Here is a 67,739-nt window from a genome sequence, read left to right as displayed (position 1 = left end):
ATACAGATCTCACTAAAATAAATAGAAATGCCCCAAAATAAATAAAAAATTCCCTAAAATAAATATCAACAGCCCAAAATAAATAAAAACCTCCCTGAATAAATACAAATGTCACTAAAATAAATACAAATAGCTCAAACAAATGCAAATTATTCCAGCTCCATTTGCATCTGGGGGAGGCAAAATTAAATGGAGATTAAGGGGAATAAAATTATATAAATTGGGATAAATTAATGGCATAAATTAAGGGGAAAAAATGAGGGGGGAAAAAATAGCAGCAACTTTTGGGGTGAAACCCTGAAATTGGGAGATTTTGGGGGGGTCTGAGGAGTTCAGGGCTGAATTCCCGATGGATTTGGGGATAAATCTCAGATATTTGGGTCCAAAATCTTGGAATTTTTTGGGAGGAGTTTTGGCGTTTTTGGGAGCGAAAGCCAGAAATTTTTGGGGCAGAATTGCAGCAGTTCTGCCTCTGAAATTCGGGAATTTGGGGCTGAAATTTTGGGGGATTTGGGGACAAACCCTGGAGATTTGGGGCTGAAATCCCAACAGTTTTGGGGACAAACTCTGGAGATTTGGGGCTGAAATCTTGAGGGTTCTGGGGATAAACCCCGGAAATTTGGGGCTGAAATCCCAACAGTTTTGGGGACAAACCTCGGAGATTTGGGGCTGAAATCTTGGGGGTTTGGGGACAAACCCCGACAGTTTTGGGGGCAAACCCCAGAGATTTGGGGCTGAAATCTTGGGGCTTTTGGGGACAAACCCCGGAAATTTGGGGCTGAAATCTCCACAGTTTTGAGGCCCAACCTCCACAGTTTTGGGGACAAACCCTGGAAATTTGGGAATGAAATCCCCACAGTTTGGGGTCTGAACCCCTTGAAATTGGGCTGAAACCCCAACACTTCGGGGGTGATCCCTGCTCCTTTTCAGTCCAAATCTTGATGATTTTGGCTAAAATTCCCAGCGATTTTGGTTCCAATTCCTGGCGATTTTGGCTCAAATTCCCGGCGATTCTGGTTTCAAATCCTGACAATTTTGGGTCCAATTCCCAATGATTTTCGCTCTAATTCCTGATGATTTTGGTTCCAAATCCTGACAATTTTGGGTCCAACTCCCGGCGATTTTGGCGGCTCCGAACTCCGGCGATCCGGGGGTGAAATCCCAGCAGTTGTGGCCCCAAACCCCGACAGTTTGGGGTGAAATCCCAACAATTCTGGTTCCGGTCCCCACCAGTTTGGGACCAAAACTCTCCCAGTTCTGGCTCCAGTCCAGGGCTGAACCCGTGCCCAGTCCCTCCCCTGAGCCCAATCCCGGTCTTGTCCATCCCAGTCCAATCCCAATTCAATCCCAGTCCAATCCCAATCCCATCCCAGTCCAATCCCATTCTGTTTCCTGACCCCAATCCCAGTCCTGTCCATCCCAATTCTGTCCATCCCAATCTAATCCCATTTCCTGACCCCAATCCCAATCCTGTCCATCCCAATCCCAATCCTGACCCCAATCCCATCCCAAATCCCAGTCCCAACCCACCTAGGCCGACTCTCTGCCCAGCGCAGGCTCCAATCCCATTCCATCCCAATCCCAAACCTGCCCGTCCCCTTTCCTGACCCCAACCCCATCCCAATCCTAATCCCATCCTAACCCCAATCCCATCACACGTAGGCCGACTCGCTGCTCTGCGTCCTGCCCAGCGCCGGCACCGTGGCCGTTGTCACCGTGTCCTTGTGGCGCGCATCGCCCGGGCTCTGGGATCCCATCCCAGTCTTGATCCCATCCCAAATCCCAAATCCCAATCCCATCACACGTAGGCCGACTTGATGCTCTGCGTCCTGCCCAGCGCCGGCACCGCCATGGCTGCTGCCGTTGTCACCGTGTCCTTGTGGCGCGCGTCGCCTGGGCTCTGGGATCCCATCCCAGTCCCAATCCTGACCCCAATCCCATCCCAAATCCCACCCCAATCCCATCACACGTAGGCCCGACTCGCTGCTCTGCGTCCTGCCAGCGCCGGCACCGTGGCCGCCGTCGCCGTGGTCGTCACCGTCTCCTTGCGGCGCGCGTCGCCCGGGCTCTGGGATCCAATCCTGACCTCAGTCCAATCCTAATCCTGACCCCAATCCCATCCTAATCCCAAATCCCAATCCCATCACACGTAGGCCGACTCGCTGCTCTGCGTCCTGCCCAGCGCCGGCACCGCGGCCGCCGTCGCCGTGGTCGTCACCGTCTCCTTGCGGCGCACGTCGCCCAGGCTCTGGGATCCCATCCTGACCCCAAAATCCCAATCCCATCCCAATCCTGACCCCAATCCCATCAGACGTAGGCCGACTCGCTGCTCTGCGTCCTGCCCAGCGCCGGCACCGCGGTTGTGGCCGTCGCCGCGGCCGCCGCCGGTGTCCTTGCGGCGCGCGTCGCCCAGGCTCTTGCGGCCTGCGCTGCGGGCCCCCGCGCACGGCGGCGCGCACCTTGCGCCAGCCCAGGTGGTTGAGCTCGGCCAGGTTGAGCAGCACGCAGACGCCCGAGACGGCGAACATGAAGACCAGGAAGACGCTCTTCTCGGTGGGCCGCGACACGTAGCACTCCACCTCCTTGACGCAACGGGTAGCGGTCGCACTCGAAGATGGCCGGCACGTTGAAGCCGTAGAGGAAGTACTGGCCGCCCAGGAAGCCGATCTCCAGCGCGTTCCTGAACACCACCTGGGCACGAGGGGGGGGACAGGTGTGAGGTGAGCTGGAACCTTCCAGAACGTTCCTGAACACCACCTGGGCACGAGGGGGACAGGTGAGAGCTTGGGAGTGACCTGGAACCTTCCAGAACGTTCCTGAACACCACCTGGGCATGAGAGGGGGACAGGTGAGGGGCTGGGGGTGACCTGGAACCTTCCAGAACGTTCCTGAACACCAGCTGGGCATGAGAGGGACAGGTGAGGGCTTGGGAGTGACCTGGAACCTTCCAGAACGTTCCTGAACACCACCTGGGCATGAGAGGGGGACAGGTGAGGTGACCTGGAACCTTCCAGAACGTTCCTGAACACCACCTGGGCACGAGGGGGACAGGTGAGGGGCTGGGAGTGCCCCGGAACCTTCCAGAACGTTCCTGAACACCACCTGGGCACGAGGGGGACAGGTGAGGGGCTGGGAGTGACCTGGAACCTTCCAGAACGTTCCTGAACACCACCTGGGCATGAGAGGGGACAGGTGAGGGGCTGGGAGTGCCCCAGAACCTTCCAGAACGTTCCTGAACACCACCTGGGCACGAGGGGGACAGGTGAGGGGCTGGGGGTGACCTGGAACCTTCCAGAACGTTCCTGAACACCAGCTGGGCATGAGAGGGACAGGTGAGGGGCTGGGAGTGACCCGGAACCTTCCAGAACGTTCCTGAACACCACCTGGGCACGAGAGGAAAGGTGAGGGGCTGGGAGTGACCCAGAACCTTCCAGAACGTTCCTGAACACCAGCTGGGCACGAGAGGGACAGGTGAGGGGCTGGGAGTGCCCCCGGAACCTTCCAGAACGTTCCTGAACACCACCTGGGCACGAGGGGGACAGGTGAGGGGCTGGGAGTGCCCTGGAACCTTCCAGAACGTTCCTGAGCACCACCTGGGCACGAGGGGGGGACAGGTGAGGGGTTGGGGGTGCCCCAGAACCCTGGAGATGCCCTCCTGCCTCTTCACCTTGGCACTGCGGTTTATAGATGGTTTTACACCATTTTACCCCATTTTCACCCACTCAAACCCACCTGGATCACACAGAACCGGGAGATGCCCTCCTGCCTCTTGGCCTTGGCGCTGCGCTGCGGTTTTATGGATGGTTTTACACCATTCTCACCCATTTTCACACCATTTTTACCCATTTTCACACCATTTTCTCTGTTCAAACCCACCTGGATGACGTAGAACCGGGAGATGCCCTCCTCCCGCTTCACCTTGGCACTGCGCTGCGGTTTTTATGGAGGGTTTTACACCATTCTCACCCATTTTCACACCATTTTCACCCATTTTCACCCATTTTCTCTGTTCAAACCCACCTGTATCACATAGAACCGGGAGATGCCCTCCTGCCTCTTGGCCTTGGCGCTGCGCTGCCATTTTATAGACGGTTTTACACCATTTTCACACCATTTTCACCCATTTTCACACCATTTTCACACCATTTTCACCCATTTTCACACCATTTTCACCCACCTGGATGACTAGAACCGGGAGATGCCCTCCTGCCTCTTGGCCTTGGCGCTGCGCTGCCATTTTATAGACAGTTTTACACCATTTTCACCCATTTTCACAACCATTTTCACACAATTTTCACCCATTTTCACACCATTTTCACCCATTTTCTCTGTTCAAACCCACCTGGATCACATAGAACCGGGAGATGCCCTCCTGCCTCCTGGCCTTGGTGCTGCGCTGCAGTTTTATGGATAGTTTTACCCATTTTCACCCATTTTCTCTGTTCAAACCCACCTGGATGACGTAGAACCGGGAGATGCCCTCCTGCCTCTTGCCTTGGCGCTGCGCTGCGGTTTATAGATGGTTTTTACACCATTTTTACCCATTTTCACCCATTTTCACCCACCTGGATGACGTAGAACCGGGAGATGCCCTCCTGCCTCCTGGCCTTGGCGCTGCGCTGCGGCCGCGCCGGCCCCGCGCCGCCCTCGGGCTCCTCCTTGCCCCCCTCGTGCGCGTTGCCGCCGCGGGGCCGGCGCGGCTCCAGCAGCGGCTGCAGCACGGAGCAGCGGCGCTCGCGCTGCTTGGCCGCCTGGTGCACGGAGTAGGTGATGAAGCAGAGGCTGGGCGTGCACACCAGGATGATCTGGAACACCCAGTAGCGGATGTGCGAGATGGGGAAGGCTTTGTCGTAGCACGCCTGGTTGCAGCCCGGCTGCAGCGTGTTGCACATGAACATGGTCTGCTCGTCCTCGTAGACCGTCTCGCCCACGATGGCCACGATCAGGATGCGGAAAATGACCACCACCGTCAGCAGGATCCTGGGGAGGGACACAGAGTGACCACCACGGTCAGGGAGTGACCATCACAGTCAGGGAGTGACCACCACGGTCAGCAGGATCCTGGGGAGGGACACAGAGTGACCAGCAGGGTCAGCAGGGTCAGGGAGTGACCCACCACCGTCAGCAGGATCCTGGGGAGGGACACAGGGAGTGACCAGCAGGGTCAGCAGGGTCAGGGAATGACCACTATGGCCAGCAGGATCCTGCAGGAGGGACACAGAGTGACCACCACGGTCAGCAGGGTCAGGGAGTGACCACCAGGGTCAGGGAGTGACCATCACAGTCAGCAGGATCCTGGGGAGGGACACAGGGAAGTGACCAGCAGGGTCAGCAGGGTCAGGGAATGACCACCATGGTCAGCAGGATCCTGGGGAGGGGGACACGGAGTGACCACTATGGCCAGCACAGTCAGGGAAGTGACCAGCACCGTCAGGGAAGTGACCAGCACCGTCAGCAGGATCCTGGGGAGGACACAGGGAGTGACCATCAGGGTCAGGGAGTGACCACCATGGTCAGCAGGATCCTGGGGAAGGACACAGGGAGGTGACCACTATGGCCAGCAGGGTCAGGGAGTGACCAGCACTGTCAGGGAGTGACCATCAGGGTCAGGGAGTGACCAGCACGGTCAGCAGGATCTGGGGAGGGGACACAGAGTGACCACTATGGCCAGCAGGGTCAAGGAGTGACCACCAGGGTCAGGAGTGACCATCACAGTCAGGGAGTGACCAGCACAGTCAGCAGGATCCTGGGGAGGGACACAGGGAGTGACCACTATGGCCAGCAGGGTCAGCAGGGTCAGGGAGTGACCACCACCGTCAGCAGGATCCTGGGGAGGGGACACAGGGAGTGACCATCACGGTCAGGGAGTGACCAGCAGGATCAGGGAAATGGACACAGGGTCAGGGAGTGACCACCACGGTCAGCAGGATCCTGGGGAGGGGACACAGAGTGACCAGCAGGGTCAGCAGGGTCAGCGATGTGACCACTATGGCCAGCAGGGTCAGGGAATGACCAGCACTGTCAGGGAGTGACCACCACCGTCAGCAGGATCCTGCAGAGGGGGGGACACAGAGGGGTCAACAGGATCCTGGGGATGGACACAGGGAGTGACCACGATGGCCAGCAGGGTCAGGGAATGACCACCAGGGTCAGGGAAAATGGACACAGGGACAGGGAGTGACCACTACAGCCAGCAGGGTCAGGGAATGACCACCACGGTCAGCAGGATCCTTGGAGTGGACACAGGGAGTGACCAGCAGGGTCAGGGAAATGGACACAGGGACAGGGAATGACCAGCAGGGTCACCTGGCCCCCCCAGGCTCACCTGGTGACCACCCCAGGGTCACATGGGGGCTCACCTGGCCACCCCGTGTCACCTGGCCACCCCCGGGCTCACCTGGCCACCCCGTGTCACCTGGCCACCCCGTGGCTGCCCTGGCCACGTGCTGCCGTGGGTGGCCCTGAGCCACCGGGGCCACCCGGGGTCACCTGGGGCCACCTGGGGTCACCCCCGGGGGTCACTCCTGTCCCCCCCAAACCCCCCCGGGTGCCCGGCGGGGGGTGGGGACAGGTTTGGGGACACGTGGGGGCCTCTTCCTCCCTCCCTCCCCCCCACCCCGAGCTGTCCCAGTGCCACCAGTGCCACCAGTGCCACCAGTGTCACCTGCTGCCCGAGGGGAGGTGACAGCGGGGAGGGGACAGCGGCGGGGGGGGGGGCGGGGGGGGGGGGAGGGGATTGTAGGGCCTGGGGAGGGATTTGGGGTGGGATTTGGGGGTCCCAGGGGAGATTTGGGGGGTCTGGGAGGGGATTTGGGGTCCTGGGGATGGATTTGGGGTCCTGGGGATGGATTTGGGGGTCCCAGGGGGGATTTGGGGTCCCGGGTGGGATTTGGGGTGGGATTTGGGGGTCCCAGGGGGGATCCGAGGGGATTTGGGGTGGATTCGGGGGTCCAGGGGAGGATTTGGGGTGGGATTTGAGGTCCCAGGGTGGATTCAGGGGGTCCCAGGGAGGGATTTGGGGTCCTGGGGGAGGATTTGGGGGTGCCGGGAGGGGATTTGGGGGGGATCCGAGGGAATTTGGGGTGGATTCGGGGGTCCAGGGGAGGATTTGGGGTGGGATTTTAGGGCCCAGGGAGGGATTTGGGGTGAGATTCGAGGTGGGATTTGGGGTCCCGGGGTGGATCCGGGGGGTCTCGGGCTGTATTTTGGGGCGGATCCGGGGGTCCCGGTTTGGGGGTGAATCCGAGGGGTCTCGGGGTGGATCCGGGGGTCGCGGGGTGGATTTGGGGCGGGGGTCGCGGGGGTCTCTGACCTGCCGATCATGGTGGAGTGCTGCTGCACCGCCGCCTCCAGCAGCCGCTCCAGGATCGTCCATTCGCCCATGGCTCCGGCCGGGGGGCGCCGGGACCCCCGGGAACCCCCCCGAGACCCCCTGGGATCCCCCGGGACCCCCCGAGACCCCCGGGAAACCCCCCCGAGACCCTCAGGACCCCCGGGACCCTTCAAGACCCCCGGGATCCCCGGATCCACCCGGGACCCCCCCCAAGCCCTCCGGGACCTCCGAGACCCCCGAGCCCCTCACGAATCCCCCCCGATCCCCCCGGGACCCCCCGGGACCCCCCCCAAGCCCCCCGGGACCCCCCCCAAGCCCCCCGGGACCCCCCGGGACCCCCCGGGACCCCCCGGGACCCCCCGGGGCCCCCGGCTCAGCAGCGGCGCCCCCCCCCGCCCCCCGGGGTCGGGCGGATCCAGCGGATCCCGGGGATCCATCGGAGCGCTGGGGGAGGGGAGGGGCGGGACTGGGAGCACTGGGAGGGACTGGGAGAGCTGGGGGAGTGGGCTGGGGAACCGGGGGAGGGGCTGGGGGAGGGGCTGGGGGGGACTGGGGGAGGGGCTGGGAGGAATGGGAGGGACTGGGCCCTGTTTTTACTGGTCCCAGGATGGCCCCCTACTGGTTTTACTGGTCACAGTACTGGTGTCACTGGTCTCTCACTGGTGTCACTGGTCCCGTACTGGTTTTACTGGTTTTACTGGTCCCGTACTGGTTTTACTGGTCTCTCACTGGTTTCTCTCACTGGTTTCTCTGGTGCTCCCTCACTGGTTTCACTGGGTTTTACTGGTGTTACTGGTTTCTCACTGGTCCCTCACTGGTTTCTCTCACTGGTTTTTCTCACTGGTTTCACTGGGTTTTACTGGTGTTACTGGTTTCTCACTGGTTTCACTGGGTTTACTGGTCCCATACTGGTTTTACTGGTTTCTCTCTGGTTTCTCTGGTCCCTCACTGGTTTCACTGGTTTCTCACTGGTTTTTCTCACTGGTTTCACTGGGTTTTACTGGTGTTACTGGTTTCTCACTGGTGTTACTGGTCCCTCACTGGTTTCTCTCACTGGTTTCTCACTGGTTTCACTGGGTTTACTGGTCCCATACTGGTTTTACTGGTTTCTCTCTGGTTTCTCAGGTCCCTCACTGGTCCCTCACTGGTTTCACTGGTTTCTCACTGGTTTTTCTCACTGGTTTCACTGGGTTTACTGGTGTTACTGGTTTCTCACTGGTGTTACTGGTCCCTCTCTGGTTTCTCTGGTCTCTCACTGGTCCCTCACTGGTTTCTCACTGGTTTCACTGGGTTTACTGGTCTTACTGGTGTTACTGGTTTGCGGTTTCTCCGCCCCCGGCGGCGGCCCCGCCCCCCGCGCATGCGCAGTTGCCGCCATGGCGCCGCTCCCAGTCCATGTCCTTTACTGGTACCGGGGGGGCCGAACTGGGGGGGGCCCAGTTTTGGGGGGGGGTCCCTAATTCTGGGAGGGGGTCCCTGATCCCCCCGGGGGCCCCGTTTTGGGGGGTGGGCGTCGCTAATCCTGGGGGCGTGTCCCTAATCCTGCGTTTGTCCCCAATTCCGGGGGGTCCCCAATTCCGGGGGGGTTCCCAATACCGAGGGGGGGGTCCCCAATTCTGGGGAGGGGTCCCCAATTCCAGGGGTGTCCCCAATTCCGAGGGGTGGTCCCCAATTCTGGGTGAGGGGTCCCCAATTCTGGGGGGGGGTCCCTAATTCTGGGTGAGGGTCCCTAATCCCGAGGGGGGGGGTCCCCAATTCCAGGGGTGTCCCCAATTCTGGGTGAGGGTCCCCAATTCTGGGGAGGGGTCCCCAATCCCGAGGGGCGTCCCCAATTCCGGGGGGTGTTCCCAATACCGAGGGGGGGTCCCCCAATTCTGGGTGAGGGTCCCCAATTCTGGGTGAGGGTCCCTAATCCCGAGGGGGGGGTCCCCAATTCCAGGGGTGTCCCCAATTCTGGGGAGGGGTCCCCAATTCTGGGGGGGTCCCTAATCCCGAAAGGGTGTCCCCAATTCTGGGTGAGGGTCCCCAATTCCGGGGCAGGGTCCCCAATTCTGGGTGAGGGTCCCCCCATCCCCAAAAGGGGGGGGGTCCCAATCCCAAAATGAGGGGAGGGGTCCCCATTTTCACCCCCCCCTCTCTGCCCATCCCCCAGCGGAGCCTGAGGCTACAAACCCAAGGTGAGCCCCTCCCCCCACCCCCCAAAATCCGGGGGGGGGACCCCAAAACACCCAGGGGGAGCCCCCTCCCCACTGGGGACCCGGGCCACCCCCAAAATTCCCAATTTTCCCCCCAAATCCCAGTTTGAGAAGCTGAAGCAGGAGCTGGAGCGGCGCTTCCCGGAGCCCTGGCCGTGGTGGGGCTGGGGTCCCGATTTGGGGAGGGGGCTGGGCTGATTTGGGGCTGGGGTCCCAATTGGGGAGGGGGCTGGGCTGATTTGGGGCTGGGGTCCCGATTGGGGAGGGGGCTGGGGCGATTTGGGGCTGGGGTCCCGATTTGGGGAGGGGGCTGGGCTGATTTGGGGCTGGGGTCCCCAATTTGGGGAGTTTGGGGCTGGTTTGGGGCTGGGGTCCCGATTGGGATGGGGGCTGGGGCGATTTGGGGCTGGGGTCCCCAATTTGGGGAGTTTGGGGGCTGGTTTGGGGCTGGGGTCCCGATTGGGATGGGGGCTGGGCTGATTTGGGGCTGGGGGTCCCCAATTTGGGGAGTTTGGGGCTGGTTTGGGTCTGGGGTCCCGATTTGGGGAGGGGGCTGGGCTGATTTGGGGCTGGGGTCCCAATTTGGGGAGGGGGCTGGGCTGATTTGGGGCTGGGGTCCCCAAATTTGGGGAGTTTGGGGCTGATTTGGGGCTGGGGTTCCCAATTTTGGGATTTCGGGGATCCCGCGGTTTTTGGGGTGAATCCAGAGGATTTTGGGGATTCCAGAGTTTTTGGGGTGGGGGTCCCCAGGATTTTTGGGATTTTGGGGTGGAATCCTGAGGATTTTTGGGATCCCGGGTTTTTTGGGGGTGGGGGTCCCCAGGATTTTTGGGTTTTTGGGATTTTTGGGGTGGGGGTGGTCCCCAGTATTTTGGGGAGGGGGTCTCTCACGTGCCCCCCCTCCCCCCCAGAGCGGCCAGGGCACCCCGGAGGTGACGGGATGGTTTGAGGTGACCGTGGGGGGGGCTGCCTGGTCCACTCCAAAAAGGTGGGTGCCCCTCCCCCCTCCCCAATTTTGGGGTCTCCCCTCCCCCTCCCCAATTTTGGGGTCTCCCCCTCCCCCATCCCCAATTTTGGGGTCTCCCCCCCCCCCCCAGAACGGCGATGGCTTCGTGGACAGCGACCCCAAAACTGCGCCGGATCGTGGCCCGCCATCGAGTCCTGCCTGGCCTAGGCCCCGCTAGGGGGGCGCTTGTCGCGACATGTCGCGATAATGGCGACGGATACCGGCGGGTGTGTCGCGATATATCGAGAGATATTGATGGATATCGCGATATATCGGGAGATATCGATGGATATCGCGACATATCGGGAGATATCGGCGGGTGTATCGCGATACATGGGGAGATATTGATGTGGTATCGTGATATAGCGCCAGATATCGGCAGATATATCACGATATATTGGGAAATATCAATGAATATCGCGATATAGCGCCAGATATTGGTGGTTATATCGCGATATATTGGGAGATATCGATGGATATCGTGATATAGCGGGAGATATTGATGGATATCACGATATGTCAAGAGATATTGATGGGTATCGCGATATATTGGGAGATATTGATGGATATCGTGATATATCGGAGATATCAATGAATGTCGCGATATAGCGCCAGATATCGGCAGGTGTATCGCGATATATTGGGAGATATCGATGGATATCGTGATATAGCGTGAGATATCGGCGGGTATATTGCGATATATGGGGAGATATCGATGGGTATCGCGATATGTTGGGAGATATTGATGGATATTGCGATATATCGGGAGATATCGGTGGGTATATCGCGATATATCAGGAGATATTGATGGATATCACAATACATCAGGAGATATCAGGAGATCTCCCTGGATATCGCGATATGTCGGGAGATATTGGAAGATATCAGTGAGTATCACCAGATATCGCGATACATCAGGAGATATCACGATATGTCGTGCGATATCAGGAGATCTCCCTGGATATCGCGATATATCGGGAGATATTGGAAAGTATCCGTGAATATCACCAGATATCGCGATACATCGGGAGATATCACGATATATCGTGCGATATCAGGAGATCCCCCTGGATATCGCGATATATCGGGAGATATTGGGAGATATCAGTGACTATCAGGAGATATCGCGATATATTGGGAGATATCACCATATATCGTACGATATTAGAAAATCTCCCTGGATATCGCGATATATTGGGAGATATCAGTGAATATCAGGAGATATCGCGATATATCGTGCGATATCAGGAGATCTCTCTGGATATCGTGATATATTGGGAGATATCAGTGACTATCAGGAGATATCGCGATATATCGCGAGGTATGGCCGGCTATCTGTCGCTATCGGGACATGTCGCGACAGCGCTGCCCCCCCCCGGCCCCCGCCCCCCCCGCGCTCCATGACGGGCGTCGCCGAAACGCCGCCGGCACCGGGCACCGCCCCGACCCCGCGTGTGGGGGCACGGGGGCCGGGGGGGGGCAGAGCCCACCCTGAATCCCCCAAATCCCACCCTGAATTCCCAAATCCCACCCTGAATCCCCCAAATCCCACCTGAATCCCAAATCCCACCCTGAATCCCCCAAATCCCACCCTGAATCCCCCAAATCCCACCCTGAATCCCAAAATCCCACCCTGAATCCCCCAAATCCCACCCTGAATCCCAAAATCCCACCCTGAATCCCCCAAATCCCACCCTGAATCCCAAATCCCACCCTGAATCCCCCAAATCCCACCCTGAATCCCCCAAATCCCACCCTGAATCCCAAAATCCCACCCTGAATCCCCCAAATCCCACCCTGAATCCCCCAAATCCCACCCTGAATCCCAAAATCCCACCCTGAATCCCCCAAATCCCACCCTGAATCCCCCAAATCCCACCCTGAATCCCAAAATCCCACCCTGAATCCCAAAATCCCACCCTGAATCCCCCAAATCCCACCCTGAATCCCAAAATCCCACCCTAAATCCCAAATCCCACCCTGAATCCCCCAAATCCCACCCTGAATCCCAAAATCCCACCCTAAATCCCAAAATCCCACCCTGAATCCCCCAAATCCCACCCTGAATCCCAAAATCCCACCCTGAATCCCCCAAATCCCACCCTGAATCCCCCAAATCCCACCCTGAATCCCAAAATCCCACCCTGAATCCCCCAAATCCCACCCTGAATCCCAAAATCCCACCCTGAATCCCCCAAATCCCACCCTGAATCCCAAAATCCTACCCTGAATCCCCCAAATCCCACCCTGAATCCCAAAATCCCACCCTGAATCCCAAATCCCACCCTGAATCCCAAAATCCCACCCCAAATCCCTTCAGTCCACCCCAAATCCCCTGAGCCCACCCTGAATCCCCCAAAATCCCACCCTGAATTCCCAAAATCCCACCCCAAATCCCCTGAGCCCACCCAAAATCCTTCAAATCCCACCCAAAATCCCTTCAGTCTGCCCCAAATCCCCTGAGCCCACCCTAAATCCCAAAATCCCACCCTGAATTCCCAAAATCCCACCCTGAATCCCTGAGCCCACTCTAAATCCCACCCAAAATCCTTCAAAACCCACCCAAAATCCTTTAATTCCACCTTAAATCCCTCAAGTCCCACTCTAAATCTGTTTATTCCACCCTGAATCCCCTAAGCCCACCCTAAATCCTTCAGATCTCGCCCAAAATCCCTCAAATCCCACCCTAAATCCTTCAAATCCCACCCCAAACCCCCTGAGCCCACCCAAAATCCCTTTATTCCACCCTAAATCCTCAAATCCCACCCAAAATGCCTTCAGTCCACCCTAAATCCCTCAGATCCCACCCTAAATCCCCCGAGCCCACCCTAAATCCTTCAAATCCCACACAAAATGCCTTCATTCCACCCTAAATGCTTCAAATTCCACCCTAAACCCCTCAAATTTCACCCTAAACCCCTCAAATTCCACCCAAAATCCTCAAATCCCACCCTAAATCCCTCAAATCCCACCCAAAATCCTTCAGATCCCACCCAAAATTCCTCAAATTTCACCCCAAACCCATCAAATTTCACCCCAAATCCCACCCAAAACATTTCATCCCGCCCCAAATCCTTCCTGTCCCACCCCAAAATGTTTTTCTCCCCCTCCCAAAATTCCCTTTTTTACCCCCAAATCTTCCCTCGGCTCCGGCTCCTCCTCGTTTCCCTGAGCTGCCTTCGCCGATGCCGTTTTGAGCCAAAATCGGCTTTTTTTGGGATTTTCCTCCCACGGAGCACCCCCTGACAGGCTGAAAAATGGGAAAAAACTCTTAAACCACTAAAAATGCTGAATTATTTCATTATCTGCTCATTTATTAATTTTCCACCCTTCACTCCGTGGCTTTTTGGGAATAAAATATCAAAAATTGGAGCCAGATTTGGGTGGGTTTGGGCTGTTTTTGGTTTTTAGTGGTTTTGGAGAGCGGAGGGAGGAGGGATGGGGGCTGTGCTCTTCAAAATTCTTTTTTTTTTTTGTTTAATCCTAAAAACCAGCATCGTGGAATTGTGGAATGGTTCATTTTGGGAATAAAAGGCTGGAAAATCGAGCTGGATTTGGTTTGGGGTTTTGGGTTGTTTCAGGGATTTTTTGGGATCAACACACTTTGAGCTCTTCACAGTTTTATCTGTTTACTTAATGCTAAAATAAGTAATAAAAATTATGAAACTGCTCTTCTTGGGAATAAAAGATGGAAAATGGAGAAGGTTTTGGTTGGTTTTATGAGTTTTTTGGTTGGTTTTATGGGGTTTTGGGTTTTTTTGATTGTTTTTATGGGGTTTTGGGGTTTTTTGGTTGGTTTTATGGGGTTTTGGGGGTTTTTTTGGTTGGTTTTGTGGCGTATTTTTTGGTTTTTTGTTGGTTTTGTGGGTTTTTTTTGGGATGATACCGGGTGTTTTAATGGGAAAAAAGCAATGACAGAGGTGATTCCTCACTCCGAGCTCTCCCAAACTCCATCCTTTATCTTAAACCCTCAAACCCAACATCCCAGAGTTAGGAAATTATGGAAATTACGGAATTTTGAGGTGGAAAAAGCTCCCAGATCTCCTCAGGCCCCTCACGGCGCCCAAGATGGCGGCACAGCCTCGCTCTGAGCTCTCCCAAACCCCATCCTTTGTCTTAAATTCCCCAAAATTCAACATCCCGGTGTTGGGAAATTACAGAAATTATGAAATTATGGAATTATGAAATTCTGAGGCGGAAAAAGCTCCCAGATCTCCTCAGGCCCCTCACGGCGCCCAAGATGGCGGCGCGGCCTCGCTCTGAGCTCTCCCAAACCCCGTCCTTTATCTTAAACCCCAAAAAAATGGAAAATTGCAGAGTTGGGAAATTATGGGAATTATGAAAATATGGAATTATGAAATTTAGAGGCGGAAAAAGCTCCCAGATCCCCTCAGGCCCTCACAGCGCCCAAGATGGCGGTGCAGCCTCACTCCGAGCTCTCCCAAACCCCGTCCTTTATCTTAAACCCCAAAAAACCGAACATTCCAGATCTGGGAAATTATGGGAATTATGAAATTATGGAATTATGGAATTTAGAGGCGGAAAAAGCCCCCGGATCCCCTCAGGCCCTCACGGCGCCCAAGATGGCGGTGCAGCCTCGCTGTAAGCTCTCCTGAACTCCATGCTCTATCTTAAATCCTCGAACCCAACATCTCAGAGTTTGGAAATTACGGGAATTACGAAATTATGGAATTTTGAGGTGAAAAATGCCCCCGGATCCCCTCACGCCCCTCGGGCCCCTCATGGCGCCCAAGATGGCGGCGCGGCCTCACTCCAGGCTCTCCGAAAACCCGTACTTTATCTTAAACCCCAAAAAACCGAACGTTCCAGAGTTGGGAAATTATGAGAATTATGAAATTATGGAATTATTGAATTTAGAGGCGGGAAAAGCCCCCGGATCCCCTCAGGCCCCTCGGGCCCCTCACGGCGCCCAAGATGGCGGCGCGGCCTCACCTCAGCCGAACCCCCCCCCCCCGTTCCCGCCCCGCCGCGCGCGGGGCACGACGGGAACCGCCCTCAGCCGGGACCCGCCATTTTCTGCCGGGAAAGGCGGGAAGGGGGAGATCGAAGCCGCCGCAGCTGCACCGCGGGACCCGCACGGCTCCAGCGCCGCCGCCAGCGCCGCTCGCAGGTACCGGGGGCGCGGCGGCGGGCGGGGGTCGGTACCGGGGAGTGGGGGGGGGGAAGGACCGGGAAGGCTCCGGTGCGCGGGGGGGGTGGGGGGGGAGGGCCGGGGTCGCCTGAGGAGACGCTGCTCCTCGGTCCCGCCTTCCGTGCGGAGCCGCGCGCTGATTGGCCAGACGGCCGGGACGCGATTGGCTGCGAGGCACGTCCGTCAAAGGGCGGGCGCGTGAGTGCGGCCGCCTCGGCCAATCAGCGGGGGCTTCGCGGAGGCTTCTGGGTGCTGTAGTTCATGGCGGCGCTCAGCCAATCAGGCTCGCGGTGGCGATCACGTGGCGCGGCGCGGGGCGCTGATGGGAGTTGTAGTCGCGCAGGCCGCGCGCGGCTCTCTCCCGGTTTTTCCCGTTTTTCCCGTTTTTTTCCCCGCCGTTCCTCTCGCCGCCGCTCCCGGCGCGTGCAGGCTGTGACGGCCCGGGATGGCCCGCACCAAGCAGACGGCCCGGAAATCCACCGGCGGCAAGGCGCCGCGCAAGCAGCTGGCCACCAAGGCGGCCCGGAAGAGCGCGCCGTCCACGGGGGGCGTCAAGAAACCGCATCGCTACCGGTAACTGGGAGCACTGGGAGGGACTGGGGGCACTGGGAGGGACTGGGGGGGACTGGGAACACTGGGGGGACTGGGGACAGTGGGGTGACTGGGGACACTGTGGATACTGGGAGGAGTGGGGGGGACTGGGAGCGACTGGACTGGGGACACTGGGGGGACTGGGAGGGAACTGGGGACACTGGGAACGACTGGGAGTGATGGGACGTCAGGAGGGACTGGGGGGACACTGGGGGGTACTGGGGTGACTGGGAGGGACTGGGGTGACTGGGAGGGACTGGGGACACTGGGGAGGCACTGGGGTGACTGGGAGGGACTGGGAGAGACTGGGAGGGACTGGGAGAGATGGGGGACACTGGGGGGTACTGGGGTGACTGGGGGGGACTGGGGTGACTGGGAGGGACTGGGGACACTGGGGGGTACTGGGAGAGACAGGGAGGGACTGGGAGAGACTGGGGGGTACTGGGGTGACTGGGAGGGACTGGGAGAGACTGGAGGGGACTGGGGGGTACTGGAGGGACTGGGTGAGACTGGGGGGGACTGGGAGGACTCAGGGGGACATTGGGGACAGTGGGGGCACTGGAGGGGACTGGGGGACACTGGGGATACTGGGAATACTGGAGGGGACTGGGGATGCTGGGGGCACTGGGGGGGACTGGGGGCACAGGGGGGGACTGGGGACACTGGGAGCGACTGGACTGGGGATACTGGGGGGTTATTGGGGGGACTGGGAGGGACTGAGGGGGACTGGGAGGACTCAGGGGGACACTGGGGATACTGGGGATACTGGGGGGCACTGGGGATACTGGGGGGCACTGGGGATACTGGGGGGACTGGGGGGCACTGGGGATACTGGGAGATAACGGGCCAGGGAGGTGGCACAGGTGGGTCCCAGGGCCACGGGGGTGCCCCGGGCGGGTGCCAGCACCCCGGAGTGGCACAGCGGCACCCCCGGGTGCCCGTGACACGGCCGTGTGTCCCTGTGCCCAGCCCCGGCACGGTGGCGCTGCGCGAGATCCGGCGCTACCAGAAATCCACGGAGCTGCTGATCCGGAAGCTTCCGTTCCAGCGGCTGGTGCGGGAGATCGCGCAGGACTTCAAAACGGACCTGCGCTTCCAGAGCGCCGCAATCGGGGCTCTGCAGGTGAGGGACACCTGGGCACACCTGGGGACACCTGGGGACACACCTGGGGACAGCTGGGGACAGCTGGGGACAGCTGGGTACTGACAGTGACAGCCCAGACTGGGACAGTGACAGCCCAAAGCAGAGCTGCGCTTCCAGAGCGCCGCCATCGGGGCTCTGCAGGTGAGACACACCTGGGCACACCTGGGGACACACCTGGGGACACACCTGGGGACAGCTGGGGACAGCTGGGGACAGCTGGGTACTGACAGTGACAGCCCAGAACAGAGCTGCGCTTCCAGAGCGCTGCCATTGGGGCTCTGCAGGTGAGACACACCTGGGCACACCTGGGGACACACCTGGGGACACCTGGGGACACACCTGGGCACACCTGGGCACACCTGGGCAGGTGAGGGACACACCTGGGGACAGCTGGGCACACCTGAGTACTGACAGTGACAGCCCAGAACAGAGCTGCACTTCTAGAGCGCTGCCATCGGGGCCCTGCAGGTGAGACACACCTGGGGACACCTGGGGACACACCTGGGGACACACCTGGGCACACCTGGGGACACACCTGGGCACACCTGGGGACAGCTGGGGACAGCTGGGTACTGGCAGTGATGGACCAAACCAGGACAGTGACAGCCCAGAACAGAGCTGCGCTTCCAGAGCGCCGCCATCGGGGCTCTGCAGGTGAGACACACCTGGGCAGGTGAGACACACACCTGGGGACAGCTGGGACACACCTGGGGACAGCTGGGTACTGACAGTGACAGCCCAAAGCAGAGCTGCGCTTCCAGAGCGCCGCCATTGATGTCACCTGTCTCACCTGTGTGTGTCACACCTGTCACCTGTGTGTGTCACAGCTGTGTCACACCTGTGTCTCACCTGTGTCTCACCTGTGCAGGAGGCCAGCGAGGCGTACCTGGTGGGGCTGTTCGAGGACACAGGGGGGTGACAGATGACCCCGAGTGTGTCTCACCTGTCTCACCTGTGTCTCACCTGTCTCACCTGTGTCTCACCTGTGTCTCACCTGTGTCTCACCTGTGTCTCACCTGTGTCTCACCTGTGTCTCACCTGTGTCTCACCTGTGTCTCACCTGTGCAGGAGGCCAGCGAGGCGTACCTGGTGGGGCTGTTCGAGGACAGGGGTGGGACACAGGGACAGGGAGGTGACAGAGGGACAGGTGACCCCGTGTGTGTCTCACCTGTCACACCTGTGTCTCACCTGTCTCACCTGTGTCTCACCTGTGCAGGAGGCCAGCGAGGCGTACCTGGTGGGGCTGTTTGAGGACACAGGGGTGGGACAGGTGACCCCGTGTGTGTCACACCTGTGTCACACCTGTCCCTCACCTGTGTCTCACCTGCGCAGGAGGCCAGCGAGGCGTACCTGGTGGGGCTGTTCGAGGACACGGGTGGGACACAGGGACAGGGAGGTGACAGAGGGACAGGTGACCCCGTGTGTGTCACACCTGTCTCACCTGTGTCTCACCTGTCTCACCTGTCCGCAGGAGGCCAGCGAGGCGTACCTGGTGGGGCTGTTCGGGGACACGGGTGGGACACAGGGACAGGGAGGTGACAGAGGGACACAGGAGGGTGACAGATGATCCCATGGGTGTCTCACCTGTGTCTCACCTGTGTCACACCTGTCTCACCTGTGCAGGAGGCCAGCGAGGCGTACCTGGTGGGGCTGTTCGAGGACACCAACCTGTGCGCCATCCACGCCAAGCGCGTCACCATCATGCCCAAGGACATCCAGCTGGCGCGGCGGATCCGCGGCGAGCGCGCCTGAGCCGGCAATCCCGGGAAATCCCGGGAAATCCCGGGAAATTCCAGAAATCTGGAAATTCAGGAATTCTGGAAATCCTGGAATTCGGGAATCCCGCTCGGGCTGGGGCGAGTTCCTCCCTTTTTTGTACACTCGGGGGTCCCCGTTTTTTCTACGCGCGGGTTTTGGTGGGGGGGGGATTTTTTGGGGGAAAAACGGGAATTTTTTGGGGGGGGGGGAAATGGGATTTTTTGGTGCAGAAAATGGGAAAATTTTGGGGGGAAAAATGGGAATTTTTTGGGGAAGAAAGAGGAGTTTTTTGGGGAAAAAAAGGGATTTTTTTGTGCAGAAAATTGGATTTTTTTTGGGGAAAAAATGGGAGTTTTTTTGGGAAAAATGGGAATTTTTTGGGGGAAGAAACAGGAGATTTTTGGAGGGAAAATGGGAATTTTTTTGGGGAAAAATGGGAATTTTCTGGGGGGAAAAACCAGGAGTTTTTGGGGGGGGAAACGGGAAATTTTTTGGGAAAAACCCAGGAATTTTTGGGGGGAAAAAACAGGAATTTTTTTGGGGGAAAATGGGAATTTTTTGGGGGGGAAACGGGAGCTCTTTGGGGAAAAAAAATTGGAATTTTTTTGGGGGGGGAAACGGGACTTTTTTGGGAAAAAACGGGAATTTTTTGGGGAAAAACGGGAATTTCGGGGGGTCGGTGCCACCCTGTCGGAATAAAGAGAAAATCCCACAGAAAATTCTGGATTTTTTTTTTTTTTAATTCCTCAAATTCTCACATTTCACCCTAAAATCCCAAAGATTTGGGGGTTTTTTGGGATTTTTTGGGGGTTTTTTTTGGACATTCAGGGTGGAAATTTTGGGAATTCCCAGGAATTTTGGGAATTTTGGGAATTCTCTTGTTTTTCTCCTCGTGGTTTTGGGGTCAAAAAAGGAAAATTTGGGGTCGTCGTGCCCTGACTGCGCCGGAATAAAAAAAATCCCCAAAAATCCCAAATTTCTTCGAATTTCACCCAAATTTTTGGGCATTTCCAAAGGGGGCGGGGTTAATTAGGGACCAGAGGGGTTAATTAAGACCGGGGCGGTTAATTAAGAACATGGGGGGGTTAATTAAGGTGGGCGTGGCTTCTGCACTTCCCCAGATTAAAAAAATCCCCCAAAATCCCAAATTTCCTCAAATTTCACCCAAATTTTGGGGCTTTCCGAAGGGGGCGGGGTTAATTAGGGAGCGGAGGGGTTAATTAAGAGCGGGGGGGTTAATTAGGGATGATCCCGGGCCATTAATTGGCGCTGGCAGCCCGGGATAAATTTGTCCCGATAATCGGGATTGGGGGGGGGAGGGGAATTCCTCAGAGGGGCCAAAATTGGGGAAATTTGGGGATTTTCCGAGGAAATTAACCCGGTTTTAATTAAAAAATTGGGGAGATTTGATTAAAAAAAATCCGATTTTTTATGTGAAAAAATGGGGGGAGTTTGGATTTTAAAAAATGGGATTTTTTATATTAAAATTAGAGGGGTTTTGAGCTAAAAATCTGATTTTTGATGTTAAAAAATGGGGGAAATTTGGATTTTAAAAATCTGATTTTTTAGATTGAAAATAGAAGAGTTTTGAGCTAAAAAATCCGATTTTTTCTATTAAAAAATTGGGGAATTTTCATTTAAAAAATGCGATTTTTTGGATTAAAAACAGAGGAGTTTGGATTTTAAAAAATACGATTTTTTGTATTAAAAATAGAGGGGATTTGGATTTTAAAAAATCACATTTTTAATATTAAAAAATAGGAAAATTGTTATTTAAAAAAAATTTGATTTTTTTATATTAAAAAATGGGGAATTTTTATTTAAGAAAATCGTTTTTTTAGAGTAAAAATAGAGGAGTTTTGAGCTAAAAAAATCCAATTTTTTATATTAAAAATTTGGGGAATTTTCATTTAAAAAATGTGATTTTTTCGATTAAAAATGGAGGAGTTGATACGAATAATCGATTTTTAAACATAATTATTGAGATTTTGATATAATTTGTTAGTTTTTAAATATAATTATTGAGATTTTAATAGAAATAATTGATTTTTAAAGGTAATTAGTGTGATTTTAATAGAAATAATCCATTTTAAGGGTAATTATTGAGATTCTGATAGAAATAATCGATTTTTAAGGATAAATATTGATATTTTGATACAAATAATCAAGTTTTAAACATAATTATTGAGATTTTTATATAAATAATTAATTTAAAAACATAATTATTGAGATTTTTATATAATTACTTATTTCCAATATAATTATTGAGATTTTAACATAAAAATAATTTTAAAAATAGAAATAGTGAGATTTTGATACAAATTATCAATTTTTAATATAAAAACCCACCAAATTTTAATCACAATCATTAATTAATAATTGAGGGGGCGGGGCTGGAATTTGCTGAGGAGACACAAAAATTTGGAACTTTGGGGGGGCGGGGCTAAAATTTGGAAGGAGGGGCTGAAATTTTGTGGGCGGGGCTAATATTTGGGGGAGGGGCTGAAATGTGTAAATTTGGGGGCGGGGCTAAATTTTAGGGGGCGTGGTGACATTTTAGGGGGCGGGGCTGAATTTTTGGGGCATTTCCCCCCTTTGGAAGGATTTTTTTGGGGGGGGGAGGGGTCTCTCCTTAATCCCTGCCCTCCCTCTTTAGCCACGCCTCTTTAGCCACGCCCCCTCCCTTTAGCCACGCCCCCGCGTGTCACCTCCCCCACCCTAAAAATATCCTCAAATTTTGCTGTCCCCAAATCTTGGTGTCCCCAAATTTCGTCCCCAAATTTTCGTGTCCCCAAATCCTGGTGTCCCAAAATTTTGTCCCCAAATTTTGGTGTCCCCAAATTTTCTCCCCAGATCTTGATGTCCCCAAATTTTGTTGTCCCCAAATCTTGGTGTCCCGAAATCTTGTCCCCAAATCCTGATGTCCCCAAATTTTGGTGTCACCAAATTTTGATGTCACCGAATCTTGGTGTCCCCAAATTTTGGTGTCCCCAATTCTTGATGTCCCCAAATCTCGATATCTCCAATCTTGATGTCCCCAAATTTTGCTCTCCCCAAATTTTGGTGTCCCCAAATCCTGATGTCCCAAAATCTTCGTGTCACCAAATCTTGCTGTCCCCAAATCTTGATGTCCCAAAATGTTGGTATCCCCAAATCTTGTGTCCCCAAATTTTGTTGTCCCTAAATTCTGGTGTCCCCAAATCCTGATGTCCCCAAATTTTCGTGTCACCAAATTTTGATGTCTCCAAATCTTGCTGTCCCCAAATTTTGCCCCCAAATTTTGGTGTCCCCAAATCCTGATGTCCCCAAATTTTGGTGTCCCCAAATCTTGATGTCCCCAAATCTTGATGTCCCCAAATGTTGGTATCCCCAAATTTTGGTGTCCCCAAATTTTGGTGTCCCCAAATTTTGTCCCCAAATTTTGATGTCCCCAAATTTTGTTGTCACCAACTCTTGGTGTCCCCAATCTTGGTGTCCCCAAATCTTGTCCCCAAATCCCAGTCCCGGTGTACCCCCCCGTGTCCCCTTTTGTCCCCCTCATTGTCCCCAGTGTCCCTTCCAGTCCCCCCCAGTGTCCCCCGTGCCCCCCCCCGTGCCTCAGTTTCCCTTTTTTTGCCCCCCCGGTGCCTCAGTGAAATGAATCCTTTATTTTTCGTGGATTTGGGTTTTTTTTTTAGGGAATTTCCTGAAATCAATCCTTTATTTTTGGTGGATTTGGGGTTTTTTGGGTGTTCCTGAAATTCCCAGGGCCCTCAGATCCCAAAAATCCATCCCAAAATGCCAAAGATCCAATCCCAAAATTCCAGAAACCCATCCCAAAATCCCAAAAATCCATCCCAAAAATTCCAGAGATTCAATCCCAAAATTCCAAAGAATCATCCCAAAAATCCCAAAAATCCATCCCAAAAATCCCAAAGATCCAATCCCAAAATTCCAGGGATTCAATCCCAAAAATCCATCCCAAAATCCCAGAGATCAAATCCCAAAAATCCCAAAAATTCCAGAGATCAAATCCCAAAAAAAATCCCAAAAATCCATCCCAAAATCCCAAAGATCCAATCCCAAAAATTCCAGGGACCCAATCCCCAAAATCCCGAAGATCCATCCCAAAATCCATCCCAAAAATCCCAAAAATCCCAGAGATCCAATCCCAAAATTCCTGAGGCTTCTCCTCTCCAAAATAACATTTATTGGGGTTTTTTTTAGGGAATTTGGGGTTTTTTAGGGAATTCCGGGGGTTTTTTTAGGGGATTCTGGGAATTTTTAGGGAATTCTGGGGTTTTTTTAGGGAATTTGGGGTTTTTTAGGGAATTTGGGTTTTTTTAGGGAATTTCTGGAACTGCCAGGGTGGGAAAAGCCCCCAGGGGTCTCCAGGTGGGATTTGGGGCAAATCTGGGGCAGATTTGGGGAATCTCGGGATTTTTAGGGAATTCCCGGATTTTTTAAGGAATTCCTGGATATTTTTAAGGCATTTTTGGGATTTTTAGGGAATTCCCAGATATTTTTAAGGAATTCCCAGGGGATTTTAGGGAATTTTTGGGGATTTTTAGGCCACTTTTGGGGCAGATTTGGGTTATAATCGGGGCGGATTTGTGAAATTTCAGGATTTGGATGGAATTCCAGGGATTTTGCCCAAATTCCCAGGATTTTGGGTCATTTTTGGAACTGCTGGAGCGGGCAGTGCTCCCTGGGGGTCTCCAGGTGGGATTTGGGGTAAATTTCGGGTGGATTTGGGGCGGATTTCTGGTAAATTTGTGAAATTTCAGGATTTTGCCCACATTCCCAGGATTTTGCCCAAATCCCCGGGATTTTGGGGGATTTTGGCTCATTTCTGGAACTGCTGCAGCGGGTAGTGCTCCCCGTAGGCCTGCAGGTGCCATTTGGGGTAAATTGGGGATGGATTTGGGGCAGATTCGGGTCGGATTTGGGTCGGATTTGGGTCAAATCTGTGAAATTTCAGGATTTTGCCCAAATCCCCGGGATTTTGGGGGATTTTGGCTCATTTCTGGAACTGCTGCAGGGGGTAGTGCTCCCCGTAGGCCTGCAGGTGCCATTTGGGGGTGGATTTTGGGCAGATTTGGGGCGGATTTGGATCCGATTTGGGGCGGATTTGTGAAATTTCGGGATTTTGATGGAATTCCCAGGATTTTGCCCAAATCCCCGGGATTTTGGGGGATTTTTGGGGATTTTGGCTATTTCTGGAAGTGCTGGAGCGGGTAGTGCTCCCCGTAGGCCTCCAGGTGCCGCTCCAGCTCCTGGCGCTGCCGCCGCAGCCGCGGGGGCATCTCGCGGTACACGTCGGAGAAGAGGAGGCGCGGCGGCGGCTTCGGCTCCCGCTCGGCCTGCTCGAACGCCTCCAGCACCTGCCGGCAATTCCCGGATTTCACACCAAAATTCCCGGGTTCTCAACCCAAATTCCCAGTTTTCAGAACAAATTCCCAGTTTTCCCAGTCAAATTCCCATTTTTCTAGCCCAAATTCCCACATTTCTGGCAGAAATTTCGGGTTTTTCAGCCCAAATTCCCAATTTTTCAGCCCAAATTCCTGTTTGTTCAGCATGAATTCCCATTTTTCCGGCCAAATTCCCGTTTTTCAGACAAAATTCCCATTTTTCAGACCAAATTAATGGGTTTTCAACCCAAATTCCCAATTTTCAGACCAAAATTCCAGAGTTTTCAACCTAAATTCCCATTCTTCAGACCAAATTCCCAATTTTCAACCCAAATTCTCATTTTTCAGACCAAATTCCTGAGTTTTCAGCCCAAATTCCCGCGTTTTTAGCACAAATTTCTGCGTTTTCAGCCCAAATTCCTGTTTTTTCAGCATGAATTCCCAGTTTTCCGGCCAAATTCCCATTTTTCAGACAAAATTCCCATTTTTCAGACCAAATTAATGGGTTTTCAGCCCAAATTCCCAATTTTCAGCCCAAATTCCAAAGTTTTCAGCCCAAATTCCTGTTTTTCAGACCAAATTAACGAATTTTCACCCCAAATTCCTGTTTTTCCCGGCCAAATTCCTGCATTTCTAGCCCAAATTCTGGTTTTTCCAGCCTGAATTCCCAGTTTTCAGACCAAATTCCCATTTTTTCAACCCAAATTCCCAGTTTTCCAGCCCAAACTCCCAGTTTCCCAGCCAAATCCTCATTTTTCAGCCCAAATTCCTGGTTTTTCACCCAAAATCCGCAAAACTTCCCACCCCAAATTCCCACTGATCCTTCTCCAAAGTTTCCCCAAATCCCAGTGATCCTTCCCAAAATTCCCAAGTGTTTCCCACCCCAAAATCCCAATTTTTTGTCCAAAATCGCAGTTTTTTTCCCCAAACCCCCGTTTTTTTCCCAAAATCGCCGTTTTTCACACCATTTTCCAGGAGCTCTTCCTCCACTCCCTCTCCATGTGCTCGTCCCCTACAACCCCAATTTTTTCCCCCCAAAATCCCAATTTTTCCCCCTAAAATCCCCATTTTTTCACCCAAAACCCCCGTTTTTTTCCCAAAATCGCTGGTTTTTTTCCCAAAATCCGGGTTTTTCTCACCATTTTCCGTGAGCTCTTCCTCCACTCCCTCTCCTGCTCCTCATCCCACAAATGGCCCCAGAATCCCAATTTTTTCCCCCAAAAACCCCATTTTTTTCCCCAAAATTGCCATTTTTTCCCCCCAAACCCCCGTTTTTTTCCCAAAATCCAGGTTTCTCTCACCATTTTGCGGGAGCTCTTCCTCCACTCCCTCTCCATGTCCTCGTCCCTCAAATACCCCCAAAAATCTTAATTTTCCCCCCCAAAATCCCATTTTTTTCCCCAAAATCGCCATTTTTTCACCAGAAATTTCCATTTTTTTCCCAAAATCCGGGTTTTTCGCACCATTTTCCGGGAGCTCTTCCTCCACTCCCTCTCCATGTCCTCGTCCCACCAGGCTCTCCGGGTCAGGTAGTGGCGCAGGCGGGAGATGGGGTGGTCCTGCTTGTCCCAGTAATTCACCTCGTCCACCGAGCGGTACGCCGAGCTGTCGTCGCTCGTGCTGTGGTGGCCGATTCTGGGCAGAAAAAACCCGATTTTGGGCAAAAAAAAATTAATTTTGGGGGAAAAATGGGATTTTGGGGGAAAAAAATGGGATTTTGGGGGAAAAACCCGGGGAAAAAACATGGGAAAAATCCGTGGGAAATGGGGAAAATGCGAGCTGTCGTCGCTCGTGCTGTGGTGGCCGATTCTGGGGAGAAAAAACGCGATTTTGGGCAAAAAAAAATGTGGAAAAATCCCAGGAAAAACAGGGGAAAAACCTGGGAAAAATTGGGGAAAAAATCCGGTGGGAAATGGGGAAAAAAAACAGGAAAAAATAAATGGGAAATGGGGAAAAAAACTGGGAAAAAATGGGGGAAAAATCCATGGGAATTTGGGGAAAAAATTGGAGATTTTGGGGAAAAAAAACTGGAAAAAAATCCATGAGAAATGGGGGAAAAAAACAGAGAAAACCCAGGAAAAATTCCGTGGGAAATGCAGAAAAAAACCTGGAAAAAAATCCCTGGGAAATGGGGAAAAAATGGGGAAAAACCCGTGGGAATTTGGGGAAAAAACAACTGGAAAAAATCCATGAGAAATGGGGAAAAAAACTGAGAATTTGGGAAAAAAAACCCAAGGAAAAATCCGTGGGGAAATGGGGGAAATGGGAAAGGTGAGCGGAGCTGTCGTCACTCTTGCTGTGGTGGCCGATTCTGGGGAGAAAAACTGGGATTTTGGGAAAAAACCCAGAATTTTGGGGGAAAAAGTAGAGGTTTTTTGGGGGGAAAAAACCCAGATTTTTTGGTGAAAAACTCAGATTTTTTTTGGGGAAAATGGATTTTTTTTCAGAAAAAATCAGATTTTTATGGGAAAAAAGTGGAATTTTTTTTTGAAAAAAAAAATCTGAATTTTTTGGAAAAAAAACGGATTTTTTTTTTTTAAAAAAAGCGGATTTTTGGGGGGATTTTTTGGGGAGAATAAAGGGGATTTGGGGACGCACCTGTAGGTCATGGCCTCGATGAGGAAGGGCTGGTTCTCAGAAAACAGCGGATTTTGGGGGAAAAAAGCAGGTTTTTTTTGAAAAAAAAGTGGATTTTTTGGGGAAAAAAGGGGAGATTTTTTGGGGGAAAAAGGAGAGGTTTTTTGGGGGAAAAAACCCAGATTTTTGCGGGGAAAAAATCAGATTTTTTTGTGGGGGGAAAAAAGCGGATTTTTTTGGAAAAAAATCAGATTTTTTTTTTCTAAAAAAAAGCAAGTTTTTTTTTAAAAAATGTGGAGTTTTTGGGGGGAAAAAATCAGATTTTTTGGGGGAAAAATTTGATTTTTTGGGGGAAAAAACCCGTATTTTTCAGGGGAAAAAATCAGATTTTTTTGGAAAAAAAAGCGGATTTTTGTGGAAAATAAAGCGGATGTTTTTGGAAAAAATGTGGATATTTTGGGGGGGAAAAAAAATCATATTTTTGGGGAAAAAAATCAGATTTTTTGGGGAAAAAAATCAGATTTTTTTTTGTAAAAAATGCGGATTTTTTTGGAAAAAAATCCGAATTTTTTGGAAAAAAAAGCGGATTTTTGAGGGGATTTTTGGGGGCTATTTTTGGGGTGAAAGGGGCTGATTTTGGGCCACCCACCTGTAGGTCATGGCCTCGATGAGGAAGGGCTGGTTCTCGGCAAACAGCAGGTTTTGGGGGAAAAAAGCCGATTTTTGGGGGGAGAAGAGTGGATTTTTTGGGGAATAAATGCTGAATTTTGGGGGGAAAAAAGCGGATTTTTTTGGGTAAAAAGCAGAGTTTTTTTGGGGGGAAAAAATCTGAATTTTTGGGGAAAAAGCTGGATTTTTTCAGAAAAAAGCGGATTTTTTGGAAAATGGGATATTTTGAGGGGAAAAAAGCAGATTTTTTTGGGGAAAAAAAAATCAGATTTTTGTGGGGAAAAAAGCAGGTTTTTTTGGAAAAAAAATCAGATTTTTTTGGAGAAAAAAGTGGATTTTTTGGGGGAAAAAACCCAGATTTTTTGGTGAAAAAATCAGATTTTTTTTGGGGAAAATAAACTGGATTTTTTTCAGAAAAAATCAGATTTTTATGGGAAAAAAGTGGATTTTTTTTTTGGAAAAAAATCCGAATTTTTTGGAAAAAAAATCTGAATTTTTTGGGAAAAAAACGGATTTTTTTTTTTTTTAAAGCGGATTTTTGGGGGGATTTTTGGGGGATGTTTTTGGGGTGAAAGGGGCTGATTTTGGGCCACCCACCTGTAGGTCATGGCCTCGATGAGGAAGGGCTGGTTCTCGGCCACGGCGCGGCGCCGCGCCTCCCGCGTGGCGTTGTAGACGGCGAAGACGTCGTTGCCGTCCACGCGGATGGAGAGCAGCCCGTAGCCGGGGCCCCGCGCCGCTGCAGCGGGGAGAAATGGGGCAAAAAATGGGGATTTTGGGGCTTCGCTCGCGGCCCAGGGACACGGCGGGGGCGGAGAGCCCGAATTCCAGGAGTTGGAAACCCAAAATGCCGAAATATTGTCCCAAAATGCCGAAATCGGCGACTTAAAATCCCCAAATGTGAAATTGGTGTAAAAAATGCCGAAATTGTGGTGCCAAAATGCTGAAATTGGTGTAAAAAATCCTGAAATTGGTCACTCGAAATCCTAAAGTTATTGTCCTAAAATGCCAAAACTTGTGTCCCAAAATTATTGTCCCAAAATGCCAAAATTGGAGTCCTGAAATCCTAAAATTGGTGACTCAAAATCCTAAAATTGGTGTCCTAAAACCTAAAAATTATTGTCCCAAAATGCCAAAATTGGTGTCCCAAAATTATTGTCCCAAAATGCCAAAATTGGAGTCACAAAATCCTAAAATTGGTGTCCTGAAATGCCAAAAATTGGAGTCCTAAAATCCCAAAACTGAAGTCCCAAAATTGGTGTCCCAAAATCCTAGAATTGGTGACTCAAAAACCCAAAATTGGTGTCCCGAAATCCCAAAATTGATGTCCCAAAATCCCAGGGAGATGGAATCCAAAATCTCAAAATTATTGTCCCAAAATCCTAAAATTATTGTCCTAAAATGTCAAAATTGGTGTCCCAAAATCCCCAAATTCAGTGACTCAAAATCCTAAAATTGGTGTCCTGAAATCTCAAAATAATTGTCCCAAAATGCCAAAATTGGTGTCCTAAAATCCCAAATTTGGTGTCCTAAAATCCTGGGGATTTGTGTCCCAAAATTATTGTCCTAAAATGCCAAAATTGATGTAAAAAATTCCTAAAATTGGAGTCCCAAAATGCAAAAATTGGTGTCCTAAAATCCTAAAATCGGTGTTCGAAAATCTCAAAATTATTGTCCCAAAATCCCCGAATCGGCGACTTAAAATCCCCAAATGTGAAATTGGTGTAAAAAATGCCGAAATTGTGGTGCCAAAATGGCAAAATTGGTGTCTTAAAATCCCAAAATTATTGTCCCAAAATCCTAAAATTATTGTCCTAAAATGCCAAAATTTGTGTCCCAAAATTATTGTCCTAAAATGTCAAAATTGGTGTCCTAAAATGCCAAAATTGGTGTCCTAAAATCCCAGAATTTGTGTCCCAAAATTATTGTCCCAAAATCCTAAAATTGGAGTCACAAAATCCTAAAATTGGTGTCCTGAAGTGCCAAAAATTGGAGTCCTAAAATCCCAAAATTATTGTCCCTAAATGCCAAAATTGGTGTCCCAAAATCCTAAAATGGGTGACTCAAAAACCCAAAATTGGTGTCCTGAAATCCCAAAATTTGAGTCCCAAAGTTGGTGTGCCAAAATGCCAAAATTGGAGTCAGAAACTCCTAAAATTGGTGTCCCAAAATTAAAAAATTGGAGTCCTAAAATCCCAAAATTATTGTCCCAAAATCCCGAAATTGGTGACTCAAAATCCTAAAACTGGTGTCCTAAAATCTCAAAATTATTGTCCCCAAAATCTTGGGGAGATGGAATCCAAAATCCTGGAATTGGTGCCCAAAATTTCGGGGCTTTTCCCCCAAACTCCACAGATCTCCCACCCCAAATTCTCAGATCTTTCCACCCCAAAACCCAAAAAAAACCCCAAAATGCCCCAAAACCTCCAGAACTCCCAAAAAACCCCAAAACGCCCCAAAATGCCCCAAAACCTCCAAAAAACCCAAAAAAACCCTAAAAAAACCCCAAAATTTTGGGGTTTTTTGGCTCCTCACCGATTCCGTCGCCGCGGTTCTGCTCGGAGGTGGGCGTGGAGATGGCGGCAGAAGATGGGGCAAACCAAAACCCCTCAAAAACCGCCAAAACACCCCAAAACACCCTAAAACACCCCAAAACCACCTAAAATCCCACAAAAATCCCAAAAATGACCCAAAACGCCCCAAAATTTCGGGGATTTTGGGGTTCCTCACCAATCCCATCGCCACGGTACTGCTTGGAGGTGGGCGTGGAGATGGCGTAGCCATGACACAAGATGATAGGGTGAACCAAAACCACTCAAAACACCCCAAAACACCCAAAAACCTCTGGAAACCATCTAAAAACCCCAAAATCACCCAAAAAGCCACAAAATTTTGGGATTTTTTGGCTGCTCACCAATCCCATCACCGCGGTACTGCTCGGAGGTGGGCGTGGAGATGGCGTAGCCGTGACAGAACGTGATGGGATGACTCAAAACCCACCAAAACACCCCAAAACACCCCAAAACACCCTAAAACCTCCAGAACTCCAAAAATGGCCCAAAACACCCCAAAATTTCGGGGATTTTTGGCTGCTCACCGATGCCATCACCGCGGTACTGCTCGGAGGTGGGCGTGGAGATGGCGTAGCCGTGACAGAACATGATGGGATGACTCAAAACCCACCAAAACCCTCCAAAACACCCCAAAACCACCTAAAATCCCACAAAAATCCCAAAAATGGCCCAAAACGCCCCAAAATTTTGGGATTTTTTGCCTCCTCACCGATGCCGTCGCCGCGGTACTGCTCGGAGGTGGGCGTGGAGATGGCGTAGCCGTTGTTGCGGCAGAAGAAGACGATGGGGCACTCGAGCGTGGCGGCGAAGTTGAAGCCGGCGTGCGCGTCGCCCTCGCTGGCCGCGCCCTCGCCGAAGTAGCAGACCACGGCGCGGCTGGCGTCCGCGCGCTTGATGGCGTAGGCCGCGCCCACGGCTGGGGAAAAAACGGCGATTTTGGGCAAAAATATCGCGTTGGTCAGGTGGAGGGATTGGGGGGTTGGAAGGAAAAGGGGGAAAAAATCTGCGATTTTTTAGGTGGAGAAATGGGGGAGTTTTGGGGAAAAATAGGGAGACTTCGGGAAAAATTGATGGGATTTTTCAGGTGGAGGAATGGGAAATTTTTTGGGGAAAAAAGGGGATTTTGGGCAAAAAAACGTGGGGTTGTGAGGTGGAGAGATTGGGGGTTTGGGGGGAAAAGGGGGAAAAAATCTGGGATTTTTTAGGTGGAGTTATGGGAGTTTTTGGGGGGAAAAGGGGGAAATTTGGGGGGAAAAGGAGGAAAAAAGGGCAGAAATTTGGGGGAAAAAGGGGGGAAAAGGGGGAAAAAGGGGGAAATTTGGGCATAAAGGGGGAAAAAGGGTGGACATTTGGGGGGAAAAAAAGGGAAATTTGGGGGAAAAGGGGTGGAAATAGGGGAAAAAGAGGGAAAAAAGGCGGAAATTTGGGGAAAATAAGAAATTCGGGGAAAAAAGGGGGGGGAATTTGGGAAAAAAGTGGGGAAAATTTGGGGGAAGAAAGGGAAAAAAGGGGGGAAAATTTAGGGAAGAAAGGGGGGACTTGAGGGAAAAAGGGGAGAAATTTGGGGGGAAAAGGGGCAGAAATATGGAAAAAAGAGAGAAAAAAGGGAGAAAATTCAGGAAAAAAAGGAAAAATTTGGGGAAAAAAGGGGGAAATTTTGGGAGAAAAAAAGGGAAATTTGGGGGAAAATGGAGAGGAGTTTGAGGATAAAAGGGGGGAAAAACAGGGGGAAATTTGGGGGGAAAAAGGCGTGGAAATACAGGAAAAAAGAGGGAAAAAAGGGGGAAAATTCGGGAAAAAAAGGGAAAAAAGGGGGGACAATTTAGGGAAAAAAGGGAAAAAAGTGGGGGAAATTTTAGGGGAAGTAAGGGGGGATTTGGGGGAAAAAGGGGAGAAATTTGGGGTAAGAAAGGGCAGAAATTTGGAAAAAAATGGGAAAAAAGGGGAAAAATTCAGGAAAAAAAGGGAAAAAATGGGAGAAAAAAGGTAAAAAAGGGGGAAATTTTGGGTAAGAAAGGGGGGATTTTTGGGCGGGTCTGGGGTCTCACCCTGCGGGATCTGCGTGGCCAGCGGGGACGAGATGGTGACGAAGTGGCGCTCGGGGCAGCCGAGGGGATTGGGGACAGAAAGGGGGATTTGGGGCAAAAATGGGGGAATTTGGGGAAAATGGGGAAATTTGGGGAAAATGGGGGGAACTGGGGGAAAAATGAGGGGAATTTGGGGAAAAAATGGGGGGAAAAAGGGGGGAATTGGGGGAAAGAGGAGGGAAAAAAGAAGGGAAATTTGGGGAGAAAATGGTGGAAATTTGGGGAAAAAAGGGGAAATTTGGGGGAAAAAGGAGGGAAAAAAAGGCAGAATTTTGGGGAAGAAGGGTGGAAATTTGGGGAAAAATTTGGGGGAAAAAGGGCGGATTTTGAGGGAAAAAGGGAGGAAATTTGGGGGAAAAAGGGTGGAAATATGGGGAAAAAAGGGGGGAAATTTGGGAATAAAGGGAAAAAAGTGGGGGAAAATTTGGGGGAAGAAAGGGAAAAAATGGGGGAAATTTGGGGGAAGAAAGGGGGGATTTGAGGGAAAAAGGGGAGAAATTTGGGGGGAAAAGGGGTGGAAATATGGGGAAAAAATGGGGAAAAAGTCAGAAATTTGGGAAAAAAAGGGAAAAAAGTGGGGAAAAATTTGGGAAAAAAAAGTAAAAAATTGGGGACATTTTGGGGTAAGAAAGGGGGGATTTGGGCGGGGTCGGGGGGTCTCACCCTGCGGGATCTGCGTGGCCAGCGGGGGACGAGATGGTGACGAAGTGGCGCTCGGGGCAGCCGTAGTGCACCGGCATCTGCCGGCCCTTGCCGGGGTCGCGCGCGTTGCCGTAGCACTGCGCCATGAACAGCTCCAGGGGGTAGCCCCGGTACAGCAGCACACCTGGGACAGGTGAGACACACCTGTGTGACACCTGTGTGACACCTGAGTTACCTGTGTCACACCTGGGTCACACCTGGCACCTGCACATCCCCACCCAGAGCGCCATGAACAGCTCCAGGGGGTAGCCCCGGTACAGCAGCACACCTGGGCAGGTGAGACACACCTGAGTGACACACCTGACACACCTGTGTGACACCTGGCACCTGCACATCCCCACCCAGAGCGCCATGAACAGCTCCAGGGGGTACCCGCAGTACAGCAGCACACCTGGGCAGGTGAGACACACCTGTGTGACACCTGGGACACACCTGAGTAACGCCTGAGTCACCTGTGTGACACCTGACACACCTGGGTCACACCTGGCACCTGCACATCCCCACCCAGAGCGCCATGAACAGCTCCAGGGGGTACCCCCCGGTACAGCAGCACACCTGGGACAGGTGAGACACACACCTGTGTGACACACCTGACACACCTGTGTGACACCTGGGACACACCTGGGTCACACCTGGCACCTGCACATCCCCACCCAGAGCGCCATGAACAGCTCCAGGGGGTAACCCCGGTACAGCAGCACACCTGGGCAGGTGAGGGACACCTGGGTAATGCCTGTGTTACACCTGTGTTACACCTGTGTGACACCTGTCACCTGTTGTAACCTGGGGACACAGGTACAGGCTCACCTGACACACCTGGCTCACACCTGTGCCACCCGCACCTCACCTGTGTCTCAACTGTCACACCTGAGCCCCTCCCACACCTCACCTGTGCCCACCTGAGCTCACCTGTCCCACCTGTGTCTCGCCTGTGCCCACCTGAGCCCCTCACCTGTCTCACCTGTGCCCAGGTGAGCTCCCCAGCCCCTCACCTGTCCCACCTGTGCCCACCTGAGCCCACCTGTGTCTCACCTGTCCCACCTGTGCCCAGGTGAGCTCACCTGCCTCGCGGTACTGCCCAAAGACGAGGTCGGCGCTGTCCAGGGCGGCGGTGCTGCCCACCTGAGCCCACCTGAGCCCCTCACCTGTCCCACCTGTGCCCAGGTGAGCTCCCAGCCCCTCACCTGTCCCACCTGTGCCCAGGTGAGCTCCCAGCCCCTCACCTGTCCCACCTGTGCCCAGGTGAGCTCCCAGCCCCTCACCTGTCCCACCTGTGCCCAGGTGAGCTCCCCCAGCCCCTCACCTGTCTCACCTGTGCCCAGGTGAGCTCCCCAGCCCCTCACCTGTCCCACCTGTGCCCAGGTGAGCTCACCTGCCTCGCGGTACTGCCCGCCCGAAGACGAGGTCGGCGCTGTCCAGCGCGGCGGCGCTGCCCACGTGCGTCCCCTCCTCGCCGTAGTTGGTCATGTAGAACGAGATGCGGCCCTGGGGGGGCCAGGTGAGACCAGGTGAGGACAGGTGAGACCAGGTGAGTGCCCAGGTGCCCTCAGGTGTACCCCAGCTGCCCCAGGTGAGTTCCCAGGGGTGTTCCCGTCCTCCAGCTGCCCCCAGGTGCCCCCAGGTGTGCCCAAGTGCCCCCAGGTGAGTTCCTAGTGAGCCCCAGGTGTGCCCAGGTGTATCTCAGGTGTGCCCAGGTGTGCCCAGGTACCCCAGGTGAGTGCCCAGGTGAGCCCAGGTGAGTTCCTAGTGAGCCCCAGGTGTGCCCAGGTGTATCTCAGGTACCCCCAGGTGCCCCCAGGTGTATCCCAGGTGATCCCAGGTGTGCCCAGGTGAGTGCCCAGGAGTGCCCAGGTGTGCCCAGGTGTGCCCCAGGTGTGCCCAGGTACCCCAGGTGTGCCCAGGTACCCCAGGTGAGTGCCCAGGTGTGCCCAGGTGTGCCCAGGTGTGCCCAGGTACCCCAGGTGAGTGCCCAGGTGAGCCCAGGTGAGTGCCCAGGTGTGCCCAGGTACCCCAGGTGTGCCCAGGTACCCCAGGTGTGCCCAGGTACCCCAGGTGAGTGCCCAGGTGTGCCCAGGTGCCCCAGGTGAGTGCCCAGGTGCCCCAGGTGAGTGCCCAGGTGAGCCCAGGTGAGTGCCCAGGTGTGCCCAGGTGTTCCCCCAGGTACCCCAGGTGTATCTCAGGTGTGCCAGGTGTGCGTACCTGGCGCTGGGACTCGTACAGGATCCTGTCCATGGTGTTGAGCAGCGTCATCGTCCGGTAGAGCTTCAGCACCTGCTCCTTGGGCAGCTGCGACAGGTGGGACAGGGGGACAGGTGAGACAGGTGAGACACCTGTGTGACACGTGTGTGACATCTGTGTGACATCTGTGTGACACCTGCTCCTTGGGCAGCTGCGACAGGTGGGATAGGGGGACAGGTGAGACACACCTGGGCAGGTGAGACACACCTGGGACAGGTGAGACCCCTGTGTGACACCTGTGTGACACCTGTGTGACATCTGTGTGACATCTGTGTGACACCTGTGTGACACCTGCTCCTTGGGCAGCTGCGACAGGGGGGACAGGGGGACAGGTGAGACACACCTGTGTGACACGTGTGTGACACGTATGTGACACCTGTGTGACACCTGTGTGACACCTGTGAGACACCTGCTCCTTGGGCAGCTGCGATAGGTGAGACAGGTGAGACACACCTGGGACAGGTGAGACACCTGTGTGACACCTGTGAGACACCTGTGTGACACCTGTGTGACACCTGTGTGACACCTGCTCCTTGGGCAGCTGCGACAGGTGGGATAGGTGAGACAGGTGAGACACACCTGGGACAGGTGAGACACCTGTGTGACACCTGTGTGACACCTGTGAGACACCTGTGTGACACCTGTGTGACACCTGTGTGACACCTGGGACAGGTGGGACAGGTGAGGTCACCTGGGCAGGTGAGACTGACCGGGACAGGTGGGCCAGGTGAGTCTCACATGGACAGGTGGGCCAGGTGAGACTTCCCTGGGCAGGTGGGACACCTGAGGGAAACCTGTGTGACACCTGGGACAGGTGTGTCACCTGTCCTAGGTGTGTCTCAGGTGTGTCCCAGGTGTGTGTCACCTGTCCCAGGTGTATCCCAGGTGTGTGTTACCTGTCCCAGCTGTGTGTTACCTGTCCCAGGTGTGTGTTACCTGTCCCAGGTGTGTGTTACCTGTCCCAGGTGTGCTCAGGTGTGTGTTACCTGTCCCAGGTGTGTGTTACCTGCCCCAGGTGTGTTACCTGTCCCAGGTGTTACCTGTGGGTCCTCGCTCTCTCGGATCACGTGTCCCTGGCGGTCCATGACGCGGTACACGGGGATCCCGGTGTGTCCCCTGTGTGTTACCTGTCCCAGGTGTGTGTTACCTGTCCCAGGTGTGCTCAGGTGTGTGTTACCTGTCCCAGGTGTGTTACCTGTCCCAGGTGTGTTACCTGTGGGTCCTCGCTCTCGTGGATCACGTGTCCCTGGCGGTCCATGACGCGGTACACGGGGATCCCGGTGTGTCACTGTGTGTTACCTGTCCCAGGTGTATCCCAGGTGTGTGTTACCTGCCCCAGGTGTGTCACCTGTCTCACCTGTGGGTCCTCGCTCTCTCGGATCACGTGTCCCTGGCGGTCCATGACGCGGTACACGGGGATCCCGGCCAGCACGCGTGGCTGGATGAACTCGAGGCGCTCGGCGAACTCGGCCGAGGCGCCCGGGAACTGCGGCCGCTCCTCGGGGGGGGCCTGGGACAGCGGGGGGACAGCGGGGGGACAGTGAGGGGGACAGCGGGGGGACAGCGGGGGGACAGCGGGGGGACAGTGAGGGGACAGCGGGGGGGACAGCGGGGGGACATTGGGGTGACAATGGGGGGGACATTGGGGGACAGTGAGGGGACATTGGGGTGATTGGGGACATTGGGGGGACAGCGGGGACATTGGGGACAGCGAGGGGACATTGGGGTGATTGGGGACATTGGGGACACCACAGGACATTGGGGGGACATTGGGGACAGAGGGGGGACACTGGGGGGACATTTGGGACATTGGAGGCATTGAGGGGACATGGGGATTCCTGGGGACAGGGGGACACTGGGGACATTGGGGACATTGGGGGGATTTGGGACATTGGGGACATTGGGGACACCGTGACAGTGGCGTGACACTGGGGACAGGGGGACACTGGGGACACGGGGACACCAGGACACGGGGACTCCTCTGTCCCCTCCTGTCCCCCCTCCCTGTCCCCTCAATGTCCCCCCTGTCCCCGCTCTGTCCCTGTGTCCCCTCATTGTCCATCTGTCCCACTCACGGCTGTCCCCTCTGTCCCCTCAGTGTCCCCTCAGTGTCCCCTCAGTGTCCCCCTGTCCCTGTCCCCTCTCTCCCCCCTCAGTGTCCCCCTGTCCATCTGTCCCCTCCTGTCCCCTCTGTCCTCTCTCTGTCCCCCCTCAGTGTCCCCCTCTCTCTCTCCCCTCACTGTCCCCCCTCAGTGTCCCTCTGTCCCCCCCTGTCCCTGTGTCCCCTCTATCCCCCTGTCCCTCTGTCCCCCCGGTGTCCCCCTGTCCCCTCCTGTCCCTCTGTCCCCTCACTGTCCCCTGTCCCCCCCTGTCCCTGTGTCCCCTCAGTGTCCCTCCTCAGTGTCCCCCTGTCCCTCTGTCCCCTCAGTGTCCCCTTGTCCCCTCACAGTCCCCTGTCCCCCCTGTCCCTCTGTCCCCTCAGTGTCCCCTCAGTGTCCCCCTGTCCCCTCAGACTCCCCTGTCCCTCTGTCCCCTCAGTGTCCCCTTGTCCCCTCACAGTCCCCTGTCCCTGTGTCCCCTCAGTGTCCCCCTGTCCCCTCTGTCCCCTCACAGCCCCGTCCCCCCTCACAGTCCCCTCAGTGTCCCCTCAGACTCCCCTGTCCCCCCTCACAGTCCCCTCCCTGTCCCCCTGTCCCCTCACAGACCCCCGTCCCCCTGTCCCTGTGTCCCCCCGGTGTCCCCTGTCCCCCTGTCCCTCACCGCGGTGCCCAGGAGCCGCCTCGGGCCCAGCCCCGGGCCCGGCCCCGGGAGCCGCCGCCGCCACCGCAGCGCCCGCAGCGCCGCCATCTTCCCGGGGGGCGTGGCCTCGCGCCGGCCCGAGCGCTGATTGGCCGCGCGCGGGGGGCGGTGGAGCGGCATGGAGGGATCTGATTGGCTGCGCGCCGCGAGGGGGGGAGCCACGCCCACCGGTGGCCTTATAAGGAGCGGCCACGCCCACCGAGCCGTATATGGCGCTGGAGCGCTTAGCCCCGCCCATTTAGTGACCATATAAGGGAATGGCGGGCGGTCACGCCCTAAAATTACCATATAAGGGCGGGCGCGGATGGCCACGCCCCCTTGAGTGACAGCGGGGGCTCCGCCCACATTTTCCCACCAAGGTGGGACCCCCAAAATCCCCCCAAAATCCCCAAACCCCCCCAAATTCCCCCAAACCCCCCCAAATCCCCTCCCCCCACCCCAAATCCCCCCTCCCCCACCCCGAGACCCCTCCCCAAGCCCCTCCCCCCCCTCACGCACACCAGGCCGGGGGTCCCGAGGTTTTTATTTGGGGGGGGGGGAGGGGTCGTGGTGGGGGGCGGGGGAGGGGCGGGGACAACTCAGGGCAGGAATAACTTAAAAATGGGGGAGGGGTCTCCGAGGGGGGGAGGGGTCCGGGGCGGGGGGGCGGGGCTTATTTACAGACTGTACAAGGTGGGGGAGGGGCTGCAGCTCCTCATTGGGGGGGGTGTCCCCAAAATCTTGGCACCGACCCCCCCCCAAAAAAAAAAAAAAAAAAAAAAAAAAAGTCCCCGAGGTGGGGGAGGGGCTGGGGGGGGGGAGGGGTCCCAGCGCCGCTGGTCCCGAATTGGGGAGGGGGTCCCGGGGCTGCCCCAGTCCTTGGGGGGGGTCCTGGGGGTCCCAATCTCATTTTTGGGGGGGTCCCTGGGGGTCCCAATCTGGTCCTGGGGGGGTCCCGGGGGGGTCCCAGTCTCATTTTTGGGGGGGTCCCTGAGGGTCCCAATCCAGTTCTGGGGGGGGTCCCGAGGGGTCCCAGTCTCATTTTTGGGGGGTCCCGGGCGTCCCAATCTCATTTTTGGGGGGTCCCTGGGGGTCCCAATCCGGTCCTGGGGGGTCCCAGAGGGGTCCTGGGGGTCCCAGGGGGGTCCTGGGGGTCCCAATCTCATTTTTGGGGGGTCCCAGAGGGGTCCTGGGGGTCCCAGGGGGGTCCCGGGGGTCCCAATCCCGTTTTGGGGGGGGTCCTGGTCTTGTTTTGGGGGTCCTGGGGGTCCCAATCTCATTCTTGGGGGGGTCCTGGGGGTCCCGGTCTGGTTTTGGGGGCCTCCTGGGGGGGGGCTGGTCTTGTTTTGGGGGTCCTGGGGGGGTCCCAATCCAGTTCCGGGGGTCCCAATCTCAGTCTTGGGGGTCCTGGGGGGGGTCCCGATCTGATTTTGGGGGTCCCAGGGGTCCCAGTCTGGTCCTGGGGGTCCCAATCTCATTCTTGGGGGGTCCCTGGGGGTCCCGGGGGTCCTGAACTGGTTCTGGGGGGGGTCCCAGGGGGTCCTGATCTCATTCTTGGGGGGTCCCGGGGTGGTCCTGGTCCGATTTTGGGGGTCCCAGGGGGGTCCTGGTCCAGTTTGGGGGGTCCTGGTTTCATTCTTGAGGGGTCCCAATCCGATTTTGGGGGGTCCTGGTCCGATTCCGGGGTTCTCAATCCAATTTCAGGGGTTCCAGGAGGGTCCCGATCCAATTTTGGGGGTCCCAGGGTGGTCCCGATCCAGTTCCGGGGGTCTCAATCCAATTTTGGGTGTCCCAGGGTGGTCTTGATCCGATTTTGGGGGGTCCTGGTCCAGTTCCGGGGGTCCTGGTCCGGTTTTGGGGTTCCCAGGGTGGTCCTGGTCCAATTTTGGGGGTCCCAGGGCGGTCCCGATCCGATTTTGGGGGGTCCTGGTCCGATTCCGGGGGTCTCCATCCAATTTTGGGGTTCCCAGGGTGGTCCTGGTCCAGTTCCGGGGTTCTCAATCCAATTTTGGGGGTCCCAGGGTGGTCCCAATCCGATTTTGGGGGGTCCTTGTCCAGTTCTGGGGGTCCCAGGGTGGTCCTGGTCCAATTCCGGGGGTCTCAATCCAATTTTGGGGGTCCCAGGAGGGTCCTGGTCCAATTTTGGGGTTCCCAGGGTGGTCTCGATCCAGTTCCAGGGGTCCCAATCCGATTTTGGGGGGTCCTGGTCCGGTTCTGGGGGTCCCGGGGTGGTCCTGGTCCGATTCCGGGGGTCTCAATCCAATTTCGGGGGTCCCAGGAGGGTCCTGGTCCGATTTTGGGGGTCCCAGGGTGGTCCCAGTCCAGTTCCAGGGGTCCCGGTTTCATTCTTGGGGGTCTCCATCCAATTTTGGGGTTCCCAGGGTGGTCCAGATCCGATTTTGGGGGGTCCCGGTCCGGTTCTGGGGGTCCCGGGGTGGTCCTGGTCCGATTCCGGGAGTCTCAATCCAATTTTGGGGGTCCCAGGGTGGTCCAGATCTGATTTTGGGGGGTCCTGGTCCAGTTCCGGGGGTCCCGGTCCGGTTTTGGGGTTCCCAGGGTTGTCCCGATCCAGGTCTGGGGTTCTCAATCCGATTTTGGGGTTCCCAGGGTGGTCCCAATCCGATTTTGGGGGGTCCTGGTCCGGTTCTGGGGGTCCCGGTTTCATTCTTGGGGGATCTCAATCCAATTTTGGGGGTCCCAGGGTGGTCTCGATCCAATTTTGGGGGTCCCAGGGTGGTCCCAATCCGATTTTGGGGGGTCTCCATCCGATTTTGGGGTTCCCAGGGTGGTCCCAATCCGATTTTGGGGGGTCTCCATCCGATTTTGGGGTTCCCAGGGTGGTCCTGGTCCAATTCCGGGGGTCTCAATCCAATTCTGGGGGTCCCAGGGTGGTCTCGATCCGATTTTGGGGTTCCCAGGGTGGTCCCGCTCCGTTTCCGGGGGGGGGGTCCCGGTTTTGGGGGGGGGGGGGTCCCGTCTGGAGCCCCCTCCCCATCACAGCCCCCCCCCCCCTCGGAGCAGCCGGGGGGCGGCTTCCGCTTGATCCCCAGGTAGATGGCAACTGGGGGGAGGGGACAGGTGGGTCTGGGGGGGGTCCCCAGCCCTGGGGGGGGTCCCCAGGACGGGGGGGGGTCCCCCAGAACCCGGGGGGGGGGGGTCCTGGAGCGGGGGGAGGGGCAGCACCCACCTTGTGAGCGCAGGGTCCCCCGACTCGCGCAGGTTCGTCTGCGAGCCTGGGGTGGGGAGGGGGCGTGGGGGGGGGGGGGGACGCACCCGAGAGACCCCCCAAATTTAACAGGAAAATTTAAAAAAAATCCTCGAAAAAATCCCACCGAAAATTCCACCCAGAAAACCCCAAAATTCCACCCAGAAAACCCCAAAAATAAAAAAAAACATCCAAAAAATCCCACCGAAAACTCCACCCAGAAAACCCCAAAATTCCACCCAGAAAACCCAAAAAAATAATAAAAAAAAAAATCCTCAAAAAAATCCCACCAAAAATTCCACCCAGAAAACCCCAAAAATCAAAAAAAATCATCCAAAAAATCCCCCCAAAAATTCCACCCAGAAAACCCCAAAATTCCACCCAGAAAACCCAAAAAAATAATAAAAAAAAATCCTCAAAAAAATCCCACAAAAAATTCTACCCAGAAAACCCCAAAATCCCCCCAAAAAAACAAAAAAATCCCCCCAGGAAATCCCCAAAAATCGAAAAAAATCATCCAAAAATCCCCCCAAAAATTCCACCCGGAAAACCCCAAAATTCCACCCAGAAAACCCCAAAAATCAAAAAAAAACATCCAAAAAATCCCCCCAAAAATTCCACCCAGAAAACCCCAAAATTCCACCCAGAAAACCCCAAAAATAAAAAAAAAACATCCAAAAAATCCCCCCAAAAAATCCCCCCAGAAACCCCAAAAAACCCAAAAAACCCCCCAGGAAATCCCCAAAAATCCCCCCAAAAGACCAAAAATCCCCCCAAAAATTCCCCCCAAAAAAACCAAAAATCCCCCCAAAAATTCCACCCAGAAAACCCAAAAATCCCCCAAGGAAATCCCAAAAAATCAAAAAAAATCCTCCAAAAAATCCCACCAAAAACTCCACCCAGAAAACCCCAAAATCCCCCCAAAAAACCCAAAAATCCCCCCAAAAAATCCCCCAGGTGTGCCCAGGTGTATCCCAGGTATCCCCAGGTGTATCTCAGGTGTGTCTGAACCCCCCCAGGTGTGCCCAGGTGAGTTCCCAGGTGTGCCCAGGTGTATCCCAGGTATCCCCAGGTGCCCCCAGGTGCCCCCAGGTGTGCCCAGGTGTATCCCAGGTGTATCCCAGGTGTATCCCAGGTATCCCCAGGTATCCTCAGGTGTCCCCAGGTGTGCCCAGGTGTGCCCAGGTGTCCCCAGGTGTGCCCAGGTGTGCCCAGGTGTGCCCAGGTGTCACTCACGGATCTTGGCGGCGCCGGGCCCGGGCGTGGCCGACACGCAGCGATTGGAGCTCTGCCGGCGGGAGGGGTCCAGGGACACCCTGGGACAGGTGAGAGAGAGAGACAGGTGAGAGAGGGGAGAGACAGGTGAGACAGGTGAGAGAGGGGAGAGACAGGTGAGGGGGACAGGGACACCCTGGGACAGGTGAGAGAGAGAGAGACAGGTGAGACACAGGTGAGAGACAGGGGAGGGGGACAGGGACACCCTGGGACAGGTGAGAGAGACAGGTGAGGGGGACAGGTGAGACACAGATGACACAGGTGAGACACAACAGGTGGCTAAACCCCCCCAGGTGTCCCCGCCCCCCCCCCCGCTGTCCCCAGGTGTATCCCAGGTGCCCCCAGGTGTGCCCAGGTGCACTCAGGTGTATCCCAGGTGTATCCCAGGTGTATCTCAGGTATCCCCAGGTGCCCCCAGGTGTGCCCAGGTGTGCCCAGGTGTATCTCAGGTGCACTCAGGTATATCCCAGGTGTATCCAGGTGTGTCTGAACCCCCCCAGCTGTACCGAGGTGCCCCCAGGTGTGCCCAGGTGCCCCCAGGTGTGCCCAGGTGCCCCCAGGTGTGCCCAGGTGCACTCAGGTGTATCCCAGGTGTATCCCAGGTGTATCTCAGCTATCCCCAGGTGCCCCCAGGTGTGCCCAGGTGCCCCCAGGTGTATCTCAGGTGTGCCCAGGTGTGCCCAGGTGTGTCTGAACCCCCCCAGGTGTGTCTGAACCCCCCCAGGTGTGTCTGAACCCCCCCAGGTGTGCCCAGGTGCGCTCACCTGCGCGTCAGCTTGGAGGTGATCTTGCTCAGCAGCGTGGCCGTGGGGCGGGGCCGGGGGGAGGCGGCGCTGGGGGGAGGGGGCGAGGAGGGGGGAGGGGCGGCGCCGGCCCCGCCCCGGCGCTCGCGGGGGGGCGGGGCCGCCCCTCCCCCCCCCGCGTGGAAGGTGCTGCGGGCGGGGCAGCCCCGGGCCAGGTGCGCCAGGTGAGCCCCGCCCAGCGAGTGGCTGGAGGGGGAGGGCGGCGGGCGGGACGGCAGGCTGGGGGAGGGGAGAGACGGGAGAGGTCACGTGACGGCACACAGGTGAGGTCACACACAGGTGACGTCATACAGGTGAGGTCACAGGTGAGATCACTCACAGGTGAGGTCACACACACACTCAGGTGAGGTCACACACAGGTGAGGTCACAGGTGATGTCACACACAGGTGATGTCACACAGGTGAGGTCACAGGTGAGATCGCTCACAGGTGACGTCACACTCAGGTGAGGTCACACACAGGTGAGGTCACACCCAGGTGACGTCACACTCAGGTGAGGTCACACACAGGTGAGGTGACACTCAGGTGAGGTCACACACAGGTGACATCACAGGTGACATCAAACAGGTGACATCACAGGTGATGTCACACACACACACAGGTGAGATCACAGGTGACCCCCACAGGTGAGGTCACAGGTGATGTCACACACACAGGTGAGATCACAGGTGACCCCCACAGGTGAGGTCACAGGTGATGTCACACACACAGGTGAGATCACAGGTGACCCCCACAGGTGAGGTCACAGGTGATGTCACACACACACACAGGTGACATCACAGGTCACATCACACAGGTGAGGTCACACACAGGTGAGGTCACAGGTGAGATCACTCACAGGTGAGGTCACACACACAGGTGACGTCACACACACTCAGGTGTGACACAGGTGAGGTCACAGGTGAGATCACTCACAGGTGACCCCCACAGGTGAGGTCACACACACAGGTGACGTCACACAGGTGAGGTCACAGGTGATGTCACACAGGTGATGTCACACAGGTGAGGTCACACACACAGGTGACGTCACACAGGTGAGGTCACAGGTGAGATCACACACACACACAGGTGACATCACAGGTGACCTCACACACAGGTGAGACACACAGGTGACCCCACAGGTGAGGTCACAGGTGATGTCACACACACACACACAGGTGACATCACAGGTCACATCACACAGGTGAGGTCACACACAGGTGAGGTCACACACAGGTGACGTCACACAGGTGACATCACAGGTGACATCAAACAGGTGAGGTCACAGGTGATGTCACACACACAGGTGACATCACAGGTCAAATCACACAGGTGAGGTCACACACAGGTGAGGTCACAGGTGAGGTCACACAGGTGAGATCACAGGTGAGATCACAGGTGACCCCACAGGTGACATCAAACAGGTGACATCACAGGTGAGGTCACAGATTAGACACAGAGGTGACATCACAGGTGACCTCACACACAGGTGAGACACACAGGTGACATCACACACACAGGTGAGGTCACACACAGGTGAGGTCACACAGGTGATGTCACACAGGTGAGATCACAGGTGAGACACACAGGTGAGGTCACAGGTGATGTCACACACACACACAGGTGAGATCACAGGTGACCCCACAGGTGAGGTCACACCCAGGTGAGGTCACACTCAGGTGAGGTCACAGGTGACCCCACAGGTGATGTCATACAGGTGACCTCACAGCCACAGGTGACATCACAGGTGACCCCACACCCACAGGTGAGGTCACAGGTCAGATCACTCACAGGTGACGTCACACTCAGGTGAGGTCACACACACAGGTGAGGTCACACCCCCAGGTGACCCCACAGGTGACCCCCCCCCCCCACCCCCCACTGGGCACAGGTGCTTCAGGTCATTTTGGGGCCGTTACAGGTGATTTTGGGTTATTCCAGGTGTGCCAGGTGTGCCAGGTGTGCCAGGTGTGCCGCCTCACCTGTCCTTGCCCTTGGGCAGCAGCAGGTGGGGCTGGGGTGATTTTGGGGTGATTTTGAGTCATTTTAAGGTAATTTTGGGTGGATATTTTGTAATTTTGGGTGGATTTCAGGTGATTTTGGGTTATTCCAGGTGTGCCAGGTGTGCCAGGTGTGCCGCCTCACCTGTCCTTGCCCTTGGGCAGCAGCAGGTGGGTCCGGGGTGATTTTGGGCTGGATTTTGGGTAACTTTGGGTGGATATTTTGTGATTTTGGTTAATTTTGGGTGGGTTTCAGGTGGTTCCAGGTGTGCCAGGTGTGCCAGGTGTGCCAGCCTCACCTGTCCTTGCCCTTGGGCAGCAGCAGGTGAGTTTGGGGTGATTTTGGGTGGATTTTGGGTAACTTTGGATGGATATTTTGTGATTTTGGGTGGATTTTTTGTGGTTTTGGTTAATTTTGGGTGGGTTTCAGGTGGTTCCAGGTGTGCCAGGTGTGCCGCCTCACCTGTCCTTGCCGTTGGGCAGCAGCAGGTGCCGCTCCCCCCCCGAGCACACGTAGGTGTTCCTGCGGCCCATCACGCTGGGGGGCACGTGGGGCTGGGGGCACAGGGGGGCAGGGCTCACCTGGGGGCACACCTGGGGGCACAGGGAGCCCCAGGGACCCCCCCAGGTGTGCCCAGGTGCCCCCCCAGCCCCCCAAGGTGTGTGCCCAGGTGAGTTCCCACCCCCCAGGTGTGCCCAGGTGCCCCCAGGTACCCCCAGGTGTGCCCAGGTGTATCTCAGGTGTGTTCCCACCCCCCAGGTGTGTCTCAGGTGTGTCTCAGGTGCCCCCAGCTGTGCCCAGGTGAGTTCCCAGGTGCCCCCAGGTGTGTCCCAGGTGTGCCCAGGTGTATCTCAGGTGTGTCTCAGGTGTGTTCCCATCCCCCAGGTGAGTGCCCAGGTGTGTTCCCACCCCCCAGGTGCCCCCAGGTGTATCCCAGGTGTACCCAGGTGTATCTCAGGTGTGTTCCCACCCCCCAGGTGTGTCTCAGGTGTGTCCAGGTGCCCCCAGGTGTGCCCAGGTGTGTCTCAGGTGAGTTCCCAGGTGCCCCCAGGTGTGCCCAGGTGTGTCTCAGGTGAGTTCCCAGGTGCCCCCAGGTGTGCCCAGGTGCCCCCAGGTGTGTCTCAGGTGAGTTCCCAGGTGCCCCCAGGTGTGCCCAGGTGCCCCCAGGTGTGTCCCAGGTGTGTCCCAGGTGCCCCCAGGTGTGTCCCAGGTGTGTTCCCACCCCCCAGGTGAGTTCCCAGGTGTATCCGAGCTGTGCCCAGGTGCCCCCAGCTGTGCCCAGGTGTGTCCCAGGTGCGCCCAGGTGCGCCCAGGTGCGCCCAGGTGTATCCCAGGTGCCCCCAGGTGTGTCCCAGGTGCCCCCAGGTGTGCCCAGCTGTGCCCAGGTGTACCCCAGGTGCCCCCAGGTGCCCCCAGGTGTGCCCAGGTGTATCTCAGGTGTGCCCAGGTGCCCCCAGGTGCCCCCAGGTGTGTCCCAGGTGTATCTCAGGTGTGTTCCCACCCCCCAGGTGCCCCCAGGTGTGCGCACCTGTCCGTCCGGGGGCCGCTCGGGGATCTCGGCCTTGTTGGGGTTGTGGGCGCTGCTCACCAGGGGGCTGCAGGGGGGGGGAGGGGCGGCCCCGCCCCCCCGCCCCGCCCCCCCCGCGGGGCCGCCGCTGCCCCGGCGCGAGGGGGGCGGGGCCGCGCCCCCGGCCACGCCCCCGGCCACGCCCCCCTCCGAGGGGGGAGGGGCGGCCGAGGGGGGGCTGCGGCGGGGGGGCGGGGCCGAGGGGGCGGGGCCGCCTGGGGGGGAGGGGACAGGGCGGGGTCATGGAGGGGTCACAGGGGGAGGGGACACAGCGGGGCACACACGGGGACCCCAAATGTCCCCAAATGTCCCCCCAATGTCCCCAATCCCCCCAATGTCCCCAATGTCCAAATTGTCCCAGTGTCCCCTCAGTGTCACCAGTGTCCCCAATCCCCCGAATCTCCCCAATGCCCCCACAATGTCCTCAATGTCCAAATTGTCCCAGTCTCCCCCAGTGTCCCCAAAGTCCCCCCGTTGTCCCCAATGTCCCCAAAGTCCACCCAATCTCCCATTGTCCCCCCAACGTCCCCAGTGTCCCCAACACCCCCCCATTGTCCCCAATGTCCCCGCTGTCCCCAATGTCCCCAAGGTGTCACTCACAGAAGTCGCTGTGTCCCCAATGTCCCCAATACCCCCGATGTCCCCAATGTCCCCAGTGTCCCCCCCAGTGTCCCCAAAGGTGTCACTCACACAAGTCACTGTGCCGCCAATGTCCCCAATGTCCCCAATGTCCAAATTGTCCCAATAATCCCCTCAGTCTCCCCAGTGTCCCCAATGTCCCCAAGGTGTCACTCACAGAAGTCGCTGTGCCCCCACTGTCCCCAATGTCCCCAATGTCCCCCCCACTGTCCCCAATCCCCCCAGTGTCCCCAACACCCCCCCATTGTCCCCAATGTCCCCGCTGTCCCCAATGTCCCCAAGGTGTCACTCACAGAAGTCGCTGTGCCCCCACTGTCCCCAATGTCCCCGATGTCCCCAATGTCCTCCCACTGTCCCCAATCCCCCCAGTGTCCCCATTGTCCCCGATGTCCCCCCACTGTCTCCGATGTCCCCAATCCCCCCACTGTCCCCCCTGATGTCCCCATTGTCACTCACAGAAGTCGCTGTGCCGCCGCTGTCCCCAATCCCCCCACTGTCCCCAATGTCCCCAATGTCCCCAATCCCCCCAATGTCCCCAATGTCCCCCCAATGTCCCCACTGTCCCCAGTGTCACTCACAGAAGTCGCTGTGTGCCCAGTGTCCCCAATCCCCCCAATCCCCCCAATGTCCCCCTGATGTCCCCACTGTCCCCACTGTCCCCAGAGCTGTCACTCACAGAAGTCGCTGTGCCCCCAATCCCCCCCATGTCCCCCATGTCCCCACTGTCCCCCCACTGTCCCCATTGTCACTCACAGAAGTCACTGTGCCGCCGCTGTCCCCAATCCCCCCGATGTCCCCAATCCCCCCCGATGTCCCCAATCCCCCCATTGTCCCCACTGTCCCCCCGATGTCCCCCCGGTGTCCCCCCGATGTCCCCAAGGTGTCACTCACAGAAGTCGCTGTGCCCCCAATCCCCCCCATGTCCCCAATGTCCCCAATCCCCCCGATGTCCCCACTGTCACTCACAGAAGTCGCTGTGCCGCCGCTGCCGGTGGTGGCCGCCCCCGCGCTGTCCCTTGCCGTGGCTCCCCGACGTCCCCGACGATGTCCCCGACTTGGTGGCACCGTTGGGCGCCTCGGCCACGCCCCGCGGCCGGGACAGGGACAGGGACAGGGCGGTGCCACCCTCGGGCTGCCACCGGGGGCACAGGGTCACCGGGGGCACAGGGTCACTGCCACCCCCCCAGGGTCACTGTCACCACCCCAGGGACAGGGACAGGGACAGGGCGGTGCCACCCTCAGGCTGCCACCGGGGGCACAGGGTCACTGTCACCACCCCAGGGACAGGGACAGGGACAGGGACAGGGCAGTGCCACCCTCGGGCTGCCACCCGGGGCACAGGGTCACCGGGGTCACTGTCACCACCCCAGGGTCACTGTCACCCCCAGGGACAGGGACAGGGCGGTGCCACCCTCGGGCTGCCACCGGGGGCACAGGGTCACTGTCACCCCCAGGGACAGGGACAGGGCGGTGCCACCCTCGGGCTGCCACCGGGGGCACAGGGTCACCGGGGTCACTGTCACCACCCCAGGGTCACTGCCACCCCCAGGGACAGGGACAGGGCGGTGCCACCCTCGGGCTGCCACCGGGGGCACAGGGTCACCGGGGACACAGGGTCACTGTCACCCCCCCAGGGTCACTGTCACCCCTCCAGGGACAGGGACAGGGACAGGGACAGGGCGGTGCCACCCTCGGGCTGCCACCGGGGGCACAGGGTCACTGTCACCCCCAGGGACAGGGACAGGGACAGGGACAGGGCAGTGCCACCCTCGGGCTGCCACCGGGGGCACAGGGTCACCGGGGTCACTGCCACCCCCCCAGGGTCACTGTCACCACCCCAGGGTCACTGTCACCCCCAGGGACAGGGACAGGGCGGTGCCACCCTCGGGCTGCCACCGGGGGCACAGGGTCACCGGGGTCACAGGGTCACCAGGGTCACTGTCACCCCCCCAGGGTCACTGTCACCCCCAGGGACAGGGACAGGGACAGGGCGGTGCCACCCTCGGGCTGCCACCGGGGGCACAGGGTCACCAGGGTCACTGTCACCACCCCAGGGTCACTGTCACCCCCCCAGGGACAGGGACAGGGCGGTGCCACCCTCGGGCTGCCACCGGGGGCACAGGGTCACCGGGGTCACTGTCACCACCCCAGGGTCACTGTCACTACCCCAGGGTCACTGTCACCCCCCCAGGGACAGGGACAGGGACAGGGCAGTGCCACCCTCGGGCTGCCACCGGGGGCACAGGGTCACCAACATCCTCAATGTCCCCCCAAAGTCCCCAAGCCCCAAATGTCCCCAGTGTCCCCAACCCCCTCAATGTCCCCGATGTCCCCAATGTCCCCTGGATGTCCCCAGTGTCCCCAGTGTCCCCACCTCTCCGCGCCGTCCCAGCAGCAGGTAGGTGCCCGTGTCCCCAATCCCCTCGATGTCCCCAATCCCCTCGATGTCCCCAATCCCCTGCATGTCCCCAATGTCCCCAGTGTCCCCAATGTCCCCAGGATGTCCCCAATGTCCCCAATCCCCTCAATGTCCCCAATCCCCCAGGATGTCCCCAGTGTCCCCATTACCTCTCATCCCCCTCAATGTCCCCGATGTCCCCGATGTCCCCAATCCCCTGGATGTCCCCATTCTGCCCTGCTGTCCCTGCTGTCCCCAATCCCCTGGATGTCCCCAATGTCCCCAGTGTCCCCAGGATGTCCCCACCTCTCCGCGCCGTCCCAGCAGCAGGTAGGTGGCCGTGTCCCCAGTGTCCCCATTACCTCTCATCCCCCTCAATGTCCCCAATGTCCCCAATCCCCTGGATGTCCCCAATCCCCTGGATGTCCCCAATGTCCCCAATGTCCCCAGTGTCCCCACCTCTCCGCGCCGTCCCAGCAGCAGGTAGGTGGCCGTGTCCCCAGTGTCCCCATTACCTCTCATCCCCCTGAATGTCCCCAATCCCCTCAATGTCCCTGATTCCCCTCAATCCCCTCAATGTCCCCAATGTCCCCAGGATGTCCCCAGTGTCCCCACCTCTCCGCGCCGTCCCAGCAGCAGGTAGGTGGCCGTCACCTCGTTGTACTTGTGGGTGCTCAGCGCCTCCTTGATCTCCTCCCGCGTGTAGCCCATGCCCACCATCACCTCTGGGGACACGGCGCGGTGTCACCGCTGTCCCCGGCGCGTCACCGCGTCCCCAGCGCGTCCCCTGTCCCCTCACCGATGCGCTTGGTGTCCCCAAAGTCCTCCTGGGGCTCGGTGTAGGGCGTCAGCTCGTCGCCCTCGTAGCCGATGTTGATCCACTTGTCCTTCATGATTTGCTGGGGGGGCACAAGGGGACATTGGGGACATTGGGGACATTGGGGACACTGGGGACATGAGGGGGACATTGTGGACATGGGAGGGACATGGGGACATTGGGGACAATGGGGACATGAGGGGGACATTGGGGACATGGGGACAGCAGGGGACATGAGGGGACATTGGGGATAGAGGGGACATTGGGGACAATGGGGACATGGGGACATGGGGACGTTGGGGGGACAATGGGGACATTGGGGACAATGGGGACATGAGGGGGACATTGGGGACATGGGGACAGCAGGGGACATTGGGGCATTGGGGACATTGGGGACATGGGGACATTGGGACATTGGGGGACATTGGGGACAGTAGGGGGACACAGGGACATGGGGATGTTCTCACAGTCCCAAATCCCCCCAAAAACCACCCCAAAACCTCTCAAACGACCCCAAAACCCTGCAAGGACCCCCCCAAACCCCTCTGGGGACCCCCCCAAACCTCCCCAAAACCCCTCAGACCACCCCAAAACTTCCCCAAAACCCTCCCAGGACTCCTCAAGACCTCCCCAAAACTCCTCAAAACCTCCCCAAAACAGCCTCAAACTGCCCCAAAACCGCCTCAAACTGCCCCAAAACCGTCTCAAACCCCCCCAAATCCCTGCCAGGACCCCCCAAATCCCTGCCAGGACCCCCCAAAGCCCCCCAAAACCCCTCAAACCACCCCAAAACCCCCCTAAAACTGCCCCAAAACCCTCCCAGGACTCCTCAAGAGCTCCCCAAAACTCCTCAAGACCTCCCCAAAACCACCTCAAACTGCCCCAAAACTGCCTCAAACCCTCTCAAATCCCTCCTGGGACCCCCCAAAGCCCCCCCGGGGCCCCCCAGACCTCGAGGGTGCAGCGCTTGGCGGGGTTGAGCACCAGGAAGCGGCGCAGGATGTTCTCACAGTCCCAACCCCCCCCAAAAAACCACCCCAAAACCGCCTCAAACTGCCCCAAAACCGCCTCAAACCCCCCCAAATCCCTTCCAGGACCCCCCAAATCCCTGCCAGGACCCCCAAAAGCCCCCCAAAACCCCTCAAACCACCCCAAACCCCCCCTAAAACTGCCCCAAAACCCTCCCAGGACCCCTCAAAACCTCCCCAAACCCCCTCAAGAGCTCCCCAAAACCTCCCCAAACCCCCTCAAGAGCTCCCCAAAACCGCCTCAAACTGCCCCAAAACTGCCTCAAACTGCCCCAAATCCCTCTGGGGACCCCCCGGGGCCCCCCAGACCTCGAGGGTGCAGCGCTTGGCGGGGTTGAGCACCAGGAAGCGGCGCAGGATGTTCTCACAGTCCGTGGACATGTAGAAGGGCACGCGGTATTTGCCCCGCAGCACCCGCTCCCGCAGCTCCTGCGGGGTCACCGAGGGGTCACTGGGGTCACCGAGGGGTCACTGGGGTCACTCGGGGTCAGTCATGGTCACTGGGGTCAGTCAGGGTCACCCAGGGTGAACCAGGGACATGGGGGACACTGGGGGTCACTCAGGGTCAGTCAGGGTCACTGGGAGCAGTCAAGGTCACTGGGGTCACTCAGGGTCAGTTGGGGTCACTCAAGGTCACTGGGGTCACTTGGTGACCACTGACCAGGTGACCCCTGCGGGCAGCTCAGGGTTCACAGCAGGGTGGCCCAGAAGGGTCAGGACCAAGTGACCACGCAGTGACCACACAGTGACCACACAGTGACCGGCCGGTCCCCAGGAGATGACCACAGGTGACCGGGCAGTCCCCAGGTGACCACAGGTGACTGGACAGTGACCACGCAGTGACCAGCCAGTTCCCAGGAGGTGACCATACAATGACCGGCCAGTCCCCACGAGATGACCACAGGTGACCACTCAGTGACCAGCCAGTCCCCAGGAGATGACCACAGGTGACTGGCCAGTGACTGGCCGCTCCCCAGGAGCTGACCACACAGTGACCACAGGTGACCGGCTGGTCCCCACGAGATGACCACAGCTGACTGGACAATGACTGGCCGGTCCCCATGAGATGACCACAGCTGACCAGGCAGTGACCGGCCGGTCCCCATAAGGTGACCACAGCTGACTGGACAATGACCAGCCAATCCCCACGAGATGACCACAGCTGACTGGACAATGACCAGCCGCTCCCCATGAGATGACCACAGCTGACCACGCAGTGACCAGCCAATCCTCACGAGATGACCACAGCTGACTGGACAATGACCAGCCAATCCTCACGAGATGACCACAGCTGACTGGACAATGACCAGCCGCTCCCCAGGAGATGACCACAGCTGACCAGGCAGTGACCAGCCGGTCCCCAGGAGGTGACTACACAGTGACCACAGCTGACCGGCCGCTCCCCACGAGATGACCACAGCTGACTGGACAATGACCAGCCGCTCCCCAGGAGATGACCACAGCTGACTGGACAATGACCAGCCGGTCCCCATGAGATGACCACAGCTGACCAGGCAGTGACCAGCCGCTCCCCACGAGATGACCACAGCTGACTGGACAATGACCAGCCGGTCCCCAGGAGATGACCACAGGTGACCAGGCAGTGACCAGCCGGTCCCCACGAGATGACCACAGCTGACTGGACAATGACCAGCCAATCCCCATGAGATGACCACAGCTGACTGGACAATGACCAGCCAATCCTCACGAGATGACCACAGCTGACTGGACAATGACCAGCCAATCCTCACGAGATGACCACAGCTGACTGGACAATGACCAGCCGCTCCCCACGAGATGACCGCGGTCTGCCGGCGCCCACCTTGAGGTTGTGGCCGTCGAAGGGCAGCGAGCCGCTGACCAGCGTGTAGAGGATGACCCCCAGGCTCCAGATGTCCACCTCGGGCCCGTCGTACTTCTTGCCCTGGAAGAGCTCGGGCGCGGCGTAGGGCGGCGAGCCGCAGAACGTGTCCAGCTTGGAGCCCCGCGAGAACTCGTTGCTGAAGCCGAAGTCCGCGATCTTGATGTTGGCGTCGGCGTCCAGCAGCAGGTTCTCGGCCTGGGGACATCAACAGGGACATGGGGACATCAGCGGGGACATGGGGACATCGGTGGGGACAAGGATACTGTGATAGGAATGGGGACATTGGGATGGGATCTTGATGTTGGCGTCGGCGTCCAGCAGCAGGTTCTCGGCCTGGGGACATGGGGACATTGTCACAGGGATGGGGACATTGGCATGGGGACACTGGGATGGGATCTCCATGTTGGTGTCGGTGTCCAGCAGCAGGTTCTCGGCCTGGGGACATCAGTGGGGACACGGGGACATCAGCAGGGAGATGGGGACACTGGGATGGGGACATTGGCATGGAAACACTGGGATGGAAACGCTGGGATGGGGACACTGGGATGGGATCTCGATGTTGGCGTCGGCGTCCAGCAGCAGGTTCTCGGCCTGGGGACATCAGGGGGGACATCAGTGAGGACAGAAGACATTGGGGACATTGTCACAGAAATGGGGACAGAGGGACACTGGGACAGGGACACTGAGATGGGGACAGGGACACTGGGATGGGATCTCCGTGTTGGTGTCGGCGTCCAGCAGCAGGTTCTCGGCCTGGGGACATCAGGGGGGACATTGGGGACATCAGCAGGGACATGGGGACATCGGTGGGTACATTGGGGACATCAACAGGGACATGGGGACACTAGGATGGGGACATTGGCATGGAAACACTGGGATGGAAACGCTGGGATGGAGACACTGGGATGGGATCTTGATGTTGGTGTCGGCGTCCAGCAGCAGGTTCTCGGCCTGGGGACATCGGGGGGACATGGGGACATCAGCAGGGACATGGGGACATCGGTGGGGACAAGGATACTGTGATAGGAATGGGGACATTGGGATGGGATCTTGATGTTGGCGTCGGCGTCCAGCAGCAGGTTCTCGGCCTGGGGACATCAGCAGGGACATGGGGACATCGGTGGGGACAAGGATATTGTCACAGGAACGGGGATATTGGGACGGGGACACTGGCATGGGGACACTGGGACAGGGACAGAGGGACACTGAGATGGACACAGGGACAGGGACACAGTGACACCAGGATGGACACAGGGACATGGGGACAGGAACGGGGACAGGGACAGGGACACAGCGACACCAGGATGGACATGGGGACACCAGGACAGGGACACCAGGACAACGACACCAGGACAGGGACCCCCCCATGTCCCCCCGTGTCCCACCTTGAGGTCCCTGTGCACGATGTTCTTCTGGTGGCAGTAGTGCACGGCCGAGACGATCTGGGGACAGCGGGGCCACCGTCACACGGGGTCCCCAGGGTGTCCCCAAGCCCTCCCCAGTGTCCCCAAACCCTCACAGCTGTCCCCAAACCCCCTCAGGTGTCCCCAAACCACACCAGGATGTCCCCAAACCTGTCCTGATGTCCCCAGATCTCTCCAGGATGTCCCCAAGCCCCCCCAGGTGTCCCCAGGTGTCCCCAAACCCCCCCAGGTGTCCCCAGGTGTCCCCAAACCCCCTCCCCAATGTCCCCAAACCCCCCCAAGGTGTCCCCAAAGCCCCCCCAGGTGTCCCCCAGGTGTCCCCAAACCCCCTCCCCAATGTCCCCAAACCCCCCCAGGTGTCCCCAGGATGTCCCCAAGCCCCCCCAGGATGTCCCCAAGCCCTCCCAGGTGTCTCCAAGGTGTCCCCAGGTGTCCCCAAGGTGTCCCCAAGCCCCCCCAGGTGTCCCCAGGTGTCCCCAGGTGTCCCCAGGATGTCCCCAAACCCCCTCCCCAATGTCCCCAAGCCCCCCCAGGTGTCCCCCAGGATGTCCCCAAGCCCCCCCAAGGTGTCCCCAGGTGTCCCCAAGGTGTCCCCAAACCCCCTCAGGATGTCCCCAAACCCCCCCCAGGTGTCCCCAGGATGTCCCCAAGGTGTCCCCAGGTGTCCCCAAACCCCCTCCCCAATGTCCCCAAACCCCCCCAGGTGTCCCCCAGGTGTTCCCAAACCCCCCCAGGTGTCCCAGGTGTCCCCAGGTGTCCCCCAGGTGTCCCCAGGTGTCCCCAGGTGTCCCCAAGCCCCCCCAGGTGTCCCCCAGGTGTCCCCAGGTGTCCCCAGACCCCCCCAGGTCCCCCCAGGTGTCCCCCAAGATGCCCCCAAGCCCCTCCAGGTGTCCCCCAGGTGTCCCCAAACCCCCTCAGGATGTTCCCAAACCCCCTCCCCAATGTCCCCAAGCCCCCCCAGGTGTCCCCCAGGTGTCCCCAGGTGTCCCCAAACCCCCTCCCCAATGTCCCCAAGCCCCCCCAGGTGTCCCCAGGTGTCCCCACCTGTCGGAACTTGGCCCGCGCCTCCTTCTCCTTCATCCTCCCGTGGGACACCAGGTAATCGAACACCTCACCTGGGGAGAAAAACCCCAAAATACCCCAAAATAGCCCCAAAAAATATCCCAAAAATACCCCTAAAAATATCCCAAAATATCCAAAATATATTCAAAAAAATATCCCAAAATATCCAAAAATATAGCCCAAAAAAACCCAAAACACCCCCCAAAATCCACACCAGGTAATCGAACACCTCACCTGGGGAGAAAAAAAACCAAAATATCCCAAAATAGCCCCAAAAAATATCCACAAAAATATTACCAAAAATAACCCAAAATACCCCCAAAAAATATCCCAAAAAATCCCAAAATATACCCCAACAAAACCCAAAATCCACACCGGGTAATCAAACACCTCACTTGGGGTGAAAATATCCCAAAACATCCCAAAATAGCCCCAAAAACCAAAAAAAATCCCCCAAAATATCCCCCAAAAATATCCCCCAGTGTCCCCAGGGTGGATGTCACTGTCCCTCTGTCCCTCTGTCCCTGTCCCTCTGTCCCCCTGTCCCCCTGTCCCTGTCCCTGTCCCCCTGTCCCCCCTGTCTGTCCCCCTGTCCCCCTGTCTGTCCCCCTGTCCCTCTGTCCCCCTGTCTGTCCCCCTGTCCCCCTGTCTGTCCCCCTGTCCCTCTGTCCCCCTGTCCCTGTCCCCCTGTCCCTCTGTCCCCCTGTCCCTCTGTCCCTCTGTCCCCTCTGTCCCCCTGTCCCTCTGTCCCCCTGTCTGTCCCCCTGTCCCCCTGTCTGTCCCCCTGTCCCTCTGTCCCCCTGTCCCTGTCCCCCTGTCCCTCTGTCCCCCTGTCCCTCTGTCCCTCTGTCCCCTCTGTCCCCCTGTCCCTCTGTCCCCCTGTCTGTCCCCCTGTCTGTCCCCCTGTCCCCCTGTCTGTCCCTCTGTCCCTCACCGGCGCTGGCGTACTCCATGACGAGGTAGAGCGTCTTGTCTGTCTCGATCACCTCGAACAGCTTCACTGAGAGAGAGAGAGAGAGACCCCTCCCCTAATTAATTACTGACCCCCACCCTAATTAATCACTGACCCCAACCCTAATTACTGACCCCGACCCTAATTAATTACTGACCCTGACCCTAATGGAAACCCTGACCCCTCCCCAAATCACCTCAAACAGCTTCACTGAGAGAGAGAGAGAGAGAGAGAGACCCCTCCCCTAATTAATTACTGACCCCCACCCTAATTAATTACTGACCCCAACCCTAATTAGTCACTGACCCCAACCCTAATTACTGACCCCCACCCTAATGGAAACCCTGACCCTAATGGAGACCCCCACCCTAATTACTGACTCCATCCCAAATCACCTCAAACAGCTTCACTGAGAGACAGCCAGACCCCTCCCCTAATTGAGACCCCAACCCTAATTACAGACCCCTCCCCAAATTACAGACCCTGACCCAAATTCAGGGACCCCTCCCCAATTTTGGGACCCCTCCCCACCCCCAGGACCCCATTTTGGGGCCCCCTCCCCATTTCCAGGACCCCATTTTCAGGCCCCTTCCCCATTTGGGACCCCTCCCCATTCTGGGACCCCTCCCCATTTTGGGACCCCTCCCCATTTCGGGCCCCCTCCCCAATTTAGGGACCCCTCCCCAATTCAGGGACCCCTCCCCATTTTTGGGGACCCCTCCCCATTTCCAGGACCCCATTTCAGACCCCCTCCCCAATTCAGGGACCCCTCCCCATTTTAGGGACCCCTCCCCAATTTGAGGACCCCTCCCCATTTGGGACCCCTCCCCATTTTGGGCCCCCTCCCCATTTCGGGCCCCCTCCCCATTTCAGGGACCCCTCCCCATTTCGGGCCCCCTCCCCAATTTGAGGACCCCTCCCCAATTTGAGGCCCCCTCCCCAATTTGGGGACCCCTCACCGATGTTGGGGTGGTTCAGCCCCTTCATGATCCGAACTTCCCGGAACAGCTGGGGGGGGGGCAGGGGTCAGCTGGGGCCGGAGACCCCTCCCCAAAGGAGGAGACCCCTCCCCAAAGGAGGAGACCCCTCCCCAGAGGAGGAGACCCCTCCCCAGAGCCCCCCGGGACCCCTCCCCACCTTCTGCAGGCTGGTGGGGTTCAGCTGCGTCTTGTCGATGATTTTAATGGCGACCTGAATTGGGGAGGGGGCGCTCAGGGGGCGCCCGGGACCCCCCCCCAAATTCACCCGGGACCCCCCCCCCCAATTCACCCGGGACCCCCAAATTCACCCGGGACCCCAAATTTGTCTGAGACGCCCCCCCCCCCAAATTTATCTGGGACCCCCCTGAGACCCCTCCCCAAAACCCCAAACCCCCTCCCACCACCCCAAAGCCCCCTGAGCCCCCTCCCACCACCCCAAATCCCCCCAAAACCCACCCAAGCCCCCTCCCCACCCCTCCCCAAGCCCCCCGAGCCCCCTCCCACCGCCCCAAACCCCTCCAAATCCCCCCCCAAACCCACTCCCACCACCCCAAATCCCCCCTGAGACCCCTCCCCAAATCCCTGTACCCCCTCCCACTGCCTCAAACCCCCTCTAAACCCCCTCCCACCACCCCAAATTCCCCCCAAACCCCCCTGAGACCCCTCCCCAAACCCCTAAACCTCCTCTAAACCCCCTCCCACCCCCCCAAATCCCCCCCAAATCCCCTCCCACCACCCCAAACCCCCCCGAGCCCCCTCCCCAAGCCCCTAAGCCCCCTCTCCAGCCCCCTAAACCCCCCCAAATCCCCCCCAAACCCCCTCCCCACACCTCCAAACCCGCTCCCACCCCTCCAAATCCCCCCCAAACCCCCTCCCACCCCCCCAAATCCCCCCCAAACCCCCTCCCCACCCCCCCAAACCCCCTCCCACCCCTCCAAATCCCCCCCAAACCCCTCCAAATCCCCCCCAAACCCCCTCCCACCCCCCCAAAGCCCCCCGAGCCCCCTGCCCACCTCGCGGCCGGTCAGCACGTGCCGGGCCAGCTTGACCTTGGCGAAGTTGCCCTTGCCGATGGTGCGCAGCAGCCGGTAGTTGCCCACGTGGGGAGGGGGCTCCTCGGGACCCCCGCCCAGCGAGCCCCGGCCCCGGGGGGCGCCGGCCCCGCGGCCCCCCGCCCACCCCCCGGCCTTGTCGGGCCGGCCGCCGCCCCCCGGGCCCGCCTGGGGGGGGAAACGGGGTGAGACCCCTCCCCAAATTAAATTATCACACTGAGACCCCTCCCCAAATTATCCCCCCGCCCACCCCCCGGCCTTGTCGGGCCGGCCGCCGCCCCCCGGGCCCGCCTGGGGGGGGAAACGGGGTGAGACCCCTCCCCAAATTAAAATATCACACTGAGACCCCTCCCCAAATTAACACAGTGAGACCCTTGGTCCAATTATTACAGCGAGACCCCTCCCCAAATTGGGTTAGCACACTCAGACCCCTCCCCAAATTAACACAGTGAGACTCCCACCCCAATTATCGCACTGAGACCCCTCCCCAAATTGAGTTATCACACTGAGCTCCCTCCCCAAATTAAATTATCACAGTGAGACCCCTCCCCAAATTAACACAGTGAGAGTCCTGTCCCAATTATCACACTGAGACCCCTCCCCAAATTATCCCCCGGGCCCGCCTGGGGGGGGAAACGGGGTGAGACCCCTCCCCAAATTGGGTTAGCACACTGAGACCCCTCCCCAAATTATGGGGACACCCTTGAGAACCCCCTAAAAATCACAGTGAGACCCCTCCCCAAATTAATATCACACAGACCCCTCCCCAAAATGTCACTGTGAGACCCCTCCCCAAACTGAATTATCACACTGAGACCCCTCCCCAAAACCCCTGAGACCCCCGAAAACTCAGAGCGAGACCCCAGACCCCCAAAAACCCCCCCCAAACCCCTCCGTGACCCCCCCAGAACCCCCCCGATACCCCCCAGACCCCTCCCCAGCACCCCAAACCCCCCCAAATCCCCCCCGGTGCCCCCCAACCCCCCCCCCAGACCCCTCCCCATAACCCCCAGACCCCTCCCGGTACCTCCCGGCGCCCCCAGACCCCCTCCGGTACCCCCCAAACCCCTCCCGGTGCCCCCAGACCCCTCCCCACAGCCCAACCCCCCCCCCCAGACCCCTCCCCATAACCCCCAGACCCCTCCCGGTGCCCCCAACCCCCCCCCAGACCCCTCCCGGTACCTCCCGGCGCCCCCAGACCCCCTCCGGTACCCCCCAAACCCCTCCCGGTGCCCCCCAAACCCCACCTCAGGCCCCCCCCGGTGCCCCCCCCCCAGACCCTCACCCACCCCCCCCACCCCCCCCTCACCGTCTCCGCGTTCCGCTCGTTCCCCGCCGCCAGCGCGGAGCGCGAGGACATGGTCCCGGCCCGGGGGGCTCCGGGGGGGCCCCGTTCCCGGGGGGGGTCCCGTTCCCGGGGGGGGTCCCGTTACCGGGGGGGCCGGGCCGGGGCGGCCATGGCGGCCATGACGCCGGAAGCGGAAGCGGGGCGCGCCGAGAAAGGGGAAAGGGGGCGGGGTTTTTCCCGTAAAAGGAGAGGGAGCGCTGAGGGGTTGGCCACGCCCACGGAGGGGAACGGGCCAATCAGGAGGCGGCGCTGAGGCATGGAGACAGGCGGGCACGCCCCGCGGAGGGGCGGGGCTAAGGGAGGGGGGTGGGCGGTGATTGGGCGAGCGCTGGCCAATGGGGAGGGAGAGCGGGGTTGGGGGCGGGAACGAAGGGGAGGGGTCACGTGTGACGCACCTGGGGTCACGTGTGACACACCTGGGGTCACCTGGGGTCACCTGGGGTCACCTGGGGTCACGTGTGTCCCCTCCCAGTGTCCCCAGTGCCCCCAGTATCCCCTACCAGTATCCCCAGTATCCCCAGTGTCCCCGCTGTCCCCTCCCAGTATCCCCAGTATCCCCTCCCAGTGCTCCCAGTATCCCCAGTGTCCCCGCTGTCCCCTCCCAGTATCCCCAGTATCCCATCCCAGTGCTCCCAGTATCCCCAGTATCCCCTCCCAGTATCCCCAGTGTCCCCAGTGTCCCATCCCAGTGCTCCCAGTATCCCCAGTATCCCCACTGTCCCCATCCCAGTGCTCCCAGTGTCCCCAGTGCTCCCAGTGTCCCCGCTGTCCCACCCCAGTACCCCCAGTGCTCCCAGTATCCCATCCCAGTATCCCATCCCAGTGTCCCCGCTGTCCCCAGTATCCCCAGTGTCCCCAGTATCCCATCCCAGTGCTCCCAGTGCTCCCAGTATCCCCTCCCACTATCCCCAATGTCCCCGTCCCACTATCCCCAGTATCCCCAGTGTCCCATCCCAGTATCCCCAGTCTCCCCAGTAACCCCATCCCAGTACACCCAGTATCCCCAGTGCCCCCAGTGTCCCCTCCCAGTATCCCCAGTGCTCCCAGTGTTCCCTCCTGCTGTCCCCAGTGTCCCCAGTATTCCCATCCCAGTCTCCTCAGTCTCCCCAGTACCCCATCCCAGTGCTCCCAGTGTCCCCTCCCAGTATCCCCAGTCTCCCCAGTGCTCCCAGTATCCCCAGTGTCCCGCCCCGCTGTCCCCTCCCAGTATCCCCAGTGTCCCCAGTATCCCCATCCCAGTGTCCCCAGTGTCCCCAGTGTCCCGTCCCAGTGCTCCCAGTGCTCCCAGTGCTCCCGCTGTCCCCATCCCAGTGCTCCCAGTGCTCCCAGTGCTCCTGCTGTCCCCGTCCCAGTGCTCCCAGTGCCCCCAGTGTCCCCATCCCAGTGCTCCCAGTGCTCCCAGTGCTCCCAGTGCTCCCAGTCCCCGCCGCCGTCCCCTCCCGGAACCGGGGCTGACCCTGCCCGCCCGGGGGGGCCCCTCCGGGGCGGCGCTTCCTCAGGAAACCCCCGGTGTCACCGCGGCCACCACAGCCACCACCAGTGTCACCAGAGCCACCGCCAGTGTCACCACAGCCACCTCCAGTGTCACCACAGCCAGCTCCAGTGCCACCAGTGCCACCGCCAGTGCCGCCACAGCCGGCTCCAGTGCCACCAGTGCCACCAGTGCCACCAGTGCCACCGGAGCCCGCGCCGCCGGAGCCACCGCAGCCACCGCCGGTGTCACCACAGCCACCACCGGAGCCACCACCGCCACCGCCAGTGCCACCAGTGCCACCTCCAGTGCCGCCGCCGCCACCGCCGGTGTCACCGCACCAGCCCCGGTGTCCCCGGTGTCCCCAGTGCCGCCGCCGCCACCCCTCGGGCTGTCCCCGCCGTGTCCCCTCGGGGTGCCGCCCCCCCCTCTGTCGCTGTCCCCCGGTACCCCCTCGGTGTCCCCCCGGTGTCCTCTCGCTGTCCCAGTGTCCCCCCAGTGTCCCCCGCTGTCCCCCAGTGTCCCCAGTGTCCCCTCATTGTCCCCCGCTCTTCCCACTGTCCCGCTGTCCCCCGGTTTCCCCAGTGTCCCCCCAGTGTCCCCCACTCTCCCCAGTGTCCCCGCTGTCCCCGCTGTCCCCCCACTGTCCCCCCAGTGTCCCCCTCTGTCCCTAGTGCCCCCAGTGTCCCCCAGTGTCCCCCAGTGTCCCCCAGTTTCTCCCCGCTGTCCCCTCGCTGTCCCACTCTCCCCAGTGTCCCCTCAGTGTCCCCCCGCTCTCCCCAGTGTCCCCTCAGTGTCCCCCCGCTCTCCCCAGTGTCCCCTCAGTGTCCCCCCGCTCTCCCCAGTGTCCCCAGTGTCCCCCTGTCCCCCCAGTGTCCCCCTCTGTCCCTAGTGCCCCCAGTGTCCCCCCACTCTCCCCAGTGTCCCCGCTCTCCCCAGTGTCCCCCTGTCCCCCCGCTGTCCCCCCGCTGTCCCCGCTGTCCCCTCGTGTCCCCTCAGTGTCCCCCGCTCTCCCCAGTGCCCCCAGTGTCCCCCGCTGTCCCCCCGGTGTCCCCGCTGTCCCCGCTGTCCCCCCGGGCCATGCCGCTGCTGCGGAGACCCCCGGGCTCGGGCCCGGAGCGCGGCGACCCCTTCCCCGCCGCCGAGGCCGGGGGTCGCCGCCGCCGCCGCGCCACCCTGGCCGGGCTGGTGGTGGGGCAGCTCGGGGGGCAGCTCGGGGGGCAGCTCGGGGGTCCCTTCGCCAGGGGCCGCCGCGCCCCCCGCGACCCCCGCGGGCGGCGGCGCTCCGAGGACGCGGGGGCGGCGCGGAGACCCCCGGAGGAGGCGGGGGGCGGCAAGCGGGGGTCGCTGCTGCGGCTGGCCCTGGGGACGTGGGGACAGCGCGGCGGCTCCGAGCGGGGGGCGCCCCCCGAGGGGCAGCCGGGGGGCGGCGGGGCGGCGGGGCCGCGCCCCGAGGGCAGGGACGGCGACACGGACGGCGACAGGGACGGCGACGGGGACAGGGAGCCGCTGTCCGGTGAGTGGGGGGCTTGGGGGGCTTGGGGGGCTTGGGGGGCTTGGGGACATGAGAGGGGACAGGGACAGGGACAGGGAGCCGCTGTCCGGTGAGTGGGGGGCTTGGGGGGCTTGGGGGGCTTGGGGACATCAGGGGGGACAGGGGATGGGGACAGGGACAGGGAGCCGCTGTCCGGTGAGTGGGGGGCTTGGGGGGCTTGGGGACAATGGGGGACAACAGGGGGACAGGGGACAGGGACAGGGAGCCGCTGTCCGGTGAGTGGGGGGCTTGGGGGGCTTGGGGACAATGGGGGACAACAGGGGGACAGGGGACAGGGACAGGGAGCCGCTGTCTGGTGAGTGCGGGCGGCGGGGGGCTTGGGGACAATGGGGGCTTGGGGGGCTTGGGGACATCAGGGGGGCTTGGGGACAATGGGGACACAATGGGACAGGAGGGCTGGGGGACACGGGGGGCTTGGGGGGCTTGGGGACATCAGGGGGGACAGGAGATGGGGACAGGGACAGGGACGGGGACAGGGACAGGGAGCCGCTGTCCGGTGAGTGGGGGGCTTGGGGACACGGGGGGCTTGGGGACATCAGGGGGACAGGGACAGGGACAGGGAGCCGCTGTCCGGTGAGTGGGGGGGGCTTGGGGACACGGGGGGCTTGGGGACATCAGGGGGACAGGGACAGGGACGGGGACGGGGACAGGGAGCCGCTGTCCGGTGAGTGGGGGGGGCTTGGGGACACGGGGGGCTTGGGGACATCAGGGGACAGGGACAGGGACAGGGACAGGGGCAGGGACAGGGACAGGGACAGGGACAGGGACAGGGACAGGGAGCCGCTGTCCGGTGAGTGCGGGGACAGGGGGCTTGGGGACAATGGGGGGCTTGGGGGGCTTGGGGACACGGGGGGCTTGGGGACATGAGAGGGGACAGGGACAGGGACAGGGACAGGGACAGGGGCAGGGAGCCGCTGTCTGGTGAGTGCGGGGGGCTTGGGGACACGGGGGGCTTGGGGGGCTTGGGGACACAAAGGGACAGGGAGCCGCTGTCCGGTGAGTGCGGGGGGCTTGGGGACATCAGGGGGGCTTGGGGACAATGGGGGGCTTGGGGACATCAGGGGGGACAGGGGGGATTGGGGGGCTTTGGGGACAGCGAGGGGGACACGATGGGACAGGAGGGCTTGGGGACACGGGGGGCTTGGGGGGCTTGGGGACATCAGGGGGGACAGGGGATGGGGACAGGGACAGGGACGGGGACAGGGACAGGGAGCCGCTGTCCGGTGAGTGGGGGCGGCAGGGGAGCTTGGGGACAACTGGGGACACTGAGGGACAGGAGGGCTTGGAGACAGTGAGGGGGACACCATGGGACAGGGGGCTTGGGGGGCTTGGGGACATGAGGGGACAACGGGAGGACAGGCTGCCTTGGGGACAGTGAGGGACAGGGGGGCTTGGGGACACGGGGGGCTTGGGGACAATGGGGGGGACAACAGGGGGACAGGGGGCTTAGGGGCACAAAGGGGGACGGGGGGCTTGGGGACAACGTGGGACAGGGGTTGGGGACTTTGGGAGATGGGACGTGGGATGGGGACAGGAGATGGGGACACGGGGACAGGGAACCTGGGGACACGTGCCACAGATCCAAGTGCCACCGGATCCAGGTGCCACCAGGTGCCACCAATCCAGGTGCCACCATGTGCCACCAGGCCAGGTGTCACCGATCCAGGTGCCACTGGATCCAAGTGACACCAGGCCAGGTGCCACCAGGTGCCACTGGATCCAGGTGCCACCAGGTGCCACCAGATCAGGTGCCACTGATCCAAGTGCCCCCAGATCCAAGTGCCACCAGGTGCCACCAGGCCAGGTGCCACTAGATCCAGGTGCCACCAGGTGCCACTAGATCAGGTGCCACCAGGCTGGGTGCCACTGGATCCAAGTGCCACTGGATCCAAGTGCCACCAGATCAGGTGCCACCAGATCCAAGTGCCACCAGGTGCCACCAGGCCAGGTGCCACCAGATCCAGGTGCCACCGATCCAGGTGCCACCACGCTCCATCGCGTCCCCGTGTCCCCGCAGTGCTGGAGATCCTGGAGCTCATCCAGCGCCGTGACCTGGTGGCGGCCGACGCGCAGATCATCGCGCTGGAGGCCGAGTGCTCCCTGTCCCCGTCCCCGTGCCCGCGCCCGGGCTCCCCGCCGCCGTCCCCGCTGCCCTCGGGCGGGCGCCGCGCCCGCGACGTGGCCCTGCTCTACCGGGCGCTGCTGGCCCAGCTCTGGGCCGTGGTGGCCGAGGCGGTGCCCGCGGTGGCCGAGGCCGGCCGCGGCGGCCCGGCGCTGGCCCCGCTGCGGGCCGTGGTGGCCGTGCTGGAGCAGGAGGAGGCCGCGGACGCCCGGAGCCCCCCGGGGACCCTGGCCGGGCGGCCGCGGGCGCTGCGGCGGCGCTGGCACGAGGCGGTGGCGCGGGCGGCGGGCGAGCGGCTGGCGCAGGTGGCCCCGGCGGGCGGGCTGGGGGCCAGGCTGGCGGCGCTGGCGGCCAGGGTGGTGGGCGACCTGGGGGCCGTCAGGAGCCACGTGGCGCCCGCCTACCCGCCCGAGTACGGGGCGCTGGGGGTCTACGCCCGCGGGTACCACCGGGCGCTGGCGCAGCAGCTGAGGGGGCTGGCGCAGAGACCCCTGGCAGTGCCCGAGATGTACCTGCTGCTGGACTGGCACAGCAACGCCTACCCCAGGTGAGACCCCCGGAAGGTGACCCGTAGACAGGTGAGACACCTGGGAACCCCAAAATGTGACCCACGGCAGTGCCCACCCCCAAAATGTGACCCGCGGCAATGCCCACCCCCAAAATGTGAGCCACGGGCAGGTGTGGGGCAGGTGAGACACCTGGGAACCCCAAAATCTGCACCATGGCAACGCCCCGCCCCCAAAATCTGCACCTCAGCAATGCCCACCCCAGGTGAGACCCCCCGAAAGGTGACCCGTAAACAGGTGAGACACCTGGGAACCCCAAAATGTGACCCACGGCAGTGCCCACCCCCAAAATCTGACCTGCGGCAACGCCCGCCCCCAAAATGTGCACCATGGCAACGCCTACCCCAGGTGAGACCCCCGGAAGGTGACCCGTAGACAGGTGAGACACCTGGGAACCCCAAAATGTGACCCTTGGCAATGCCCACCCCCAAAATCTGCACCATTGCAACGCCTACCCCAGGTGAGACCCCCCGGAAGGTGACCCGTAGACAGGTGAGACACCTGGGAACCCCAAAATGTGAGCCACGGGCAGGTGTGGGGCAGGTGAGACACCTGGGAACCCCAAAATCTGCCCCAGCCACCCCAGGCGGTGTCAGCCCCCAGGCACCCCGTGTCCCCAGGTGCTCCCAGGTGTCCCCAGGGTGTCCCCAGGGTGTCCCCAGGGTGTCCCCAGATGTCCCCAGGGTGTCCCCAGGTGTCCCCAGACACCCACCGGTGCTGTCCCCCCCCAGGGAGGTTTTGGGGCACCCCGAGGTGGGGGCGCTGCTGCGGGCGCAGGAATTGGGGCCCCTCCTGCCCCCCGAGACCCAGCGGCAGCTGGAGAGCGCCTGCATCGCCGCCGTCAAGGTGGGGACAGTGGGGACAGCGGGGGGACAACGGGGACATTGGGGACATTGGGGACAGTGGGAACAATGGGGACAATGGGGACATTGGGGACATTGGGGACAGAGGGGACAGAGGGGACATTGGGGACATTGGGGGGATTGGGGACATTGGGGACAGAGGGGACATTGGGGGGACATTGGGGACAATGGGGGCAGTGGGAATAATGGGGACAACGGGGACATTGGGGGGATTGGGGACACTGGGGGGATTGGGGACATTGGGGACAGAGGGGACATTGGGGGGACATTGGGGACACTGGGGACATTGGGGGCAGTGGGAACAATGGGGACAACAGGGACATTGGGGACAGTGGGGATAATGGGGACAGTGGGGACAGAGGGGACATTGGGGACACTGGGGGGATTGGAGGGACATTGGGGGGAATGGGGACATTGGGGACAGAGGGGACATTGGGGATGTTGGGGACATTGGGGACATTGGGGGGATTTGGGCCATTGGGGCCATTGGGGGGACATTGGGGACAGCGGGGACATTGGGGACATCGTGGGCTCTGTGGTGGCACTGGGACGGGCACTGTGGTGCCACCACAAGC

At 58.4% G+C, this 67,739-nt stretch overlaps 4 protein-coding genes and 1 long non-coding RNA gene across 11 annotated transcripts in view; 1 reads left to right on the top strand and 4 right to left on the bottom strand.

Annotated features, from left to right (window-relative positions):
• The window catches only part of LOC135288807 (gap junction delta-2 protein-like), a 7,733-nt gene extending 204 nt beyond the window's left edge, over positions 1-7,529 (bottom strand). The window contains 4 exon segments of the mRNA XM_064402198.1: positions 1-2,591; positions 2,593-2,691; positions 4,566-4,980; positions 7,313-7,529. The exon segment at positions 1-2,591 is cut by the window's left edge and continues 204 nt beyond it. Coding sequence (XP_064258268.1) covers positions 2,088-2,591; positions 2,593-2,691; positions 4,566-4,980; positions 7,313-7,383 — 1,089 coding nt within the window. The 5' untranslated portion in view covers positions 7,384-7,529 and the 3' untranslated portion in view covers positions 1-2,087.
• A 7,977-nt stretch (positions 7,530-15,506) lies between these two features.
• On the top strand, positions 15,507-19,310 carry LOC135288735 (histone H3.3A). Of its 2 annotated transcripts, none has more exons than XM_064402131.1 (4): positions 15,507-15,665; positions 16,116-16,259; positions 17,247-17,400; positions 19,045-19,310. In XM_064402131.1, the coding sequence occupies exons 2-4, from the start codon at positions 16,132-16,134 to the stop codon at positions 19,171-19,173; spliced, it is 411 nt and encodes a 136-aa protein (XP_064258201.1). In that variant the 5' UTR covers positions 15,507-15,665; positions 16,116-16,131; the 3' UTR covers positions 19,174-19,310. The 2 variants fall into 2 exon arrangements, with proteins under 2 accessions (XP_064258201.1, XP_064258202.1); XM_064402132.1 differs by lacking the exon at positions 19,045-19,310 and adding an exon at positions 18,290-18,370.
• On the bottom strand, positions 18,087-18,567 carry LOC135288737 (uncharacterized). Its single transcript, XR_010351702.1, has 3 exons — positions 18,460-18,567; positions 18,260-18,384; positions 18,087-18,226 (listed from the first exon to the last, which is right to left on the bottom strand). It is a non-coding gene; the product is annotated as an uncharacterized LOC135288737 (long non-coding RNA).
• A 3,550-nt stretch (positions 19,311-22,860) lies between the features above and the next one.
• BCKDHA (branched chain keto acid dehydrogenase E1 subunit alpha) lies at positions 22,861-38,307 on the bottom strand. Of its 4 annotated transcripts, XM_064402196.1 has the most exons (11): positions 38,176-38,307; positions 36,773-36,925; positions 35,377-35,463; positions 34,615-34,662; positions 34,239-34,299; positions 33,180-33,301; positions 32,437-32,485; positions 31,098-31,304; positions 28,413-28,554; positions 26,033-26,204; positions 24,233-24,542 (listed from the first exon to the last, which is right to left on the bottom strand). In XM_064402196.1, the coding sequence occupies exons 1-11, from the start codon at positions 38,260-38,262 to the stop codon at positions 24,372-24,374; spliced, it is 1,299 nt and encodes a 432-aa protein (XP_064258266.1). In that variant the 5' UTR covers positions 38,263-38,307; the 3' UTR covers positions 24,233-24,371. The 4 variants fall into 4 exon arrangements, with proteins under 4 accessions (XP_064258263.1, XP_064258265.1, XP_064258264.1 ...); XM_064402193.1 differs by lacking the exon at positions 32,437-32,485 and having other exon boundaries at positions 22,861-24,542; positions 33,139-33,301; XM_064402195.1 differs by lacking the exons at positions 32,437-32,485; positions 36,773-36,925; positions 38,176-38,307 and adding an exon at positions 36,629-36,690 and having other exon boundaries at positions 22,861-24,542; positions 33,139-33,301.
• A 2,613-nt stretch (positions 38,308-40,920) lies between these two features.
• Positions 40,921-60,730, bottom strand: LOC135288802 (MAP/microtubule affinity-regulating kinase 4-like). Of its 3 annotated transcripts, XM_064402191.1 has the most exons (20): positions 60,549-60,730; positions 59,201-59,407; positions 58,345-58,398; positions 58,167-58,215; positions 57,190-57,255; positions 56,238-56,308; positions 55,155-55,211; positions 53,728-53,964; positions 52,215-52,334; positions 50,860-50,959; positions 50,676-50,785; positions 49,751-49,766; positions 48,629-48,772; positions 46,985-47,238; positions 45,919-46,010; positions 43,604-43,695; positions 43,438-43,535; positions 42,635-42,714; positions 41,381-41,426; positions 40,921-41,254 (listed from the first exon to the last, which is right to left on the bottom strand). In XM_064402191.1, exons 1-20 carry the CDS (start codon positions 60,597-60,599, stop codon positions 41,057-41,059), a joined length of 2,142 nt encoding a protein of 713 aa, XP_064258261.1. In that variant the 5' UTR covers positions 60,600-60,730; the 3' UTR covers positions 40,921-41,056. The 3 variants fall into 3 exon arrangements, with proteins under 3 accessions (XP_064258261.1, XP_064258259.1, XP_064258260.1); XM_064402189.1 differs by lacking the exon at positions 49,751-49,766 and having other exon boundaries at positions 48,629-48,794; XM_064402190.1 differs by lacking the exon at positions 49,751-49,766 and having other exon boundaries at positions 43,438-43,529; positions 48,629-48,794.
• Positions 60,731-67,739: the final 7,009 nt, after the last annotated feature.

This window comes from Passer domesticus, chromosome 35, assembly GCF_036417665.1.
Source record: "Passer domesticus isolate bPasDom1 chromosome 35, bPasDom1.hap1, whole genome shotgun sequence".
Lineage (NCBI taxonomy): Eukaryota > Metazoa > Chordata > Aves > Passeriformes > Passeridae > Passer > Passer domesticus.
This window is presented reverse-complemented; position numbering and strand designations above follow the sequence as displayed.

Bases quoted from the DNA above. Each gene is read 5' to 3' on its own strand.
- LOC135288735 (XM_064402131.1), top strand. From the start codon at position 16,132: ATGGCCCGCACCAAGCAGACGGCCCGGAAATCCACCGGCGGCAAGGCG. The intron at 16,260-17,246 runs GTAACTGGGAGC...CCCTGTGCCCAG, and splicing joins AAGAAACCGCATCGCTACCG to CCCCGGCACGGTGGCGCTGC. The intron at 17,401-19,044 runs GTGAGGGACACC...TCACCTGTGCAG, and splicing joins CCGCAATCGGGGCTCTGCAG to GAGGCCAGCGAGGCGTACCT.
- BCKDHA (XM_064402193.1), bottom strand. From the start codon at position 38,262: ATGGCGGCGCTGCGGGCGCTGCGGTGGCGGCGGCGGCTCCCGGGGCCG. The intron at 33,302-34,238 runs GTGAGCTCACCT...CACCTGTCCCAG, and splicing joins TGGGCAGTACCGCGAGGCAG to GTGTGCTGCTGTACCGGGGC. The intron at 28,555-31,097 runs GTGAGGAGGCAA...TCCCCGCTGCAG, and splicing joins GTACCGCGGCGACGGCATCG to CGGCGCGGGGCCCCGGCTAC.
- LOC135288802 (XM_064402189.1), bottom strand. From the start codon at position 60,599: ATGTCCTCGCGCTCCGCGCTGGCGGCGGGGAACGAGCGGAACGCGGAG. The intron at 53,965-55,154 runs GTGGGACACGGG...TGATGTCCCCAG, and splicing joins TCGTGCACAGGGACCTCAAG to GCCGAGAACCTGCTGCTGGA. The intron at 50,960-52,214 runs GTCTGGGGGGCC...GTGCCCCCCCAG, and splicing joins CCAAGCGCTGCACCCTCGAG to CAAATCATGAAGGACAAGTG.